The 72,089-nt window shown below is 42.2% G+C and overlaps 1 protein-coding gene across 2 annotated transcripts; it reads right to left on the reverse strand.

Moving 5' to 3' along the window:
- Positions 1-7,796: 7,796 nt before the first annotated feature.
- On the reverse strand, positions 7,797-35,322 carry LOC149457979 (uncharacterized). Of its 2 annotated transcripts, none has more exons than XM_089683062.1 (4): positions 34,937-35,322; positions 29,238-29,342; positions 24,187-24,256; positions 7,797-8,312 (listed from the first exon to the last, which is right to left on the reverse strand). In XM_089683062.1, exons 1-4 carry the CDS (start codon positions 35,222-35,224, stop codon positions 8,020-8,022), a joined length of 756 nt encoding a protein of 251 aa, XP_089539188.1. In that variant the 5' UTR covers positions 35,225-35,322; the 3' UTR covers positions 7,797-8,019. The 2 variants fall into 2 exon arrangements, with proteins under 2 accessions (XP_089539188.1, XP_089539187.1); XM_089683061.1 differs by having other exon boundaries at positions 34,922-35,322.
- Positions 35,323-72,089: the final 36,767 nt, after the last annotated feature.

Below are 72,089 nucleotides of genomic sequence, written 5' to 3' on the forward strand. Positions count from 1 at the left end.
ATCTTTTTACTAATAATATATTTGAAGATTTTTTGGAGGTTTGTCCTACTTTCTTTTGCAATCTGTTGCTTGTTTTGAATTTTTGCACCCCTTGATTTCCTTTTAACATTTTCTCAGAGGAGCAAATCGGCATGTGGTTACAGGTTTGCTTTAGCCATTCTGGTTTTGTTTTGTTTTTTTGGCCTTAGCCTTCTCTCATTGGAACATAAGTAATATGGACATCAGAATTGTACAAATATCACACCTTATTCTGAAATTAAATAGGATATCTAGTAAGGACATCTCTAATAACGTGTTATTATTAAAATAACTAAAAGGGATCATTGTTTGTCATATGTGACAATAACGCTAGTCACCACAGCTGCCCAATCTGCACATCTTCAACCAGAACAAGCAGCGGTGTCCTTAGGGTCAGACAATTGTCTCCTTAGGGGTAACCATCCATTGGGAAGTTTTCTTCCTTCCCCATGTCCATAGCAACATTTGGCCAAGCTGATATGCACTGGGAAGCTAAGAGCAGTGTCTGCGGTTAAATGAGTGCACATGCACTGATATCTATAGGCACACACTAGGGCTGGCCATAGACGGGTCGTTTATCGGCTGAATTTTCGGCCGATAAACAAAAAATTGGTCGTTGCTGGCAGCCATGCTGCCACCAATGTCCACAAAAAATGGCTGTTTTTTGTGGATTTTCCAGCATGACCGATAAAAGTAAACGAGAAGATCCGTGAAAAATGGCCGACGGTATTGCCCCACTAATGGCGTGAATATCAGCCGATTTTTTGTGCGGACGAAAATTCGGCCGATAAACGACCCGTCTATGGCCTGCATAGCTCTGTATGCAGTATGAGTGAAACAGAGCCAGTCTAAGTTATCTATTGTCAAATTTGTAAGTTGCCATCCTCCCCTATTTGCTTTGAAATTCCTTTTATCAAACAGTCTTGTATTGATAAAGCAATTTTATTATCAACATCATGTTAAAGAGATGTCTCAAACAGATATTTTGGATTACCATTTGCACTATATATACTGTTTATCCCTTAAGCCTCGTACACATTTCTAGGTTTTTTTAATTCAACCAAGTGGACTGAACGAAAAAAAACCTGACAACTCAGGAGGAGCCGCTATACTGGCTACCTACAGTATGTAGGTACAGCAATCTCCCCCACTGTGCTATTGTGGTCTGACAGGGGGGGCAGCCCCCCCCCCCACCAGAACACTCTGGTCAGAGAGTCGATTGACAGACCTTTTTTGGTCATGTCCCTTCGACAAAAGTCGACCTGGCTGCCCTACACACGGGCCATGTGTACTAAGCTTAAAACTGGCCATAAATGGATTGAATCTTGGCTGGTTCATCAGTAACCGGCTGAGATTTGATCCATCTATGGGCAGGCTGATTGTGCCCAAGTCGATCTATCAATCAACTTGGGTACATCCAGCATGTCAGATTTTTAGCATGCAATTATTGCCAGCAGCTTTAGCCACTAGCAATAACCATGGTGTTCTCTGGGCAGTAATGGCTTCCCACCCGGCAGGAGAGCACATTAGCTCTGCGGGATGGATTCCCCATCAACACAGAGTGATTTTCTTTCCTTCACCCTGTGGAAAATTGCATAATCTATGCCTGTCCTTGACATTTTGAGACCCAGCATCAGCTTGCAGACCGCTTTTTTGGGTGAAGTCACTGCAGCATGGATAAATCCCAATGTAGCCAGGCAATAGTAGACCCCATAGTGGTTGTATTACATGCTATGTCTGTTGTTTCACCCTTATATTATGTGGACTGCAATCACAGCCGTGCACCATAACTAATTATGCTGCACGAACTTGGGGCTGACCATACACAAGACTAAACATGCAGTGAGGACAGAATGGACACTGTGGTCTCAGCGCCACCCCACACCATGCCACCATAAGTGATGCCTCAATTGGTCTAGTTGATGACTGCTATAAATAATTCTTCATCTGTAGAAAGATACAGTGGACTGCAGATCTACCCAGCAGGAGTGTGAGTCATGTTTATATAGCACATTTTTTCCTTATGTATCACCAAATTGCTGGCAGGTTACACTACATTTCCATAATTTCACTGTCTTGGCTATTTAAATAATAATATTTTTAAAAGTGCTCCGGGTCTCAGGCTGCACCTTGTAATTAGCCATTAGGCTGTTTTACAGCTCGATTTGCTCTACAAAGCTGGCAGGCTAGTCTATATTAACAATTTATTACATTTTAAAAAGTGTACGAGATAAAATTCCAGAGCTGCAAAAACAAGCTGCAGCAAGATGAAGCAATGCTGGACTTCGGAGATGTCATCAATGCGTCTTATTGGAAATCATGGTTATATTCTGTAAATGTAAATTGAGCAAGTATATATATTTTATTTAAAATTATTTATCCTTAAAATGATATTGAACAATATCCTTTTTCTCCTAAAACAATCCGCACACATCCACTACTTAATGGCCTTGTAATCTATTTTAATGAAATTGTTGCCTAATGTGTTTTTCTGCATCCTTTTAACCTCACCCTTGTGCTCTCAAACCTCTCATTTTCCTCCCTTTCTTCCATTAGTTTGAAAGTGCAGTGTATTGTAGTTGCGGTCATGTACACTACTCTATGCACACTACATGTCCTGTAGTCAACAGTTCGTGGTCCCTAGGTCATCCCAGGAGCAAGCAAAAGAAGGTGGCTACTTTCCTACTTACAGTGGGATCATGAAGAACGAAAATAGCCACCTTCTAATAGGAAATCAGATCACAGCAGCAAAAAAAAAGAGTTGGAGGAGGCCGAGAGCAATAGAAGGTACTTTTTTCAGTTAAGAATACATACAATAGATTATTTTTTTTTGGAAACCAGAGTTTGGTTTCACTTTCATACATTTTTTTTAATCATTTTTGACATTTTCTGCATCTCTTTTAAAATGCACACTGCTTGATCAAGAAAAAGCTATTTTGATGGATCCTGTTAAAGGGTAACTCTATTTTCCTATAAGTCCCCATACCCATCATTAACCTGTCCCAAAATGAACCTCGGATCAGCCTGTTCCAAATATTGTTTCAGTTCTTTTTTTATGGGCCAACAGTACTGCATCTGGCACCGTCCTGTTGGTATGAGCACAGGAGAAATGAAACTTTGCCAGACCAGGAGTAGGCTACAGCTTTGAAAAATGGTGATGACCTGATCTGAGATATACTGTACATTGTGGCATATAGATTTGATGGGGAGGGTAGGTGTGTGTGTGAGTGGGTGGGGGGGGGGCTGCAAATCTTGCTTTAAAATAAACTATAGCGATCTTTTGAAATGTATACAGACAGTCCCTGGGCTACCAACAAGATAGCGTCTATAGGTTTGTTCTTAAGTTGAATCTGTTATGTGTGCCTTTGCTAGAGCGGAAAAGGTCAATTTGATTTAATTTTCTTTAGCTATCCATGAACTGGTAGAGGGAGCGTACGGTTGCTTCCACAGTAACAGAATGCAACTCCAGGCAGAATTCAAATGAGGTAGGATTTCTTGTATATCTGTATAGGGAAAGTGTTGTGATACAACAAATAGAATGCAGGTTCCTCCGAGAGAACATAATCTGTACATTTTTGGGAGCAGTGATGCCTTTTTGCCCAAATGAGATGCAAGGAGGGGCAGGAACAAGAAATGTGCAGTAGATCCCCTGGTGAAGCTTCGTATCTCCAGTACATGTCTGCCCTTGATTGGAACAACCGGCGTAGGGCCTTTGAAATCTATACCAATGTGTTTGTAGTTTAAAACTAGATTCTTGGTATTTTTTTGCAAATCAAAGTTATGTGTGCAAAAAACTGGAATGTAATCTTAACAGGAATTTCATCAAGATAGCGTAGTCATTTTGTTTACAGTTTTTATTTAAAATGGTCACAGATACACAAAAAATAAAAATAATTTTCTTTCACAAGTCTTTAAACCAAAGTGAATATTTAAATCCATAAATAAACTCTTTTTTTTAGATCAACTCTATTGTTTTAATAGCTTCTTTTCTGATCTTGTACCAAGTACCCATGCAAAAGCATAATAATAAAAGGCGCTCATAACCCAGAAGGATTTTCACAAGGATTGAGACATTGATTATAACTGTTCGTGTATGGGGCATAATATTCCTGATCCCCAATTAGCATCAACTTCATATCATAAAGCACAGATAGGCAACTTAGTTTGATGACGATGTCTGTACACGGGATAGAACGCCATCTAACTTTTTTTTTTTTTAATGGAAGAACCACAATACAATCTGTTTTCATAACTATATAAATGTATATAAAATTTCTGGAAGAAAAAACATTCTATGGCGAGTGCCTATGTATTGTATTCACTTCATTTAAGAAAACATACATTGAACAGATTTTAGCAAACTTCAATGCAGCTGCCAAACGTTTGTTCTATAGACATAGGGCTCCCAACATCATCACATACAACACAGGACTAGCAGCCTTGTCATCAGGGTGGGATGTGGCTAGCATTATATATGATGGAGCCAGTGAGAGAGGTGACAATGGATTGGTCAAAGATTAGCAAAAAGAGAGGTCTGGGGGACTGGCTGTCACAAAAAGATCCAGCAGGGAGGAAGACTGTGGGGGAGATTTACTAAAACTGTTGCACCCAGAATCTGGTGCAGCTGTGCATTGTAGTCTAGCTTGGTTTCTATGCAGAGCTGCAACAGATTTTGTACATTCAAGTTTTAGTAAATAACCCACTGTAGGAGCTTGGGCATAAATAAGTAATATTCTGTTTTATATCATCCCCTATTTAAAACAAGCATTTGATCCCAGACTAGTGCAAATTTTAATTTATTACTGCTCAAAGTTAGGCTTTAATCATAAAATAAATCCGCAGCCTTGTAAGGCCAGTTTCACACAGGCTTTAGCTTGCATAAAAGCACTGTGAACAGCAAGCTTTGCTAAAGCATTTTCAAAGTTTTCAGCAAGTTTTGTTGAAGCGCTTAAAGTACCATTCAGCTCCAGTTTGTAAATGCTGAACACAGATCTTAATGGGAGTGCTGATTGCCACTTTAAATGAGCTGCTAGCAGGGTTCAGAACTTCTTGAAGCTTGCTGAGGCCTGCTAGCAGCTTGCTTAAAGTGGCAATCAGCACTCTCATTCGGATCTGTGTTCAACTTTTACAAACTAGAGTTGAATGGTACTTTAAATGCTTCAACAAAGCTTGGTAAAAGCTCTGCAAATGTTTTTTCAAATCTTGCTGAAAGCTCTGCAAATATTTTGTCAAATCTTGCTGTTCACACTGCTCTTATACAAGCAGAACGCAGTGTGAAACAGTCCTTAAAGTAGAACACCTATGCATTTTTCCTCTTCATGACAATTTTCATTGAAATGTAATGTTTTGCATGTTGCAATGCACTTCGCACTGAAAGTCAACAATATGTCATGATATTTTAATGTGCATCATGGCACGTGTTGATGTGCGTCTTACCACATGCATTTTGATAAGTTGCCATTGATTGCAATGGAAACAAATTAAATAAACCTGAATCCAGTCCAAATCCAACATTACCAGTCCCACCTGTCAGTGACTCCAGTCTTCACTCTCTTGCAGAGCTAAAAGCATCAGTAAGTATATTGAGCATCCAGAACTTTCTTGTATGTAGGAAGCCAACATCTCCTGCCATTTGCTGTAGTTCCAGACATCAGCTACTAGGTCACTACTATGTACAGGCTGTCTATTTTTATTTTTTTAGGGACAGAGTCTCTTTAAGATCTGTGCAGACCTTTAGACAAAGCAGTGAGCCAATTACTAAAACAGAGGCATGATCATTTTGAGAATTTCCAAGTAAAAAATGAGTACCGAGCTCTGGTTGTACAGAAGCAAAAAATACATTTTCTGGCAGTTTCAGAAACCCATGGATGGCTACAAACTTGAATCGATAAATAAAAAATAAAATGGTAATGAGGATTGAGTAGACATGTATAAATATAATGTCAATGTTTACTCCAGGAGCTGTTCACCTCTGCCTTTGTTGGAACTTGTGTAGATGGCCTTTTAAGAGGCTATCCAAACTGGACATTCATTGGACATTCCTATTAGGATCCTTTGCTCTGTGATTGGTAAAACAGCCAAGTGCACATGCACCCTGTACAGGTAGGGTTTGGTAAACTCTAAAATGGTCATCAGTACAACCGCTTAGTCAAAAGGTCTCATCTGTATTTCCCTCTGGTTACAAGAAGCTGCTCTCAAAAGACAAGGGATAAGCAGTTGGTGACGATTGGCCACAAAGTCAAGTCTCTAGTAACCAAATTGAAACTAACTTCGATAAAAGGACATACAGAAAGAGAGCTTTTTGGCCAAAATGTAATAATATCTTACATCTGCTCTTAGGCAAGAATTTTTTACATGTTTAAAATGACACACAACTTAACTTTAAAGGACTACACCTAAAACATATTTGTTAGTGGTTACAGCACCTTCTATTTCTTTAAAACTGATCAGAGGTACGAAGGCGAGATCTCCTCGCAGCCCTTATTTCCTTAATTTAGGTCTCAAAAGGTAGTCACTTCCCCATGCTGAATTCTGCAATTGGTTCCATAGGCAATATCTTTTTCCAGTAGTTTTTCAGGTTGGGGAGTGTTCCTTTGTACCTATTTATTAAGCAGGCAAATGTGGCATTACATCACTATTCTTCAACACTTACTAACTCACCAAACATACTGGAAACATCTATTTTTTTGTCTGCGTCCAAGTTTCTGTATGTGCGTCCAAGTCAGAGGCAAGTCAAATGCAGCATATTTTCAGGTACTTTCAAAGAAAAATGGTTTGCGTTTGAGATTACTTTGCATTGCTTCTGACCCGCCTTTGAGTTCATCCCGACTTGTCTTTTTTGTGCATTTACACAATGGGAGAAAACAGTATGCAGAAACAAGCAAGTAATGCAGCAGCGTAGGACATGCTCTGTTTACACAGATTTGAACTGCCCCATATGATCTAAGCCAAAATTCAAGCAATGCATTCCAAATCCTTTCAAACTAAATTACAGTCAACTTGAACTCAAAGAGTGAATATGTTAATTCTAATCTAAAAATGTTAACTGTGCCCAAGCAGTGCCTTGAAACATTTACCTTTTGTCTGGAATTCCTGTTGAAAAATTGCAGACCACTTGCTTGTGTATGAGGGTGCCTAGACATTCCTGTTTTATCAGCCTCATAGCTTTATATCTGCAGTGTGATATCTAAGGCTCTCTTGCTTCTGACTCTTCGTCTCTTGAGATCTGGCAATACTGCTACTGCGCTGCTCACTGTTCTCCTTGCTGCAGGCTTTGATATGAGGAAGCAAAGCCCTGCCTCTAAAAATATGGCCACCCTACACAGAGACACAGTGAAGAACTAGCCATGGTAAGTCACTAATGGAGAAAAGATCAGCTGCAGGGAACCCTCAGGCAATACTGGTGACTAGTCCTTTGTTTTCTGTTTAGTGCAGGTCCTCTTTAAAAACTACAGTCAGAAGCAAACAAAAACAGTGTTCATTTGTAGAAGTCCTAAACATGGTGTGATCCACTATTTTCAACAGAATCTGGAGAAGAACTTTGATGAAGCAAATGGAACTATTTTCATGTTTTCCTGACAAGTTTTTGGTCTTTTTCTCACTGGCAAATCATTGCTACCACTTACTACTAGCATATTTTACAAGCAAGTAAAAATTAAATTTGTGGAAAGTAGGGTGGAACAAACCTCAAAAAATGATGGTGTCCCTTAGAAGGCCTGGTGAACTTGAAGCAGCTGATATATGACTCAGCCTAACAATTCACACCCATAATGAAAATATCAGCTTTAGGTGAAATTTACTAAAATTGTGTAGGCATCCCCAAAGGGTGATTTCTAGAACAGTGAGAAGTTTTACATTCACAACTGTACGAACAACGGAAGATCTTCCTATAAATAGGTGGAGGTAGGGTAGGCACAGCAATACACAGATGATTGTCAAGTCACATTCCGATGGAAGCTGTACTGAATCTGAAGACAGGAAATTCAGGTGTTGTGTTATTTTTTACTGATCTACTTCCAGTTGTGTATCCACATACTGGAAATGGGCACCATCACACAGCACAAACTGAGGGTTCTTCCGCTTCCACACAGTGAATGAGTCAACATGCCCTGGCCAGTTGGGGAGCCGTATCCTCTTCACACAGCAGAAATCCTCAGCCAATGCAAGCTGGAAGTCACGTGATGTGGACTGCCCCCAGGGATTGGAAGACAATGTTTCACCAAGCATTTCACCTACGTGGAACAGTGTGTGTCCCCTGAAGTAAGCCAGACAATCCAGAGAAAAGCGGGAAGATTCTGGAAAAGAGGAGACACTGTGAAAAAAATGCTTCATCCACCTAGGCCAAGATCAAGTGTTACAGGGTGACTGTGCGATGCTTGTAAATGATAAGACTGATCTCACCATTTGGAGATTTTTTTCAACATAATGCTTATCCTATGCTTGCTGAAAGATTGTTCCATGGTTTGCTTTAAAAAGTGAGTGTTTCATTAGCTGCATGTCTTTATAATTTAATGAATTAAGTTAAAGTACTATTAAGACCCTTAATTATTATTTAATGTTTCCCCCTAGAACCAAGGTTTTTTTCTAATTTTACTTTCAAACAAATGCTTTTACATTTTTAGAAATGACTGCCGCTGTATGAGACTCTGTGCTGCTTCCCAAACTTTCCACTTGGGGAGCGCACCCTGTTGACATCACACATGCAAGGGCCAATGACAGGGAGACCAGCTGTCAATCTAAAATATGGTGGGTGGAGCAGCACTGCGGTTTATAGATGAGACTATTTGTGTCTGTGTCGGCTCTTTGTATACCTGTAGTCCTGGCAGCATGTACGTAAGGGTGGCTCCTGGAAGGTAAGGGGGGCTAGGGTGTTTTGAGTTGCGAACCAAAATACTGAACAGTATGTGGAACTGGTAACAATATAGTAGGGGGGCTGCATGCTTGCCTCCCCGTTGCTATGGGGATACCATACATGCCTGGCGTGATGGGTTGGTTAGTTCTGACCAAAGACATGGTCATTTTCCACCAACTTCATCTACAATCCATCCACTGAATCGAAGATATGTTCGGAAGTAATTGGCAGAAATGAATCAATCTACCACCCACGAGTTCAATCAACCATCAGCCTTTGGTCAATTATGAGGTCCAAACTGGGCAATAAATTGAAAGCTTCAATACTGTTTCCTGAAACACTGAATCAAGAAGAGAATAATAATGACAATTTTTTAGAAAGCAGCCGGGTTTGATTAAAGCTTTCTTCAATCCCTGTTTCTTTTGGTCGATCGAAACCTATTTGACAATAATTCAAATCAGAATTGAAAGTGTGATCACTATATCATACTGCCATGTGTATGACCAGTTGTAGAGAGAGAACAGATCAGCTACTGCAATTACTCTGCCTAAAGCTCGGTACACATGGTCCGAATATCATCTGGTTCAGCAGGAACCGGCTGTCATTTGGACCATGTTTATAGCTGTCCTTCCAATAGAAGCTTTTATTGAAGAGACATGCTGGAAAATTAGCCTCCGATCAGCGCTCACAGCCAATGGCTGTGAACGCTGATTAGTCTGCTCTGGCGAGGGGTGGAGTTTGTGGGGGGGATTACCCCTGTCAGAACACAAAGGCACAGCGGGAGAGATCGTTGGACTAACATTGCTTAGTTAGTACAGCAATCTCTCAGTTTTTTTCATTCAGCACGATCAGTTCAATGAAAAAAAACTAAATATGTGCATCGAGCGTAAAGGATAAGTTCACCTTTTGACAAAAATAATAAATGCACATTTTTTTGCAGGTATCAGGCAGCAGTTGCAGCATTGGGAACATGTAACATGTTCCCAAAAGTGAGCTTATCTTTTTAACTATTTGACAGATTTTCAGATATATGCCACTTATAGTGGAAGAAAACTTCCACTGGACACTTGTACCTACAGCTTACCTTATAATAAAGCCTACACCTGTAGGTGCAAGGAATATCAACGAAATATGCACTGTTTAAGAGATATTCAGTGTTCTGCAGGTGATGACATCACCGACGCATGCCCATGCCATTTTTTCAGAGCCCTGTGCTGTGGTCGAGACTGAATGACGTCATCGCGGCTCAGCCAATCAAGCAGCCAGAGCCCACGAACCCAGAAGGAGGACCGAGTGAAGATGGACACCCTGTCAGCAGTGACAGTGTGCTGCTGGAGAGCTTAGTACTATGGTAAGTATTTCATGTGCTAGTATGCGATGCATAGTAGCATACTAGCACATTATGCTATTATTTTGCAGGGGAATTTTTTTGTGTTTTTTTAGCGGTTTACTACCGCTTTAAGAATTCATTTTTGTCACTAAATCATCAGATTTGTAGACCTGAATGGTGACAAGAAGCAGTAAAGCACAACCACTGTGTAGCACTGCACAGCAATAAGCAAAGCCCGAATCAGTAAATATGGCTGTTTTCTCCCTGTTAGTCTAAAGATAAAAAAGGTGTATAACCACTTCCCGTCCGGCCGTTGTATATAAACGGCTGGACGGTGGCACTGCAGGGGCGTGTGGCCGTTTATAAACAGTGTCCCCGTCCCCTGCTTGTGCGTGTTCCCTGGGAGGGCGCAGCACCGCGATCCGGTGCCCGCTGTGTCCGAACACCGATTGTCATACGGGACCTCTGTGTGAGGTCCCAATCATGTGATCACATGCAGAGAAGTAAGCAAGATGTCACTTCTGACATCATTGCTTATACGTGTGAAATCTGTGAATGATCACAGAGGTCATATGGTACAAGGCTATTCACAACAGCCTTGTACCATGTGACAAGCTGTGACCAATCACAGCTCACACGGTATATCTCAATGGCTGCAAGAATGCATCCAGAGAGAAAGAGAAATGATTGCGTTTACAGCCTTTATGGGTGTAAAAGCAATCAGTGTAAAAAAAAAAAAAAATCTTCATCACCCCCCCCACATGGTGACACTGTACTGCTAGGGTGACAGTATGTAAAAAAAAATAAAAAAAATATTAATATAAAAAAATATATTTTTTTTTTTTTTTTTAAATTATAATTTTTGGTTATAAACTAATTTGGGTTGTTTTTTTTTTTTTTACTAAAAAGCTGAATAAACTTTGGCCAAGATTTATGATGAAATAATATTTATTTGCAAAATTTTATAAGAAAAACACTTTTTTTCAAAATGTTTGGACATTTTTATTTATATAGTAAAAAAAAAAAAAATCCCAGCGGTGAATAAATACCACCAAAATAAAGCTTTATCTGTCTAAAAAAATGCTAAAAAATTAATATGGGTACAGTCTTGCATGACGGCGCAATTGCCATTCAAAGTGTGATAGCACTGAAAGCTGAAAATTGGCCTGGACAGGAAGGGGGTAAAACTGTCCAGACTTGAAGTGGTTAAAATTGTTTAAAATATTAAACATTGATACAATTATTTACATCAACTGGAGCTTTTTATATGCAATAATGAAAAAGCCCTAAAAGCAGGAATGTAAAAATTGCACTCTGCAGTTGTTCCTACGCCTGCCAAGCATTCCCCGGAAGCCAGGGCTAAATGGTATATCAGCACTCAAGCAAAGTTGCCTGAGCTGAATGGTGTCTGCAACATCTGCAAAGGATTAGTACCATGGTTCAGGTGAATGCAAAGAAATGCAAAATGGGAATTTTGCTGGGCATTTTGTCTTTGCACTAAAGAATACAAACACATTATTTTTTGCAAATATGATAAAGCATGTAATGAATACTCAGTCCCTTAGACTGGACATCCATAAATCTCTGCTGCGGTTACTGTTGCAGTCAACTTTAGAACAAAGTGTATTGTTCAAACTCCTAATCCTGAATTCTGTAACGAAATGCATAGAGAATAAAGTGGTAAGGGTATATGCCTGCTGCATTTAGGAGGGGAGGTATTTGATAACTACAGCATCAAACTACAAAGCCAGGGAAAGGCAGTTTAGGAGACTTAAGCCAGCCATAGGTGATGCCATTCTCTTTCGAGTAAAGAAAATTGCTTGGTCCCCCCATCAACATTGTGAGTATTGATAGGGGAATCCCTCCCAGGGAGCGATTGTGTCTTCCCGGCGGGGAGACGCAGGGAGGCACTGGAGGGGAGTAGCTGTGATTATTGCTAGCAGATATAGCCACTGGCAATAATTTCATGTAAAATTCGACAGGCAGGTTGCACCCAAGTCATACAATAATCGAACTGGGTACAATCAGCCTGCCCATAGACGGTTTGAATCTCGGCCAGTCCCTGCTGAACCGGCCAGGATTCAAACTATCTATGGCCAGATTTACTTCTGCACTGATGGATGCCTCTAAACCCGGATTTTAGCAAAGCCAACATATGCCTCCTAAACCTCTTGTATTTTATTGTATTATAACTGTACCGTCTCCCTTTATATTGTAAAGCACTATGCAAACTGTTGGCGCTATATAAATGCTGTATTATTATAATAATAATGCAGTGGGTGGCACAGATGCCTGGGGCAGTACACATGCAAAAATATATTATTATCAGTAAAACAATCCCATGTCTGATAAAAGATTTCAGGGTGTCATCCTGTCTATCAGTACCATCTGGCTGGGTCCTCTTTGTTGTTATCATTGCAGTTATGCTGGTGGAATAGTATGCTGTGTAGTTACAGCTCCCTAACTGTGGGTCCCTCCAAACAAAACTACTAAAGGTGTGGGGTAGACATCGGTTCATGGTGTACTGATACATAGTGGACAAACTGTCTCTCTCTGCTTCTTCTCCAGCCTCAGTGTGCATTTTGTGTCTTTGACATCTAATCCTAATTAGAGTCCTATAAAGGCTAACATGTCAGTTAGGGTAAGAGGGAGGTGACAGAAGAGAAGTGGCCCATGGGGACCAGTATAAGTCTAGCTTTGGATGTCTCTAGAACATCCACCATGAACTATAATTAAGAAACTATATATTTTTGTCACATTTTTGCATTTGATATACAGGTCCTATGGGGTGTACTGCACACATTTTAGTCCAAAAAGCCCAAGTTTTACTTTTAGCTGTTGTATGTCATTTGATGCTACAATTAAAATAGATTTTTCGACATTATGATTTTAAGTGCAAGCTGGAAAACCCTTTTATGATCATAACACGTGTATAAATACTGCCCTCTACTGATCATGTCTGCAGCACTTCAACCTATGAACAGCAGCAGGATTTTTTTTTTAGATTCTTGTGCTCTTTAAAGGTTTGTTCACCATAAAAAAAATAATAAATGTTTTTGCAGGAAAAAAACGGAAGCAATGTCAGGCTCCTAAATATCAAAATTGTGCCGCGCTTCACTTAAAATGACTAAATAATAAGTACATCCAAGTGCTTCTATTAATAATACGTGTCATAATAATATATGGATAAAATTAGGATGAATGCATCAACCAATATAAATTTCCAAAAGCAATGTCCATATACATGTAAAAAAAATAAAAAAAAGGTCCATATATATATATATATATATATATATTTATACACACACATACTTCTTCAAACGTGCATAGTTCACTTAGAATAAAATAAATATCCCGAGCTTCTTAATTGATTTTTTGTGTGAAAAAAAAACTTGCATTAGTGTGCTCCCCCACCGGTTGTGCTCTCACCTCAAGTATATGACTAAACCGTTAAGTGAGGTCATATAGCGTTGCGTCCCTTAAATGGGCCAAAGTATGGATGGGATGGTATCTTGCTGTTTGGGGGTCCTCCTTCACTCAATCGATAGGCTCTCCTTCCACGGTGGTTAATATAGAGGAATAATCAAATCATAGTGTTTTATCCTTTTAAAACCGTTTTATTAATAAAAGTAATGCACTCACATATAATATGTATATAACCGTTTTGTGCACAAAATATATCCTTCACATTTTTTCCAGTGGTGAAAATCCTAAAATTGCCAGCTGGTGTCAGTATGGAACCATCGAGCGTTGTGACATCAAAGCCCCTCCCCTATGACAACTTGGTCATATACTTGAGGTGAGAGCACACTAATGCAAGTTTTTTTCACGCAAAAAATCATTTAAGAAGCACAGGATATTTATTTTATTCTACGTGAACTATGCACATTTGAAGAAGTATATATATGGACTTTTTTTGACATGTATATGGACATTGCTTTTGGAAATTGATACTGGATGATTCTTTCAAATTGTATCTATATATTATTTTGACACGTATTATTAATAGAAGCGCTTGGATGTACTTATTATTTATACTTAGTCATTTTAAGTGAAGCGCGGCACAATTTTGATATTTATTTATTTCAGGTACTTATATAGCGCTGTCAATTTACGCAGCGCTTTACACATATATTGAACATTCCCATCAGTCCCTAACCCTCAAGGGGTGTACAATCTAAGGTCCCTAACTCACATTCATACATACATATACTGGAGCTAATTTTGGACAGGAGCCAATTAACCTATCAGCATGTCTTTGGAGTGTGGAAGGAAACCGAAGCACCTGGAGGAAACCCACGCAAGCACAGGGAGAACATGCAAACTCCATGCAGGAGGCGCCATGGTCGGGAATCGAACCCATGACCCATTTACTGCAAGGCAGATGTGCTAACCACTAAGCCACTGTGCCACAGTATTGGTTTGACACACTAGTATGAGTATGTGTTATGTGCAGGCGATTCACAATCAGCACTTAGAAGTATTCATCACTCACATAGCAACTCACAAGTTTTCACTTTTTAAATGTCAGGCTTCTGCAGACAATTGTCTGCCTGTAACTCTATACAGGCTTTATGTTGGAAAGCTGGAGGAAGTGTCAATGGTCTATGAATGTACTGATTACCGCACTCGTAGTCCACTGAGAACTACAGGTTCCATTTGCCATGGTGACAGACGGGACTTGTAGTTTATTTATTCAAAGATCTCCGTGAATGAATGATGCCCACATAGCTGCGCCAAATTTAAATATGCAACCAGCTGTGTGGGAGAGGATCCCCAGCATGATGTCATGATGGATGGGGGCTCAGGGGTTTGCTTAGGAACATATTACATGTTACACCCTAAATATGGGTGTAACATGTTCCTACAGGAGGTCTTTAAATGTAAGCATCGATATCCCATATTTATAGTCTATCCAAACTAAGTCCAGCTGTATGTATGATAAAGTTATCATAAATGGTACACTATTCATGTGACCAAATTTTATTCTCACCCGTTTGCTGTAGATTGTAAATTCATGCAGGGTAGGCTTTGGCTTTCAATGGTTCTGAATTTGTTCAATATGTTTTTTATGCAGTTGTATGTGTTTGTTGTTTGGAGTTTGCTATGCATGTTTTATCAGGCCCCCAAGTGATCATTCTTGTATGATATTATCATACATGTTTTTCATTGACGAGGAGAGTTGTAAGCTTTGCAGACACAAGTCTCAGGGATACAATAAATTCCAAACAATTTATTCGATCATTCGATCAGCTATGCATCCAATCAGCTGCAGCGCTGACCTGTGTATTCTGACAGCTAAGTACCCACTGTCAGAATACAATAGCAAAGCAGGAGGGATTCCTTCGCTCATCTCGAATGTGTGGAGGGAGGAATCTGTTTAGTCCATTTATGGCCTATGGCCAGCTTTAATCATGAGGGATCTGGAGAAAACTGTAAACATTTTTTCAATCCAACCATAACAGCATTCTTTTACAACTGTAGTAGGGTTGCACTGATACTGATATTCATTTGGTATGGCTGAAATTGCACTGCAAATCGCAATGCACCCATAGTGAAACTGCATGTGATTTAGACTGGAATAGCACCACTACTTCAGCTGATTCCAGTTCAAATCACATGAGATTGTTTGCAATACAATTTGAGCCCATTCATTTTGTATGGGCTCAACATGCACCGGAAAGGTATCAGTAATGAGTATCGGCGAGTACTTGAGCACAAGTATCAGTACACATACTAGCCGATTAAATGGTATCGGTGCAACCCTAATCTGTGAGCATCTTAAAAGATAACTGTAATGATCCCTTCAACTGCTTTCCCCCCCCCCAATACACCCCTCCTCGAACACCCCAAGTCTTGTACTGATCTGTCCTCACTTCTGTTACAGCCATTACTGCAAATCTCCAAACTGAAAAACTACATTTTCTGTGTCTGTGTGGAAAAATACCAATTCAGTCTTATAGAAAAGCTATCCACATTTGGGAAGCATCACAGACAGTCTTCCCATAGGAATGGAGATTTTGTGCACACAGAAGAATAAGCTGCTCAGCTGGAAGATTTTGCAGCAGCGACTGTGAAGCGCCAAATGGCACGTATAAGACTCTGGGGTGTACTAGAGGGAGGGGATACAGTTCAAGTATAACTATTTTCGTAAATGATTGTCACATTACCATACATGCTTCTGTTGCTGAAGAATGCATGTCCATGCAAAGGAGAAAATGGTGCAGTGTAGCACTGGTCTACTCTCAAAACAATAACAGAGGAGTAAGCAGTCTCCAACTGGCTGCTCAACCATTTTCCCTCTGAAAATGACCAGCCAAGGCTGTCTGCTGCTACTCATACATATGACATTCCTTACCCACTCTGCCCAAATTTAACAGGGAAACCATACCAGTTTCTGGTCATAGTTATTTAAAGCTCAATTCCAAGCAATAGATGAAATACATACAGAATAAGAGAGCTATCTCTACCTCTTCCACTCCTAAGTCTGAGCTCTGCTGTACAGGGACTGCAAGAAGCATATACAAAGTTAAATACAGGTACTTACACTGCTTGTATTTAAGAAAATGTACATATATTACTGTAGTCTTGATGACAGAGCTGTGTATTATATCATCTGAATCTTAGATAATAAAGCTAATTTTTTTTTTAAATTAAAATAAAATAAAGAGGTTATACTTACCTGTTCTGGGCAATGATATTGCATAGAGTAGTGTCTTACCTCCTTTTTTTCAGTCCCCCGCTAGCGGTCTGCTCCTTCTTTCTCTGGGTGCCTCCTTAGCAAGTCTAAGGGGGCACCTATGTGCATGCGCTCCCCAGCTGGGCTGTGTGTGTTCAAAGACACATACACCACCAGTAAGCCACGCCCCTATTCCTTCCTCACAGGAGTTTGACTGACAGCAGCAAGAGCATATGCTCCCCCAATGCTCTCAGTGTCCCTTATAAGACCAGGAAGAGAGGAGAGCGGTCAAAATTTTGTGTACTTGACTTGTTTTGCAGATTAAAATCTGGACAGCTCTTATGTCTGCTAGTAGGAGAGGTATGGTCCCCTTATTCAGCATTGCATGGGTAGTCTGATATACTGCTTATCATGCTATTCACAGACTAATCAAAGTGCTCACAGGAGAGAACTAACAAACTGTGGAGTATTCGCTTTATGGTTCCTCACTGTTGGTTGCAGGTGGTAAATATGTACCGTATTTTTCGCTCCATAAGACGCACTTTTCTTTTTTCCCCCCAAAAAAGGGGGGAAAATGTCAGTGCATCTTATGGAGCGAATATGGAGCAGCCGGTCCGGTATTCCCACCGCCGCCGTGTCAGAATACCAGGCCAGCCGCTCGTCTCTTCTCTGCAGTAGAACCTTACCTGTTCCTCGGTCCAGCGCTGTACAGTCTTCCCGCACCAGTATCTTGAGTGTGAGATCTCGGCTGTGACAGCTGGGTGCCCACTGCGCATGCACTAGAAGCGCTGCGCTTTGTGAATGGTACGGTGTCTTCTGGAACACATGACAGGTCCCAGAAGACGCCGGACCAATCACAAAGCGCAGTGCTTCTCGCGCATGCGCAGTGGGCACCCGGCTATCAGCCGGGTGCCCACACTAAAGGGAGAACAACTGTCAAATTCAGGTACCCACTCCCGCTCCCTCCCCAAAGGTCTGCAGTCTCTTAGTCATCCCCTGTACTGTCCGCAGTCTCTGGTCATCCCCTGTACTGTCCGCAGTCTCTGGTCATCCCCTGTACTGTCCGCAGTCTCTGGTCATCCCCTGTGCTTCTCGCGCATGCGCAGTGGGCACCCGGCTATCAGCCGGGTGCCCACACTAAAGGGAGAACAACTGTCAAATTCAGGTACCCACTCCCGCTCCCTCCCCAAAGGTCTGCAGTCTCTTAGTCATCCCCTGTACTGTCCGCAGTCTCTGGTCATCCCCTGTACTGTCCGCAGTCTCTGGTCATCCCCTGTACTGTCCGCAGTCTCTGGCCATCCCCTGCACTGTCCGCAGTCTCTGGTCATCCCCTGCACTGTCCGCAGTCTCTGGTCATCCCCTGCACTGTCCGCAGTCTCTGGTCATCCCCTGCACTGTCCGCAGTCTCTTGGTCATCCCCTGCACTGTCCGCAGTCTCTTGGTCATCTCCTGTACTGTCCGCAGTCTCTTGGTCATCCCCTGTACTGTCCGCAGTCTCTTGGTCATCCCCTGTACTGTCCGCAGTCTCTTGGTCATCCCCTGTACTGTCCGCAGTCTTTTGGTCATCTCCTGTACTGTGTCCGCAGTCTCTGATCATCTCCTGTACTGTGTCCGCAGTCTCTGGTCATCTCCTGTACTGTGTCCGCAGTCCCTGGTCATCTCCTGTACTGTGTCCGCAGTCCCTGGTCATCTCCTGTACTATGACCGCAGTCTCTGGTCATCTCCTGTACTGTGTCCGCAGTCTCTGTTCATCCCCTGTACTGTGTCCGCAATCTCTGGTCATCCCCTGTACTGTGTCCGCAATCTCTGGTCATCCCCTGTACTGTGTCCGCAATCTCTGGTCATCCCCTGTACTGTGTCCGCAATCTCTGGTCATCCCCTGTACTGTGTCCGCAATCTCTGGTCATCCCCTGTACTGTGTCCGCAGTCTCTGGTCATCTCCTGTACTGTGCCCGCAGTCTCTGGTCATCTCCTGTACTGTGTCCGCAGTCTCTGGTCATCTCCTGTACTGTGTCCGCAGTCTCTGGTCACCTCCTGTACTATGACTGCAGTCTCTGGTCATCTCCTGTACTGTGTCCGCAGTCCCTGGTCATCTCCTGTACTATGACCGCAGTCTCTGGTCATCTCCTGTACTGTGTCCGCAATCTCTGTTCATCTCCTGTACTGTGTCCACAGTCTCTGGGCACCTCCTGTAGTATGTTCACAGTCTCTGGTCATCTTCTGTAGTATGTCCGCAGTCTCTGGTCATTCCCTGTACTGTGTCTGCAGTCTCTGGTCATCTCCTGTAGTATGTCTGCAGTCTCTGGTCATTTCCTGTACTATGTCTGCAGTCTCTGATCATTTCCTGTACTGTACCTGCAGTCCATTGATTCAGAATATTTTTTTTCTTGTTTTCCGCCTCTAAAACCTAGGTGCATCTTATGGTCAGGTGCGACTTAAGGAGCAAAAAATAAGATTATTTTTGTTCCTGATCATAACAAATAAAGCAAAAATATTCAAAATAATAATGGATACCTCTGAAACAATGAAGAGAGGTACAGTGCTCAGCATAAATGAGTACACCCCAACAGATTTGTCAGAGAACCTTTACTTTCCTTTCAGAATCAACCTTTTCTATGGGACACTATACTACAAAATACTCCCACAAATGCCGGCCATTGATTGCAAACAAGATTTGTTCATTTGCACAAACAAAAAAGTATTTTTCCCAACAAATTCATTCAATACCATGCTGCAAACAATGAATACACCCCAATGAAAGTCTTAGGAGCAAAGCTAAATTTTAGACAACAAAATCCTATTTAAAAAGAATTCAACTACAAGTGAATCTAATTATTAATTAAACTAGTATCCAGCAGACAGTTGATTATAAAAGGGCGTTACTTAACATAGAACACCCCTTCCCATTTCATGCTGTCAGCAATGGCACCACTAGAAGAGAAATGTCACAAGACAGAAAATAATTGCTTTACACAAGAAAGGTGAAGGCTACAAGAAGATCAGCGAAGCTTTACTTATCAGTCAGAATACTGTAGCAAAAGTGATACAAAAATTTAACAAAGATGGAACTGCAACCATCTCAGAGATGTCCAGGCTGTCTACGGAAATTAACACCTCTGACAGGAGTGCCTTCTGATGAGAAGGTTTCAAGAAAATCGCCATGCAAGTTCACTGCAGTAAGCTAAAGAAGTAGAAACCCAAACTGGGGTGATTGTTTCCCGTGACACAATACAGCGTACACTGAAGAGGAATGGCATGCATGGGTGTTGTCCACGAAGGAAGCTTCTCCTAAAGCCCATGCACAAAAAAGCCCACATAGAATTTGCCGGGGCCAATGCTGAAATAGAAGAAGACTACTGAGACTCTGTACTCTGGAGTGAAGAGGCCAAGATAAATGAACTGATGGCTTCAAAACTGTATAGCGTTGTAATGGTGAGGAGTACAAAGAAAAATGCATGGTGCCTACTGTGAAACATGGTGGTGGCAGTGAGTGGGCTGCATGAGTGCTGCTGGTGTTGGGGAGCTGCATTTCATTGATGGTATCATGAATTCACAGATGTACTGCTCTATATTGAAGAGAAGATGCTACCTTCTCTCTAGTTCCCTCGTCTCCTCCTCCCATGTCCGCCTCCAGGACTTCCCAGGGCGTCACCCATCCTCTGGAACTCCCTACCCCAATCCACCAGACTATCACCTACTCTCCTCTCCTTAGGCGCACCCTGAAAACCCATCTCTTCAGGGAAGCCTACCCAGCCCCCTGCTAATTGCTGATGTCCTCCACTATTCCTACCACTCCATCCCCCACAGCTTTTCCTCCTGTACCACTATCCCCTCCCTCCTAGATTGTAAGCTCCAAGGAGCAGGGCCCTCGAACCCCTCGTGTATCGCATTGTATTATTATTGTACAGTTTCATGTATTGTCTCCAATTGTAATGCACAGCGCTGAGCGAACTGTTGGCGCTTTATAAACACTGTTTAATAATAATAATGCCATCACTCCGTGCCCTCGGTTGTCGTGCACTTTTCCAACATGACAATGATCCAAAATACACACCTACGGCCACTGTTGCATTTCTAAAGAACAGGGTGAAAGTGATTCAGTGGCCAAGTATGTTTCCTGATCTGAACCCAATCAAACACCTATGGGGAATTTTGAAGAGACAAGTCTCCATCCAGCATCCAGGCTCTAAAGGAGGTCATTCTTGAAGAATGGAAAAAGATAGATGTTGCAATATGTCGCCAACTTGTTCATTCCATGCCAAGAAAACTTAGTGCTGCCCTTACAAATCATGGAAGTTTTACAAAATACTAGATCAGTGGTGGGCAACCTTTTTTTTCAACTGAGCCAAATCTCGCCAAAACCATGATTGAAATTTATTTTGAGAGCCACATTTTTAAAACTGAAAATACATCTCCCATATAGTAATTCATCCCCCATAGTAATTCATCCCCCATAGTGTAATTCATCCCCCATCGTAATTCATCCCCCATAGTAATTCATCCCCCATAGTAATTCATCCCCCATAGTAATTCATCCCCCATATAGTAATTCATCCCCCATATAGTAATTCATCCCCCATAGTAATTCATCCCCCATATAGTAATTCATCCCCCATAGTAATTCATCCCCCATATAGTAATTCATCCCCCATAGCAATTCATCCCCCGTATAGTATTTCTTCCCTCGTATAGTATTTCATCCCCCGTATAGTATTTCATCCCCCATATAGTATTTCATCCCTCATATAGTATTTCATCCCTCATATAGTATTTCATCCCTCATATAGTATTTCATCCCCCATATAGTAATTCATCCCTCATATAGTATTTCATCCCTCATATAGTATTTCATCCCTCATATAGTATTTCATCCCCCCATATAGTATTTCATCCCCCCATATAGTATTTCATCCCCCCATAGAGTATTTCATCCCTCATATAGTATTTCATCCCTCATATAGTATTTCATCCCCCCATATAGTATTTCATCCCTCATATAGTATTTCATCCCTCATATAGTATTTCATCCCCCCATATAGTATTTCATCCCTCATATAGTATTTCATCCCTCATATAGTATTTCATCCCCCCATATAGTAATTCATCCCTCATATAGTATTTCATCCCTCATATAGTAATTCATCCCTCATATAGTAATTCATCCCTCATATAGTATTTCATCCCTCATATAGTATTTCATCCCCCCATATAGTATTTCATCCCTCATATAATATTTCATCCCCCCATATAGTATTTCATCCCTCATATAGTATTTCATCCCCCCATATAGTAATTCATCTCTCATATAGTATTTCATCCCTCATATAGTAATTCATCCCTCATATAGTAATTCATCCCTCATATAGTATTTCATCCCTCATATAGTATTTCATCCCTCATATAGTATTTCATCCCTCATATAGCATTTCATCCCCCCATATAGTATTTCATCCCTCATATAGTATTTCATCCCCCCATATAGTATTTCATCCCTCATATAGTATTTCATCCCCCCATATAGTATTTCATCCCCCCATATAGTATTTCATCCCTCATATAGTAATTCATCCCTCATATAGTAATTCATCCCTCATATAGTATTTCATCCCTCATATAGTATTTCATCCCCCCATATAGTATTTCATCCCTCATATAGTATTTCATCCCCCCATATAGTATTTCATCCCTCATATAGTATTTCATCCCCCCATATAGTATTTCATCCCTCATATAGTATTTCATCCCTCATATAGTATTTCATCCCCCCATATAGTAATTCATCCCTCATATAGTATTTCATCCCTCATATAGTAATTCATCCCTCATATAGTAATTCATCCCTCATATAGTATTTCATCCCTCATATAGTATTTCATCCCCCCATATAGTATTTCATCCCTCATATAGTATTTCATCCCCCCATATAGTATTTCATCCCTCATATAGTATTTCATCCCTCATATAGTATTTCATCCCTCATAAAGTATTTCATCCCTCATATAGTATTTCATCCCTCATATAGTAATTCATCCCCCATATAGTAATTCATCCCCCATATAGTATTTCATCCCCCCATATAGTATTTCATCCCCCATATAGTATTTCATCCCCCATATAGTATTTCATCCCCCATATAGTATTTCATCCCTCATATAGTATTTCATCCCCCACAGTACTATTCCCCCCCCCCCTCTTCTAGTAAGCCAAGTCCCCCGTGTCAATTCACTTACCTTTTGCGTTCCTCTCGCTGTCTTCCCGCGCCGTTCGGGTCTTCAGGGCGGACTGTGAGAGGAGCCTAGCTCCCCTCCCCTCACGTTCGGCACGCTGCCCCGTCTACACACATCCTGACAGCCACATCCGCGGGCCGGATTAAAAGGTCCACGCGGACTTTTGGGGCTGCCAACCGAGAGGAGGCAGGGGAGCGGCCGACCGAGAGGAGGGAGGGGAGCGGGCGCCCGGCACACAGAAGAGCCGCATTAGAGTGGGTAAAGAGCCGCATGTGGCTCGCGAGCCGCGGCTTGCCGACCACTGTACTAGATGAAGTAGTTTTTGCTGTGGGGTGTATTCATTTTTGCATCAACTAATTTGAGTGAAACTGAAGATTTTGTAATCAAAGTTATATTATTAACATTACTTTTATGTAATGAGCTAAACAAATGTTTTATAAAACTCACTTTTGTCAAAATTTTGGAAATTGTTCTTGTGTTCATTGAGATATTGATTAAAATCTTACTGTTCAGAAGAGGTGTACTCATTTATGCTGAGCACTGTACATCACAATATGTCACCACAATAAACAATGCACATTTCAGGACTATAACAAAAACTGACAGTGCTATCGCCCGGTGATCCATTATCAAATGAGGTTAAATATCTTATCTGTACTCCACTCAAAGCTTCTGCAAGCCAGAAGTATACAGCAGTCAAAAATGATGGGGTAAAAATCCAGGAACAAAACATTTGATGCGTTTCAGCCAATGCAGGCCCTAATCATGGTTATGACTAACAACTGCATCAATTGAAACATGTCATCTGATTTGTTTCTGGATTTTTACCCCAACATTGTTTCTAAGACTGGATTTCAACCTTTCGATATGCCGGCTCTTTTGCCTGTTGTATACTTACAGCTGCAGATATACTGTGTGTAGTTTGCTCCACTGCAGCCAACTGTCTGCAATTGTAACAATTTATTGCAGTATTCTGTGTACAACAATAAGCACTTTTGGAAGTCCGGAACTTTGTCTTTTCTGCTTAGATGTATAATGTTGTTAGAATTACAACTATTGACAGTTTCAAAAGATAACTTACCATCTGCATCCGGCCAAGCAAGGAATAAGGCTCTGTCTGGGTAATTCTCTAACAGCTCAGGACCTCCAGTCTAGACATAATAAGTTGAATGTTCAGTAGCTGAATCTGGGCCCTGTAACCAGTGTGACAATAAAAATAATAATACCAACACACAGCGCATGCAACAGAAAGTCCTTCCTTTACAGCTTCTATGAAACCATTCATTTTCCACATAAAAAAAAAAATTAGCAGTGGGCTTCATGTGCAATAGGAGATCAGACATAGTAATTCAATTTCAAAGGATGTGTTATTAAAGTTATACATAGTTAAACCCAAGACCAAAAATGTAATATATTGCAGCTTACCAATTGTTAGATGTGGTGGCTGCATCCGTTTTCTTTTCTTTTCTTTGGCTTTTTTCCCTGTTTTCACCTTGGTCAGTAACAAACCTCCTTAGAGTGCCCCCACTCTGGATGAAGGAGCACACGGGGAACAGCAGACAGCAGCGTTGTCATTGTGGAGGGGGGGGGGTGTTAAATGTATTAGCAGATTGAAATACAATAACAAATTGAAGCCAAACTCCAGCTGACACCTTATCTGTTACAGCAGGTTTTTTTCCTTTTGTGATAAAGGTTTTACTTATATACTGTAAATAAAAGCTGATCATTTTAATCACCCCTGGCAGTGTTAAATGGTTTTGTCTCATCCATGCAAACTGATACATTCTGCTGGACAGCTTGTGCTTCTGAAAAACAACAGACATACTAGCCAGACCACCTGGTGAAAACAGAAGAAACAAAGCCTAACAAAAGGAAACTAATACAGCCATCATGTCTAAGAATTTTTAAGCTGCAATATAATAAATGTTTGCTTTTCGGTTTAATACGGCTTTATTAAACATTTGATATAAAAGAAACAAACAGCTATTGGTGAGGCAGCTAGTCATCACTAGACTGTATATGGTTTATTCATGCTGATCACTATATCAACTTTTCTATAGCAACTACCGAGGGATGGATTGTCAGCTTGATTTCTTAATGACTGCTTCTTTGACATTTCTAAAGGAAAATAGAAGGTCATATCTAGACAGTTTTCAATTTTACGATCTGTTAGTGTGTGACCAGTTTTAATGGCCAATTTGAGTGCCGGGTTTAGCTTTAACCAATAGACGTGCTACTTATAAAAGTCACAGCTATATAATACAGTGAAGGAAATAAGTATTTGATCCCCTGCTGATTTTGAATGTTTGCCCACTCACAAAGAAATGATCAGTCTAAATATCGAGGTGTATTGTAACACAGAGACAGAATAGCAACAAAAAATTCAACAGAAATGCATGTCTAACAAATGATGCACTGATTTGCATATTCATGAGGGAAATAAGTATTTGATCCCCTATCATTCAGCAGGATTTCTGGCTACTAGGTGTCTTTCATACAGGTAACAAGCTGAGATTAGAAGCAGTCTCTTAAAAGGAGTGCTGCTAATCTCATTTTGTTACCTGTATAAATACACCTGAACACAGGAGCAATCAAACAATCAGATTCCAAACTCTCCACCATGGCAAAGACCAAAGAGCTGTCCAAGGATGTCAGGGACAAGATTGTAGACCTACACAAGGCTGGATTGGGCTACCAAACTATCGCCAAGCAGCTTGGTTAGAAGGTGACAATAGTTGGTGCAATCATTCGCAAATAGAAGAAACACAAAACAACTGTCAGTCTCCCTAGGTCTGGTGCACCATGCAAGATCTCATCTCGTGGAGTGTCAATGATCATGAGAACAGTGAGGAATCATCCCAGAACTACATGTGAGGATCTTGTCAATGATCTCCAGGCAGCTGGGACCACAGTCACCAAGAAAACAATTGGTAACACACTACGCCGACAAGGATTGAAATCCTGCAGTGCCCGCAAGGTCCCTCTGCTCAAGAAACCACATGTCCAGGCCCGTCTGAAGTTTGCCACTGAACATCTGAATGATGCAGAGGAGGACTGGCTGAAAGTGTTGTGATCAGATGAGACCAAAATCGAGCTCAACTTGCTGTGTTTGGAGGAGGAAGAATGCTGCCTATGACCCCAAGAACACCATCCCAACTGTCAAACATGGTGGTGGAAACATTCTGCTTTGGGGGTGTTTTTTTTTAGGGGACAAGACAATTGCACAACATCAAAGGAAAGATGGACGGGGAAAAGTACCATCAAATCTTGGGTGAGAACCTTCTTCCCTCAGCCAGGGCATTGAAAATGGGTCGTGGATGGGTGTTCCAGCATGATAATGACCCAAAACACACGGCCAATGCAACAAAGGAGTGGCTCAAGAAGAAACACATTAAGGTCCTGGAGTGGCCTAGCCAGTCTCCAGACCTTAATCTTAGGAGGGAGCTGAAAGTTTGAGTTGCCAAACGTCAGCCACCAAACCTTAAGGACTTGGAGAGAATCTGCTAAGAGGAGTGGGCCAAAATCCCTCCTGAGATGTGTGTGTAAAGCTGGTGACCAACTACAGGAAACATCTGACCTCTGTGATTGCCAGCAAGGGATTTGCCATCAAGTACTAAGTCATGTTTTGTGAAGGGGATCAAATACTTATCTCCCTCATGAACATGCAAATCAGTGCATAATTTGTTAGACATGCATTTCTTTTGAATTTTTTTGTTGCTATTCTGTCTCTCAGTATTACAATACACCTACCATTCGATATTTAGACCGATCATTTTTTTGTGAGTGGGAAAACATTCAAAATCAGCAGGGGATCAAATAATTATTTCCTTCACTGTATAAGTATCTATACCACTATACAAAAGAAGACATTTATGTAAATTTGCTGTTAGATTGACTTCTGTGTAATGGACTTTTTGCTGAATTTTTCTCAGCCATATGCAGCCACTGATCAGTATATTCTGAAAGCAGAGAGTCCTGCTGTCAGGATATGATGTCCCAGCAGGGATGATCCCTCTATCTACCTCTCTTGTATGGATGGAGGAATCCATTCATTTTTTTCGTTCAGCCCACTGGCTGATTAAAAAAAATCTGAGTCATCTATGCCCAAGCATATTTCTAGGAAAATATAACTTTTCAACATGTTAATGTTTAATGTCTTCTCTTCTGATATCCTCCTGAATGTGTGAATATGTTCATCAATGAATGCTATTAAAATCAATTTTGCATAAAGTTTCTGAAAAGCATGTAAATTAAGCATAGTAATGCTATAATCTGTTGTTGGGTTTCACAGAGTAAACATGTGCAATGCCTTGATGGTGGATGTCAGTGTGGAGGAGTGGGATTTTCTGGGCAGACAGCATTTGCATGCAGACTGCACTAGATAATGCCCACCTGTTATGCAGAGCCTCCGCGATTGAAAGAACTGGAATCCAGCTAATTAAATTAAAGGGGCTGGCCAGGGACAGTCAAGCTGGGAAGGAAAGGGCTAGATGAGGCTGAACGTTCTCCAGCCAGGAAGTGAGAAAGGCTCTCTCTCACTTGCTGCAGCTTCTAATGCACAATGTGAGAAGCTCAAAGCGTGCAGTGAAATCAGAGTAGGCTATTTCAGTGCAGAGAGGAGCCTGTACAACTGTGAAAGCCTCATGGGAAGGCTGGAGATCAGCTTTAAACTAAACAAAAGATTTCCCCCTGCAGTCCCCCCTATGTAAGGACAACTGACCTTCATTCTCCAGCCCAAAATATCTACTTGCTATCTCATCCTGACAAAATTGCAGGTTTTTGTTTGTTTTTTTAAAGGATTATCTACTGCATATGGCTACTCCTAGATGAATACAAAGGCAGAACAATTGATAAAAGACAGTATTAAATGCCTGTATTCTTCAGTTTTGGCTGCATGGTCGAACTATACGTGGACACCAAATACCCTGAGGAAGACGCAGCATCTGATGGTATACCACAGATTTACAGATTAGGATTTAATCAACAGTCTGAAGTCACAAAACATGAGCAACCATTTACAACACTTGATGGATATAAATGAATAAAACACATTCAAAGACAGATCACCAGTAAACGTTTTAATGTAAAGCTTTAGGCTGGATCCACACTTTTGCGGGGCAGTAATGCATGTGTGTTATTGTGCATTATGTCATGCGTGTGTTGGGCTAAAACAGCCCATTCCTTAGAACAGGGTGCCTGTGCATCGTAATACAAGTGCATTGGAGTGCTATTAAAGTGGAAGAAAAGCTTAAAGCCGGCCATAGATGGATCAGATCTTGGCTGATTCAGCAGGGACCAGTCAAGATTTGATGCATCTATGGGCAGGCTGGTTCTACTGAAGTTGATCAATTGATCGACTTCAGTACAACCAACCTTGTCTTTTTTTTTCATGCAATCATTGCCAGCGGCTATAGCTGCTAGCAGTGATCATTGTGTTCTGCTGACAGGGAAGACTCCCCGCCAGAAGAAAGCAATAGCACAGCGGGAGGGATTCCCCCATCAACTCTGAATGTATTGATGGGGAAATCAAGCAATTTTCTTTCTTTCCACCTGTGGTGGAAGGAAAGAAAGTAGCATAACCTATGAACTGCACAACTAAATCGATCCTTAAAAATGTTTCCTTCTCCTTCCTCCTACCTAACCTGTATTAAAATAAATGTGCTTACCCTTTCTTAATCCACTATGGTCCAGTCACATAATGACTGCAGCTCCAGCTCTCTGTGTAAGGAGGGAGCGCTTAACAATGGCTGGGAATTCCTGGTGCCATGACATCACCCATAGGCTCCCATGGCCCAGCCTTTGTTGGCGCTCTCCCTCCTCTTCCCTGCAGCAGTCACCCACTGACAAAGGGGAGCTGGTGTTGCAGGATCAAGTAACCAAAGCAAATTAAAAATCGGTAGGTACACAAATCTTTTTCATACAGGAGAGGTAGGAGAAAGGGGAACCATTTTTAAGAATAGTTATAGTCAGGCTTTTCTTCCACTTTAAGAATGAATTGAGGGTAATGTGCTATTTACCGCAGTGCAACAGTGTGAACTCAGCCTTACAGATACATGAAAGACGCAGTGTAATGGTGTTTTCCTCTAAGCTGTACATGCTCATTCCACAATCCTTTTATAGCAGTGATCTTACCATGATTTCTGTGTAACGCATCTCAGGTGGAAAAATGCGATTTTGGTCAAAAGCAACCACGTCAAGCCCACGACTCTGTAGTAAAAATTCCCAGTAGCCAGTGCCCTGGACAAAGAAAAGCAACATTTACAAAAGAGAAGCAAAATAACCATGTCATGGTGATAATCATGGTACTAGAACATTCACACCATGTCAAGGATCTAGAAATATGGCCACCTAGTTCTGCTGAAGCCTATTGCTTTCACAGGGTATAATTTAGAATTTACAACACAGCAAGCTGCCCTACAGCAGGAGATAAATTGGGAGGGGGTATTAATTAGTCATTGCTCCAAGCCCCAGTGTTTCACAGCAAATAATATATTCTCGTTCATGACTCCCTTTTTTATTCTCAGGATAAATAATTAATCAATTTGTAAAAATTATATATTCTTTCTGTTGCCTCTCAGCAACAGGTGTTCCACTTTCAGCAATGGGAAAATGGAAGAATGTCTATCCATAGAGGTAAAGCTGACCATACACGGCTCAGGAATTGGTAACAATTTAAGCCATGGGTGGCCCTGCAAGCATCATCCAGCTTGACAACAGTTGATTTAGAAATCTGCTGAGCCAGATGGAAATTTCTTAGCTGAACAGCGACTGCATCCTATTGTATCCTATGGTATCTGGATGTTTGGATAATCAGGCAGCCGCGAGTGGAGCAGTGAAGATTCGCCCATCCACACTTAACAGGAATCAATCGATTATCAGCACACAGGCTAAACGAGATTGGCTAGCTTAAGATGGTGGATGCATGTATGGATTTCATTTGACCTCCCTGTAGGCAGGAAATCTAACAATGCAGATTGCTCCATAAATCTGCAAAGTCAGCTTTTCCAGTAGAGGTCCCACAATGTGCAGGCTGTTGGATTCTGTTGAATTGAAGAATTGCAGGGTTGCCCTGTCCTCTTCCTGCTGCTGAACTTTCAGCAATGAGGTTAACTTTCACTGTTTATATTGCCTGTAATAAGATCTGTGAATGTGGGAGAGTCGGTTACAGGCAGCGTAATTAGTAAAAGGAAAACAGATCATTTTTCAAGTGTAAATGAATCCTAACATTGTATAAAAAAAGGAGTTTTTGAGAAGAGTAGACTTTACCAACTGCGCACACGTTCGAAACGAGCAAGACACTACAGGTGCCATAAAGCTTGCTTTAAAATTCAACGCCAATGTGAACTTAGGAAATCAAACATTTTGAAGAAAATTCTACAGGCGTACAGCCAATGGACCCTTCATTACCAGAGTGATAACATCTGGCAGTAAAACAAGGCTGTGCAGCCATTTTACCACTATGTAAGCAATTATAATGGATCTCCTGGAATGATTGGTGAAGATGATTTGGCAGGGTGGAGGGCAGCGTGGTGAGCAGTATGGTATGTAGTGTGCAGGGAAGTGTGGTGGGTAGTGTAGAGGGCAGTGTGGAGGACACTGTAGTGGGTAGTGTACAAGGCAATGTGGAAGGCAGTGCGCTGGGTAGTGTGATGGACAGTGTGGAGGGCAATGTGGTGACCTTGTGGTGGGTAGTGTGGTTGGGTACAAAGAGCTCCTGCAGACACAAGGCATCAGCAGGGAGAGTAGTATGGTGGGTAGTGCATAGTGTGGTGGAGTACGCACAGCTTCTGTAGAAACCAGAGGGCAGTGTAGTGGGTAGTGCAGTAGGCAGTGTGGTGGGGTGCTCATGGCTCCTGCAGATACCAGGTGGCAGTGTGAAGGTTTGTTTGATGGGTAGTGCGGTTGGCAGTGTGGTGGGGTACTCCCAGCTCCTGCAGACAAAAGGAGGATGGTGTGGAGTGTAGTATGGTTGGATACTCAACCTCCAGCACATACCAGGGTGGTGGTGGAAGGTAGTGCAATAGGCAGTGTGGTGGGGTACTCACAACTCCTGCAGACACCAGGGCGGTGGTGGAGGGTAGTATGGTGGCTAGTGCAGGAGACAGTGTGGTGGGCGGTGTGGAGTGCAGTGTGGTTGGGTAGTCACACCTCCTGCAGATGCCAGGGGGCAGTATGCAGGGTTGTATGGTGGGTGGTGTGGTACTCACGCAGCACTTGCAGACATCAGAAGTGTGGTGGGGTGCCCACAGCTCCTGAGGACCCCAGAGGGCAGTGTGGTTTGTGGTATGGTGGGTAGTAGAGTGGGTAGTGTGATGGGCAATGTGGTGGCTGGTGAGAAGTTTGATGGGGTACTCACTGCTCCTGCAGACACCAGGGGGCAGTGTGGAGGGCGGTACAGTGGTGGTTATGGCAGTGTGGTGTGTAGTATGGCCGGCAGTATGGAGGATAGTGCTGTGGGCAGTGCGGTGGGCAGTGTGGTGGGCAGTGTGGTAAGTGGTACAGTGGGCAGCGTGGTGTTTGGTGCGGTGGGAAGTGTGGTGAGTGGTGCAGTGAACAGTGTGTCTGACAGTATGGTGGGTGTTGAGGTGGGAAGTGTGGAGAGTGGTGTGGTGGGCAGTGTGGAGGGTGGTACAGTGGGCAGTGTGGATGGTGGCGCAGTGGGCAGTGTGATGGGTGGTTCAGTGAGTAGTGAGGTGGGTGGGGTGGAGAGCACTGTGGTGGGTAGTGCAGTGTGGAGGGTGGTACTCACAGCTCTGGCAGTCACGAGGTGGGCAGTATGGAGGGTGGTGTGGAGGGCAGTGTGGTGGGTGGTACAGTGGGCAGTGTGGTGGGTGGAGCAGTGGGCAGTGTGGTGGGTGGTACGGTGAGAAGTGCACAGTGTGGTGGGTGGTGCAGTAGATAGTGTGGTGGGTGGAACAGTGAGCACTGCACAGTGTGGTGGATGGAGCAGTGGGCAGTGTGGTGGGTGGAGCAGTGGGCAGTGTGGTGGGTGGTACAGTGGGCAGCGCACAGTGTAGTGGGTAGTACGGACAGCAGTGTGGTGGGTGGTACAGTTGGCAGTGCATACTGTGGTGGGTGGTACAGTGGGCAGTGCATAGTGTGGTGCAGTGAGCATTGTGTGGTGGGTGGTACGGTGAGAAGTGCACAGTATGGTGGGTGGTGCAGTGTGGTGGGTGGAGCAGTGGGCAGTGTGGTGGGTGGAGCAGTGAGCACCACACAGTGTGGCGGATAGAGTGGTGGTCAGTGTGGTGGGTAGAGCAGTGGGCAGTGCACAGTGTGGTGGGTGGTGCAGTGAGCAGTGTGGTGGATGGAACAGTGGGCAGTGTGGTGAGTGGAGCAGTGGGCAGTGTGGTGAGTGGAGCAGTGGGCAGTGTGGTGAGTGGAGCAGTGGGTGGTGCAGTGTGGTGGATGGAGCAGTGGGCAGTGTGGTGGGTGAAGCAGTGGGCAGTGTGGTGGATGGAGCAGTGGGAAGTGTGGTGGTTAGAGCAGTGGGCAGTGTGGTGGGTGGAGCAGTGGGCAGTGTGGTGGGTGGAGCAGTGGGCAGTGTGGTGGGTGGAGCAGTGAGCAGTGTGGTGGGTGGAGCAGTGAGCAGTGTGGTGGGTGGAGCAGTGGGTGGCGCAGTGGGCAGTGCGGTGGGTGGAGCAGTGGGCAGTGTGGTAGGTGGAGCAGTGGGCAGTGTGGTGGGTGGAGCAGTGGGCAGTGTAATGGGTGGAGCAGTGGGCAGTGTGATGGGTGGAGCAGTGGGCAGTGCGGTGGGTGGCACAGTGTGGTGAGTGGAGCGGTGGGCAGTGTGATGGGTGGCACAGTGGGCAGTGTGGTGGATGGAGCAGTGGGCAGTGTGGTGGATGAAGCAGTGGGCAGTGTGGTGGATGGAGCAGTGGGCAGTGTGGTGGGTGGAGCAGTGGGCAATGTGGTGCAGTGGGCAGTGTGGTGGGTAGAGCAGTGGGCAGTGTGGTGGAGCAGTGGGCAGTGTGGTGGGTGGAGCAGTGGGCAGTGTGGTGGGTGGAGCAGTGTGGTGGATGGAGCAGTGGGCAGTGTGGAGCAGTGGGCAGTGTGGTGGGTGGAGCAGTGGGATGGATGGGCAGTGTAGTGAATGAAACAGTGGGCAGTGTGGTGGGTGGAGCAGTGGGCAGTGTGATGGATGGGCAGTGTGGTGGATGAAGCAGTGGGCAGTGTGGTGGGTGGCACAGTGTGGTGGATGGAGCAGTGGGCAGTGTGGTGGGTGGAGCAGTGGGCAGTGTGTGCAGTGGGCAGTGTGGTGGGTGGCACAGTATGGTGGATGGAGCAGTGGGCAGTGTGGTGGGTGAAGCGGTGGGCAGTGTTTTGGATGGAGCAGTGGGCAGTGTGGTGGGTGGAGCAGTGGGCAGTGTGGTGCAGTGGACAGTGTGGTGGGTGGAGCAGTGGGCAGTATGGTGCAGTGGGCAGTGTGGTGGGTGGAGCAGTGGGCAGTGTGGTGGTTGGAGCAGTGCGCAGTGTGATGGATGTGCAGTGTGGTGGATGGAGCAGTGGGCAGTGTGGTGGGTGGAGCAGTGGGCAGTGTGGTGGATGGAGCAGTGGGCAGTGTGGTGGATGGAGCAGTGGGCAGTGTGGAGCAGTGTGGTGGGTGGAGCAGTGGGCAGTGTGGTGGGTGGAGCAGTGGGCAGTGAGATGGATGGGCAGTGTGGTGGATGAAGCAGTGGGCAGTGTGGTGGGTGGCACAGTGTGGTGGATGGAGCAGTGGGCAGTGTGGTGGGTGAAGCGGTGGGCAGTGTGGTGGATGGATCAGTGGGCAGTGTGGTGGGTGGAGCAGTGGGCAGTGTGGTGGGTGGCACAGTATGGTGGATGGAGCAGTGGGCAGTGTGGTGGGTGAAGCGGTGGGCAGTGTGGTGGATGGAGCAATGGGCAGTGTGGTGGGTGGAGCAGTGGGCAGTGTGGTGGGTGGCACAGTATGGTGGATGGAGCAGTGGGCAGTGTGGTGGGTGAAGCGGTGGGCAGTGTGGTGGATGGAGCAATGGGCAGTGTGGAGCAGTGTGGTGGGTGGAGCAGTGGGCAGTGTGATGGGTGGAGCAGTGGGCAGTGTGGTGCAGTGGGCAGTGTCGTGTGTGGGCAGTGTGGTGGATGGAGCAGTGGGCAGTGTGGTGGATGGAGCAGTGGGCAGTGTGGTGGGTGGAGCAGTGGGCAGTGTGGTGGGTGGAGCAGTGGGCAGTGTGGTGATTGGTGCAGTGGGCAGTGTGGTGGATGGAGCAGTGTGATGGGTGGAGCAGTGGGCAGTGTGGTGATTGGTGCAGTGGGCAGTGTGGTGGATGGAGCAGTGGTCAGTGTGGTGGGTGGAGCAGTGGGCAGTGTGGTGGATGGAGCAGTGGTCAGTGTGGTGGGTGGAGCAGTGGGCAGTGTGGTGGGTGGAGCAGTGGGCAGTGTGGTGGGTGGAGCAGTGGGCAGTGTGGTGGGTGGAGCAGTGTGATGGGTGGAGCAGTGGGCAGTGTGGTGATTGGTGCAGTGGGCAGTGTGGTGGATGGAGCAGTGGTCAGTGTGGTGGGTGGAGCAGTGGGCAGTGTGGTGGATGGAGCAGTGGGCAGTGTGGTGGGTGGAGCAGTGGTCAGTGTGGTGGATGGAGCAGTGGGCAGTGTGGTGGATGGAGCAGTGGGCAGTGTGGTGGATGGAGCAGTGGGCAGTGTGGTGGGTGGAGCAGTGGGCAGTGTGGTGGGTGGAGCAGTGGGCAGTGTGGTGATTGGTGCAGTGGGCAGTGTGGTGGATGGAGCAGTGGTCAGTGTGGTGGGTGGAGCAGTGGGCAGTGTGGTGGGAGTTGCAGCAGGCGGCACAGTGTGGGGGGTACTCACGGCTCCGGCACACACCAGGGGGCAGTGCAGGGCACACAGCAGGTCCAGCACCTGTGGGCTGGGCACGGAGAAGGAGAAGAGGATCTGCAGGCGCTGACAGCTGGACTCCTCCTCCAGGCTCCGTAGGAGGTGGAGGAGTTCCTTCCTGCGGGGGGCGGACAGTAGGGGGTCGCAGAACCTGTGCACATCTGGGGGCAGCTGCAGCAGCTTCCAGCGGAAGAGGTCGTAGTAGAGATTCTGCCCCTTGTGTTTCCTCTGCTCCAGAGTGTCCCAGCGCAGCACAGCGCCCATAGAGGCCGCCATCCTCCACCGGCCCGCCCGGCTCCCGCACAGTGCTGGGCGGACAATTCAAAGCGGCGCCTCCGGCCGGAGAGGTGGAGGAAGTGAGACAGGGGAGGGAATTGGCGGCGCCGGCAATCTCAGTGCTCTGCTCCCACCTGCTGGGCGATATAAGTAGTGCATGTTGGTGAAATCGATGATCCCCCGATGGTGTGTTGGTGGTGCTGCCTGCAGTGGGTGGAAGTGTTGGCACACAATTGGCATGTTCCTGGGCCGGATTCAACTATTAACCACTTCCAGTCCGGACACTTTCACCCCCTTCCTGTCCAGGCCACTTTTCAGCTTTCAGCGCTATCACACTTTGATGTCTTTCTTAGACAGATAAAACTTTCTTTTGGTGGTATTTATTCATCACTGGGATTTTAATTATTTTGCTATATAAATATAAAAGACCAAAAATTTGGAAAAATGTGTTTTTCTTATATAATTTTGCAAATAAATAATCTTTCTTCATAAATCTTGGCCAAAATGTATTCAGCTATCTTTTTGGTAAAAAAAAAAAAAATAACCCACATTAGTTTATAAAGAAAAATTATAATTTTTCAAAACCTTTTTTTTTGTGTGGATTTGTAACAGTGACACCATCACTGTGCTGTACATAGCCTTAGCAGAGCAGTGGGAGGGGCCCAACAGGCCTCACCCACTACAGGCTGCCTATAGAAAACTACAGGAGGGGTGGAGACATGACCGGTCATCCTGCACATGGACAGGGAGCAGCAGACACCGGTCTTCATTATAGGACGCTCCTGCACAGAGGCATAGTCTCACACTGGATTACTGCACAGATCTGGGAGAAATGTTCTTCAAGATTTATTTATACTCATGCCTCTTGTATTTAGACAATATTTGCTCATAACAGAGTTCAAGAGGCATTAAACCCAAAAGTAAAAATTTGTTACATTGCAGCCCTCCAATACTTAGATGTGATGGCTGCATTTATTTTCTTTTTAAGCTTTCTTTCCTTTGTTTTCCCTTAGTCATATGGCAAGTATGTCTGTTGTTTTTAGACAGAACAATGTGTCCTGCAGATGTAGTAGTTAGAGGGTTAATACAAACCATTTACCAGTGACAGGGATGCTTACACTGATCAATTTATTTATGTAAAACCGTTCTCCTAAATAGAACAAAACCGTTTGCTGTAAATGCTTATAAAGTGTGAGCTGAAGTTTGACTTCAATTTGTTAGTGTATCTAAATATGCTAGTACATCTAACACTCCCATTCCACCCAGAATGACAATGCTGCTGCCCACTGCGGCACTAAGGCACTCTAATACAGGAGGTATAATACTGGTCAGATCACCAGGTGAAAACGGGAAAAAGCCTAAAAAGAGACAACTAATCGGGTCACCACACCTAATGATTGGTAAGTTGCAATATATTACAAATTTGGTTTTGGGTGTAATACCGCTTTCAGATAAATCCTGTACTGCAGTCCACTTGAAAACCAACACTTCCATGCCCATCTTCCTCAGCACTCACTGATTTCTCCTGCTGACTTTCAAATCACTACAGCCAATACTGTGATTGGCTATTGAGATATGGAGGTCAGCAGGTCCAAGCTGAGCCAATCAGCTTCTAACTTCTGCTTGTTCAGTTAAGCTTTGAAAATAAAACCTGGAAGTTGATTGGTTTCTATGCATAGCTACACCATATTTTGCACCCTCCAGCTTTAGTACATCTCCCCCATAGTGACAGCTGTTTGGTGTGTAACAGGTTAAAGAAGAGCTTTAGTCTCCCCCCCCCCCCCCCCACACACACACAAAAAAATTAATTAATTAAAAGTTAGCATGTAAGCGGGTTAGAAATGAGTTAGCTATGTGCTGCCCTGGACAGAAGGGTCAGGGTTTACTTGGTTCCTGAGTCTTTCTCTTTTGGCAGGATCTTTGGGTCCAACCCACTGCTCCTGTATATAGAAAGAAGGTGAGAGAGAGGGAGGTCAGGAGCCCTGCTTTTTGTCTGTGATCCCCGAGAAGTGCAGCTACTGAGGAACCTGCAAGCTGTAGAGGCACTGAGACCTGGGGTTCACCTCAAAGACACCAGCCACTGAGGAATGCCACTGATGGACTTTGTAGCACATGGACTCTGCCTTTGCAGGTATGCCGGGGCAGCACATAGCCTGAGCAAGGATTAGGGATGTAGGGACAAGAACTGTTTTGATATATTATGGACTTTATATTCTCTGAGTCTTTCTTAGGTAAAGCATTGAAACTTCGCCTTCTGCCTGGTCTGAAGTCATTCAACCACTTGCCCTCCAGAGGATTTACCCCCCTTCCTGACCAGGCCATTTTTTGCGATATGGCGCTGCGTTACATTAACTGACAATTGCACGGTCATGCAACACTGCACCCAAATTAAATTTACATCCTTTCCGGATGTGTTTCTGCATGCACGTTTTTGGCACATTCCAGTGCATTTTTGATGCTTTCCAGTTCATTTTCCCCCCTCTCTTTTTCTTCAATTTAAATAGGGACATGTGCATTTCGATGTGTTTTTGATGTGTTTCACCTTGTTCCAGTACAGTTTTATGCGGAAAAATGCAGCCTGTTCTACTTTTTTTCTTCAACTGGATTGCAATGGAACTGCAAGCCCTGATGTGAACTATGACATTCACAACCATATAACCTACTTTGTGTGCGTTTTGGATGCAGAAAAAAAGCAACTGAAACGCATGTAGTGTGAACTGGCCCTCAGTCTGATGGCATCTAGATTGTGGTTCTGTGAGCTGGAAAATCTTTGTGCAGGGTGAGGCTGATTGTGTCATTGTCATATACTGTATTCATGACAACGTGGCGTGAGTTTACCCCATATTAGTCACACTTTGCACAATTTTCCATTAAGGTTCTGTTGGGGATATTGAAGTGTCTGCTGTTGTCTTCCTTGTTTAACCTCCTCCATGCCAGTCTGGGAGATTACTGCAAGCTGGGATTGCTTACAGGTTCAGCTCAGTGCATCTAAGCCGTTTAGTTCTAGTGACCCTGTTTACTGCTGCTAGCGAAAGACAAGCAGTGCTCAATAATGGAACACTTCAATATACTTGTAAAGCAGTTTGCTAATTAACCACTAGCCTACAGGGCACTTATACCCCCTTCCTGCCCAGGCCAATTTTCAGCTTTCAGCGCTGTCACACTTTGAATGACAATTGCGCGGTCATGCAACACTTTGTTTTTGTTATAAAATTTTGTAAATAAGTGAGTTTTCTCCTTCACCGATGTGCGCTAATGAGGCTGCAGTGATGGGCATGGATAGGCTGCACTGATTGGCACTGATAGGTGGCACTGATGAGGAGGCACTGGTAGGTGGCACCAATTGGCATTGACAGGCTTTACTGATGGGCACTGAAAGGCAGCACTCATATATGGCACTGATAGGCGGCACTGACTGGCACTGTTAGGTGGCACTGATGCGCACTGATAGGTGGCACTGATTGGCAGCACTGATAGGTTGCACTGACTGGCACTGATAGCACTGTTCAACAGGTAAAAAGTTTTGGGCATAAAATTAGCTAATCTTACATAATTTTGGGGTGCTGAAAACGAAAATGACCGTAAAAAATGTTGATTGGCTCTAGTTTCCATGATATATTCACCCATCTAATGACGTAAGCCATTCAAAATTATGATGCAACTTCAGCTGCATATTGCGCAATTGATACTGGTGACCAATAGAAAATTGCATGTATACTGAGATGATGCAATATTAGCCTTTAATTGCATCACTTCACTGCATAAAAGCTGCAGTATCTGTAGCTGATTGTAGTTCGACAGCGTCTTTACATTTCGTTTTATGCTTATATAGGCTACTCAGTAATGCCTCGAACTTGTGTGAATAAAGCAGATAATTTCTGCTATATCTGCGGTGAAATAACTTTTATCTCACAAAAAAGGAGGATAACAGGAATGATTAAGAAAGCCTACAACTTGTATTTTGGCTGCAAGATAGGAGACCAGGACAAGAGCTGGGCACCACATATATGCTGCAATTCTTGTGGGACGGCACTGGAGCAATGGTTGAATGGAAAAAAGGCATCTATGCCTTTCGCTGTGCCAATGATTTGGAGAGAGCCAACAGATCATGTTAGTAATTGTTACTTTTGTATGGTGCCTCCAATTGTAAAAGGGCTAAATAAGAAGAAAAAGTTATCTGTGCACTATCCAAATATTCCATCGGCAATATGTCCAGTTCCTCATGGAGAGGGGCTACCAATTCCTAAAGCACCAGAATCCTTCGTGGTTGAGTCAAGTGAGGAAGAACCTGAAGCGTGTAGTCACGTGCAGTTGTAAGAGATAGCCCTTTCCTCGAATACAAGAGAAAAGCCAAGAGAAGCAAAACCGACACAAACTGAAGACAAAACTAGTGAGAATCCTAAGTATTAAAATGATTCAACTTAGCTTATGGCTATAATTTTTCTTGGTAATCCTATGCAATATATTATGCCATTTAGGCTTTGTTATGTAGTCAATATCACTTGCTTTATATTTGTGGAAAGACATCTATATAATTATTGTGCATTATGTAGTCATTACGCCTATAGTAGAAAACTTTCCGTTTACAGAAAAACTAGAGCCAATTGACAAATTTCATTGTTATATTTGAACTCAGAATGTGAAATTCATTAAGAAATGGATCCTTTTGTTTCCAAAACTGGCAAAAAATAAAAATTTGTTGAACAGTGTAGGTGGCACTGAAAGGCAGCTCAGATGGGCACTGATATGTGGCATTGATGTGCACTGGTAGGCACTGATATGTGGCATTGATGGGCACTGGCAGGTGGCATTGATGGACACTGACAGGTGGCACTGCTGGGGCTACACTGATCATCAGGGTGCACTGATCATCAGTGCCCTGATGATTAGTGTACATGTCCCCTCTGAGGGATGCCGATTACCGGCTCTCCTCTCTTCTTGAGCTGTCAGCGTGACAGCTTGTGAGGAGAGAAATGCCGATAACCGGCATTTCCTTATTTACATGCGATCAGCTGTGATTAGACACAGCTGATCACATGACCGAGCTGACGTCTTCAGCTCTTTCCGTTGATCGGTGATCCGCTGCACGCCCCCGAAGCTGCGCATGCGCGGTTAGAGTAGCAGGACGTCATATGATGTCCTCCCAGAACGAGAGAACTGCCTTGCACCCGTCATTACCTTATATGGCGGACGGGAGGCGGTTAAGGGATCATCTTTGCAATGAGTCTGTCAGTACTTAAGCCAGGATGGGAATTCAGCCAGTTCATCAGGGACCCGCTATCCATGTATGGGCACACTGGTTGTACACAAATTGATCTATCAATCGACATGAGAACAACCAGCTTGTTGGTTTTTTTCTGAATGATTAGTGGAGCTGGCTTGAGCCAGCAACACTGATCATTGTATTCTGATGGCGGGAAAGTCAGACTACAATACCACAGCAGGAGGGATTTCTCCATCAACAGTGAATGTATATATGGGGAAATGGGCTCTTTTTTATAACCCACTGATGGAAATTCAGCATGGACCTACCATAGTCAGGTAAGAAAAAACTAATGCTGGCCCCTGGTTGTACTCCTATTTTCTCTTTAGTGTACTCCCAGGCTCTGTTTTGTTTAAAACATATAAAAGAAAACAGGGTAAAGATGCCACACTACAAGTTATTCCCCATAAAGCACTGTGCTTTGGCCTCGTGACCCCCTGTACTTTGCCCTACAAGCTCTTGAACCCCTGTACTGTGCTCTCCAGACCCTTGTACGGCACCCTGCTGATCCCAATCCCCTGCCATACTAAACTGTCTTCTGCCCTGCTGACACCCACATACTATGGAACTCTGGACATTACCCTACATACTACTGACTTCCGGACACCGCCCTACATACTACTGACCTCTGTAGACCGTGCTAAATCCTACTGACCTCTGTACACCGCCCTACATTCTCCTGACCTCTGTACACCACTGTAAATACTACTGACCTCTGTACACTGTCCTACATACTACTGACCTATGTACACCGCTCTACATCCTACTGACCTCTGTACACTGCCCTACATTCTGCTGACCTCTGTACGCCGCCCTACATCCTGCTGACCTCTGTACGCCGCCCTACATCCTACTGACCTCTGTACGCCGCCCTACATCCTGCTGACCTCTGTACACCGCCCTACATCCTACTGACCTCTGTACACCGCCCTACATCCTACTGACCTCTGTACACCGCCCTACATGCTACTGACCTCTGTACACCGCCCTACATGCTACTGACCTCTGTACACTGCCCTACATGCTACTGACCTCTGTACACCGCCCTACATGCTACTGACCATTGGTAAAAAATGTTCCTGATCTGCCATCTAAGATGGTTAAATTTTTAGATCAGGATTTTATAAATGTAGTAGATGCATTGCATGTAGAACTATGGGAGCTAATGGTAAACAAAAGTTGGAATTTCAATCCCAGGTAAAAGGGGATATTTATAAAATTCGTAAATTTATTTCATGTGATAGCAATCCATGTTACATACCTTTTGGAGTGCCCTTGTCATTTGCAGTATGTGGGGAGAACAAGGAAACTTGCTGTAAGATTAGGTGAACATATTAGGAATATCAAAAAGGGCTTCAAACATCATAGCTTATTTTATCACTTTAGGAAGTTTCATTATAGAGATCCATTGTTACTCCAATTCTGTGGGATCAACAGGGTCGAAACCCATTGGCGTGGTGGTGACATGAGGAAGTCGGTCTCACAGAATGAGACAAAGTGGATTCTTCAATTAGGTTCTTTGGCCCCTAGGGGGCTTAATGTAGACATAGATCTAAATTGTTTTTTGACCAATTGGTAATCTGGGTTTTTTTTCTTGAAGGATTTTAGAATTTATATTTCATACTTTTGTAGTTGTCAATTTTCATTTATTTTATATATATATATATATATATATATATATATATATATATTATTTTATTTTTTATTTATTCATTTTATTTTTGGGCTAATAATAAAAAGTTTTTTTGGTTGGATTATTATTTAGTGATATCTTATATATTGTTTTGGTTCATGCTAATTATTAAGTTCAAATGACCTTCCAGCAGGATCTTCACCATGTAAGGAGATCGATTGGCAGCAGGGTAGTTTATTTAGTAGTCTATTGACATAAAAGGATGTTGAGAGCGGAGATTATGTTAATATATTCCGATCATTAATTGCTGAGCGAATGAAGAATGATGGGGGAGTATTTAAAGTGATTGAGAAACAAAGTTTCTTGTCCGTGATGATGCCTTGTGGGAATGTGAAACGCGTTGATGTAACTTCCGGTTCCGACCCTGTATGTGTGACATTATATCGGTGAGTGGAGCGCACGCTGATGCGGTGTTCCACAGCCATCTTTAGTATGGGCAAAACTATCTGAATTCTACACTTTTGCCAGTTCTTTACTGCAAATGCTGATCAACTGTGTCTGCCTAGCTGGAAATGTCAGAAGGGCTATTGGAACAAGTTTAATGGAGTCCTGATTTATTTATAAAAAGGCTTTATATTCAGTTTTAAAATGTGAGTGCATTTGGAGCATCACTTGATTAACAACAAATAAATTTATACAGTATCATGCTGTTTTGGTATCCCTTCTTTTGCATTTTTTCATCCATCCATCCATGAGTGAATTAAGGAGGAATCATTAGTGGTGGCTTGGGAGTTACAAGCTGGTCACAAATTACCCTTATCCGTCCATCCATGAGTGAGAGCTTGGAGGAAGCTAAGGAGGGATCATCATCAGTGATTTGGAAGGCATATGTATTAATGGAAATTGGTTTTTAAGCCCTCTTATGTGAGTGTAAGGAAGGTTTTTCTTGAAATTTTCATTTGATCATCATACAGTATTTATACTATTGGCATTTTTTCTTTCATGTTTCATATCGTCCTATGTGGAAATATCTGGGAAGGCGAGTCAGTGAGAAATCGTTTAAGAGTATTACAACATCTGAGTATACCACCTTCCACCTTGAGGCTTTTTTTTTGTTTCTTAAAGCTATATTAGCTCGAATTCACTGTATTTGGTGAGTGTGGAACAAATGTTTTTTCACTGAGGATGTGAGCATGCTGGAAAATTTATGAAGTTTATGTTAGAGTTTTATATATTTTTCGTCACATTGAGACATTGGACTTTAATTAGGGACTTTTTGCTTGTTGGACTTTTAATATATATATAATTTTTCAAATTTTTTATTTGTATTATTTGCGCTGTGTCACTTTATGAGTAAAAGGAAACTTTGTTTCTTTTAGCTGGGTGGAAAGTGACAGCTAATTCTGTAAGCTATAATGAAGAAAAAAAGCCTGTAATTACATTTAAAAACCAGCACTGACCTATAGCAACAGCCAGACACTGTATAAACTGCTCCTCTCCTGCGTTTCTTCGCCACCCCCTGACATTTGCAGTACACACAGTCTTCTGTATCGGCACCTGTATTGGCTAAATCTTTCCAATCAGCAGAATGCCGATAGGGCTATTTTCGGCCAATATATTTCGGTGGCTGAAATTTCGTTGCATCCCTACTCAGTACTACTGACCTCTGTACACTGCCCTATATACTACTGACCTCTGTACACTGCCCTATATACTACTGACCTCTGTACACTGCCCTATATACTACTGACCTCTGTACACTGCCCTATATACTACTGACCTCTGTACACTGCCCTACATACTACTGACCTCTGTACACTGCCCTACATACTACTGACCTCTGTACACTGCCCTACATACTACTGACCTCTGTACACTGCCCTACATACTGTACTACTGATCTTCTGTACACTTCCCTACATACTACTGAGGTCTGTACACTGCCCTACATACTACTGATCTCCGTACACTGCCCTACACACTACTGTCCTCTGTACACTGCACTACATACTACTAATCTTCTGTACACTGCCCTACATACTACTGATCTCCGTACACTGCCCTACATACTACTGTCCTCTGTACACTGCACTACATACTACTGATCTTCTGTACACTGCCCTACATACTACTGATCTCTGTACACTGCCCTACATACTACTGACCTCTGTACACTGCCCTACATACTACTGACCTCTGTACACTGCCCTACATACTACTGACCTCTGTACACTGCCCTACATACTACTGATCCTCTGTACACTGCCCTACATACTACTGATCTTCTGTACACTGCCCTACATACTACTGATCTTCTGTACACTGCCCTACATACTACTGATCTCCGTACACTGCCCTACATACTACTGACCTCTGTACACTGCCCTACATACTACTGACCTCTGTACACTGCCCTACATACTACTGATCTTCTGTACACTGCCCTACACACTACTGATCTCCGTACACTGCCCTACATACTACTGACCTCTGTACACTGCCCTACATACTACTGATCCTCTCTACACTGCCCTACATACTACTGATCTTCTGTACACTGCCCTACATACTACTGATCTTCTGTACACTACCCTACATACTACTGATCTCAGTACACTGCCCTACATACTACTGACCTCTGTACACTGCCCTACATACTACTGATCCTCTGTACACTGCCCTACATACTACTGATCTTCTGTACACTGCCCTACATACTACTGATCTTCTGTACACTGCCCTACATACTATGATCTCTGTACACTGCCCTACATACTACTGATCTCCGTACACTGCCTTACATACTACTGATCTCCGTACACTGCCCTACATACTACTGATCTCCGTACACTGCCCTCTGTACACTGCCCTACATACTACTGATCTCCGTACACTGCCTTACATACTACTGATCTCCGTACACTGCCCTCTGTACACTGCCCTACATACTACTGATCTCCGTACACTGCCCTACATACTACTGAACACTTTGTGAAAAAAACATTATTTAATTTCTTAATTTTCCTAAAAGTTATGACAAAAAATCTCCATGCCACTTATTAAATACCTTGGATTGTTTACTTTCGAAAAAGGTGTCATTTGGTGGGTATTCGTACTGTCCTGACATTTGGGGGGCATTCGTACTGTTCTGGCATTTTAGGGCCTCAAGAAATTAGATCAGCCACCAGTACATCAAGACTCATCAATTTTCAAAACTATATACCCTATTGTTTGTAGACTGATACACTGATTTGGGCTATTTTTACTAAGGAAATGGAGCAGAATACATTTTGGCCTAAATTTATGAAGAAAATATTTTCTCTATTTCTGTTATAAAATAACAGAAATGTAGAAAATATTTTTTTTCGTTTCAAAATTGTTTGCTATTTTTTCATTTATATACCAAATTTTTAAAAAAAAACAGTGGTGATTACAGCGGAGTTCCAGCCATTTTTGTGTTTATTAAAAGTCAGCAGCTATAAAAACTGTAATAAACACACTTACCTGTCCCAGGATCCAGCGATGTGCTCACCCGCGCTGTCCCTTCTCTCTCTCTTCTCTCCACGACACCGGCATCAACTGTGGGCACAGGCTGTAACAGCTTGCGGCTTCAAAGCCGGGTACCCACTGTGCATGCGCAAGTCGCTCTGCGCATCTGGATTGGTCTGGCAGTTTTCTGGGACCTGTGAAGGTTCCCAGGAGACTGGAAAGAAGGAGGGGGCTGAATTTTCAGCTCACTTTGCCGCAGCGAACTGAGCCAGAAGAGGGAGCAGGTACCCGTCAAAACCAGGTACCCGCTCCCTCACAAAAGGTGCCAAATATGGCAGTGGGGGGGGAGGAGGCAAAGAAGCAGAGTTTCCACTCTGGGTGGATCTCCGCTTTAAATACCATCAAAGAAAGCTCTATTTGTGTGAAAAAATGATAAAAATGTCATAAGGGTACAGTGTTGCATGACTGAGTAATTGTAATTCAAAATGTGCCAGCACTGAAAGCTGAAAAATGTCATGGGCAGGGAGGGGGTGAAAGTGTCCAGTACTGAGGTGGTTAAAGTAGGCTGGGTACACACTCACAGTTTTGTTTTTCATTCAACTAGCAGGTTGAAAGAAAAATAAAAAGGACACATCACTGTGCCATGAAGTGCCCCTTCATCAGGGCTTGATTGAGAACAATGTGAATAGACTAGAAGTGATTTTGACCTTTTTAATATTTTTTTCTGTTGTGATTGCAAGCACAGGCCTTGTCAGAAGCTGGTTTGGCTATGTTCAGCATGAAAACAGCAGTTACCTTGGCTGAATTATTACATCGTGGTTGGCTAGCCTTAATTGGGTGTTTATTCATAAACTTTTGTAGAGATATTCATCCTGTGAAACAGCATTTGCATTCATCTGTACAAATGGGGGCAAAATGAAATATTAGACCATTTTCTCTCCATTATGGCAATTATTTTCACATTGTGGCCATTACATGGAGCTGACAATCACAGTAAGTATTTATTTTCTTATCAGCTCCATCTAGTGGCCATAATTTTGTATTTTCCTGATATACTCTATTTTGTATGAATAAAAAAAGAGAAAAGAAAAATATCCTAACATTTGTTTTTGCCCCTATTCACACAGAACAGACTCACAGGATGAATAGCTCTGCCATTTTTTTAAATACACCCTTAAAGTTAACACATAAGCTGGAGGTATGCAGCAACTCATAGAGGCCACTTTTCTTGCCTTAATAAAAAAAACTGGTGATGGATAACTGCCTATTTTCTTTTTTCAGGATCTGCCAATGTATGCTTGTGTCTGTTAGTTTACTAAGGATGTACAGCTTGGCTTTATGTGATTCAGAATTACCAGAGTGTGATGCCTTCTGTCTAGTTTTATTACACAGGATTTTGCCACCTACCAAAACCTTCAACCCATCAACAGCCACAGCAGGAGTCAGCAGTATGGTGAGTGTCAAATGATGAGTCCAGAATATTTTATGCAAAATGTGTTCGCAGCAGGGGCAGACTGACAACTCATGGGGCCCCCGGGCAATAGGGGATCATGGGGCCCCTGTGTCCTTGCCCAAACTCAAAAAAGCCTATGAAAAAGGTACCAGGGGCATCTCATGGGGCCTCCTTCTGACCCCGGGCTCTCGGGCAATACCCTAGTTTCCAAATGGTCAGTCTGTCCCTGGTTAGCAGTGTAATTGGTGTTCTCACTGGATTCTCTGCAAGAGCTGTTGCTTTGCTGCACTTTAACTGCTTAAGGCCCGCCCTATAGCAGATATGCTGCTACAGGGCGGCACCTGTGCGCAAAAATCACATATATATGTGTGTGTGATTTCCGGGTGTGGGGCGTGCGCACCCTACCTGCGCCTCCATTCGCGGCCAGTAATTACCTGCTGGTGCTAGGTGATTACCGAGCATCTCCTATGGGGGGGAAGATTTTTTTGTTTACAAACAATCTTCCTCCCTGTCAGCTCCAACACACTGCTCGGGGTGGCTGTGCACAGTGCTTACAGTGAAGAACACACCCCTGCCGCCTTGTAAAATGCACACAGTTAATCCTTTGTTTGCCCCTCACATTAACCCCTTCTTGCCCAGTGCCATTAGTACAGTGTCAGTGCTTTTTTTTTTTTTTTTTTTGTAGTGATCACTGTATTGTTGTCACTGGAGACATCAGTGACACCACGTTAGTTCCCCCCAGTGTCAGAATGTCCACTGCAGTCCCGCTAAAAGTCGTTGATCGCCGCCATTACTAGTAGAAAAAAAAAAATCCCAGTGTCTATACCGCAGTTTGTAAACGCTATAACTTTCACGTAAACCAATTAATTTACACATATTGAGATTTTTTTTTTTTAGCAAAGACATCTAGAAGAATACATTTTGGCCTAAATTTATGATGAGATTAGATTTTTTACATTTTTTAATAGCAAAAAGTCCAAAATATTGTTTTTTTCTCAAAATTATCTGTATTTTTTTGCTTATAGCGCAAAAAATAAAAAATATACAGGTGATCAAATACCACCGAATGAAAGCTCAATTCGTGGGAAAAAAAGGTCATCAATTTCATTTGGGTGCAGCGTTGCATGACCGCGCAATTGTCAGTTAAAGTAACGCAACACCATAATGCAAAAAATGGCCTGGTCATGAAGGGGGGTAAAGAGACTGTGCTGTTGTAGATAGCCATACATAACTAATTTTACTAATGCACAATCTCTTCTTAGCTGTGTTTCTGCCCTTATTATAATATATCTTCCTGTATATACTGTATTTTAAAAATGTAATGTTACATACAGTATGTAAAGCACTCCTTATATTGTAGGATATATATATATATATATATATATATATAATCTGCAACAAATATATTAATAGGTAAATTATATATTTCTTGTACAGCCACACCCATTTAAACAAATGCCCCGCCCCAAGTATATTCTCTGCCTACAATGGCTTGCTGGACACACAGCAAAAAAAGTGTCTCTAAAATCTTTTTTGAAATGTTGGCAACTATGATAGCTGTATATGTGCAGTGTGAGATCTAGGCCCTGGCTGCCTCTTACTACTAATGTCATGGAATCTGGAGTGAGATTTAATGTTGTCAACACTGTGCTGCTTACTATTTTACTTGCTGAAGGCTCTGACATGAGGAAACAAATCCCTGCCTCTACCAAGACTGCCACCTCCATGCATTAGTCCTTTGCCTTCTGGCTGTCATTTTTTGGGCACAACGTCAGAGTTTAGTTCCTATTTTAAGACCTCTTAACTGTATTGTGAGCTTCATAAAGAAGTGCAATATCACTGAACACAATGGGAAGAATATATATAATAAAGCTGCAGCAAACAAAATCTGGAGCCACTGTGCATAGTCACCAATCAGCTACTAAACTTAGCTTGCTCTGGTAGGTTTTGAGAATGAAAAACAGTGGGCAGCACAGTGGCTAAATGTTTAGCACTTCCACCTGGCAGTACTAGGGTTGTTGGTTCAAATCCCAACCACGGCACCACCTGCCTGGAGTTTGCATGTTCTCCCTGTGCCTGTGTGGGTATTCTGGTTTCCTCCCATATTCTAAAGACATGCTGGTAGGTTAATTGGATCCTGTCTAAATTGGCCCTAGTATCTGTATGTATGAATGTGAGTTAGGGGCTTTAGATTGTACACTCCTTGAAGGTAGGGACTGATGTGAATGTACAATATACTGATTGAGATATATATATATATATATATATATATATATATATATATATATATATATATAGCGCTGTGTAAATTGAAGGCACTATATAAGTACCTGTAATAACATATACAAATAAAAACCAGAAACATAGTGGTTGCTACACACAGCTGCTTCAGATTCTGGCTGCTCATCATGTAGTAAATTCTCTCAATGTGTCTCTGTTGGGGAGATTGTCCATCACTTCTTTCTCTTCAGCTGAAAGAGGTTCTAACCTTTTTCCAGCCTATTCAGAAAGAAAAGTGGTTGCTGTAGTTGCAACATCAAGCATAAGTATACTGGTTAGTTCTAGGAAAGCAGAACTTAGCACTAGGACTGTGACAAAAATGTCGAAGGAGAATTGCAGTGCTGAAATTAGTCATATTTGACTCACTGGGGTTGATTTACTACAACTGGAGAGGGCAAACTCTGGTGCAGCTCTTCATAGAAACCAATCAGCTTCCAGGTTTTTTTTTGGCAAAGCTTAATTGAACAAGCTGAAGTTAGAATATGATTGGCTAACATACACAGCTGCAGCAGATTTTGTTTTAGTAAATCTTCCCCTTTGTCTGCAAGATCACTGGGGATCCTGCACAGGGGGATAACATGCTTAGAGTTTTCCATTAAAAGTACAGTTTATCGAGAGCCAAATGTTTCATTTTTGTTTAGGATATTGTAGAGTAGGGAATATTTAAAATCCCTTGACTGGGACAATACATTGACTGCTTTCTCTATTTTATAGGCCAAAATGTCCTCACATTCAAGCCCTTCGTTCACCACCTACAGCTCCGTACATCCTCTCACCACCATCAGAACCTACAAGAGCCTACAGCCCTTTCCCGAAACCTAAAAACTCTTGTACCCCCCTGAATACTAAAAAATCCATCTCTGTACTCATGCAGCCACTTGAAACAGCACTGGTCTATAAAAACCCCTATCCCTAATTCATCTCAAAGTAGGTCCATACCCTTTTGTTAACCATGGAAGACACCCTGGATCTGATGGCACATAGATGGCTCTGCATTCCCAAGGCCATGATCAGCAAATCCTGGAGAGAAGTTTAATAAAAAATTCCCCTCATGGACTATTACGAATTTACCCTGCTCATCCAATATCCCACTTAAAGCCACTTTTAACAAACTTTTAGACCTCACAAACCCAGACCAGGCCTAGCCCATTTCTAATGGCACTGTCCCCAGATCCAAGCCTTCCTGAAACAATTACAGTCTACATGTCCCAACTCACTAAATGTAAAATGTTTCCCTAATACAATGATCCTTCTATATGTAATTCATCACCCTGTCTAAAAAAAAAACCAAAAAACTATTTATGCATATGTTAACGCCTGTGGATCTTGGCCTCCAAAAAAGCTTGTAGTGATGTACTGGATAGAACCTCAGTTACCCACAGTAACAGAACTAGTACTATAGCTACACAAACTGATGATGAAGCAGTATAATATCTGGTACATAACCAGGATAAATAGCCGAGGACCAGTCTGAAGTGTAACGCAAACGATATGTAAGTCCATATAAGTCCTTATTTTTATTGCAAAGTCCTTATAAGTTCTTGAATTCCACAAATTCCAATAGATCACAGACGGCAGCCATCTACAGAGTGTGACCAGCTCTGTAGGGAAGACAGTAAGGGAACAATAGGAGGTGCCAGCTAAGTAAGATCTCGTAGCCTGGATGACAGTGGCGGACCCTGGTAAAGGAGTGAGTTGAGGACCTACTATCTGATAAGTCTGATATTTTAGCTATTCTGTGAGTGTTTTTAACCGCTTTTAATAAACCATCTTATATACATACTGCACTTAGCTGGCACCTCCTGTTCTTCTGTTACAAACTGAGGGTGCTAGACAAATTGGAAGTCACAACATGCTTTCACATCAAATTTTTATAACCTGGTCCCCCTACTTTATACATACCTTGTACATTATCCCACTTGCAGCTCAAAGAAAACATATAAGGGGGTAATTTGCCACTATCATACAATGTAAGGGGTTACTTCACTGATGTACAGTTATCCCCTGCCCACCAGTCTGCAAGGACACTGCAATGTGCACAGTGTGTTTCTTATCTTATAGCCATTATTATCAATATTCATTTTATATTAAGATTGTTATTATTTCATATAACAAGGGGATGTTGTAAAATGATTCCCTCTGTGTATCAAATACTCTAGGTATGCCACATTCTTCATTTTCAATATTGACACGTTCTGCAACTTTAACATTAACAATAACATATAAAGCTATTTATAACTCTGCCCCAAATTACATCACCAGTCTTATAAATAAAATAAAAAGGTTGTGCTTTTACCATAAATAAATCAAACTTATATTGTGAAATAAATAGTAAAATAAAAGTGCTCAAAAAAATATCTCTGATTTCTTTCAAACGATGTGAAAAAAGTCCATCACCAAAAAGTGTACCTTTCATCCTTCCGCTCCGTGAAAACGTCAAGTGACGAAACGCATAGGGTGTAGCTTCGGACTGACGTCACTATGTTCTGTAAGCGGCCGGTGTCTCTGGCTTTTCAGACGAGTTTAATGTTATACGGTTCATTCTAGTGTCGGCTGTGACACTTTACCATGTGACTGGTTTGGATATGTTTTAAATATAATAAACCTGCTATACAGTATTACACTATTGCCTACTTTGTTTTCTCTTCCCTTCTGAGCCTATGTAAGAGGAGTTGGATTGATTGGAGAGTCTTGTTGCCGCGGTTTCCTGCCTGCAGAGCAGTGCTTCCAAAGCTAAAGGGAGTTGGATATATTAGGAGAGTCTTGTTGCCTGGGGTTTCCTGTCTACAGAGCATTACTCCCAAAGCTGAGAGTTGGATATATTGGAGAGTCCTGTTGCCGTGGTACCTGTCTGCAGATCATTGCTCCCAGAGCAAATGTGCAAATTGCTAGTTTATAATATTACTAGCAATATGCTCTGGTGAGTTTATTCATTTCTACTGGTGGTGGATTGGTACACTTTTTGGTGATGGACTTTTTTTACATCATTTGAAAGAAATCAGAGACTTTTTTTGAGCACTTTCATTTTAATTTTATTATTTGATTATTTCACAATATAAGTTTTTGATTTATTTATGATAGAAGCGCAACCTTTTTATTTTATTTATACTGTTACCTTTTTTTAAAGGGTGAGGTTTAGCAGCTTATTAATTTAATTTTATATAATTCGGTGCTGTATTCACGTATATGTTATTTTATTATATCGCCAATCTTGTCTACAAATATCACCCAAACCGTACTCTCCGCTCCTCACACGACCTCCTGCTTTCTAGCTGCCTTGTCTCCTCCTCCCATGCTCGTCTCCAGGACTTCTCCAAAGCTTCCCCCATCCTCTGGAACACTCTGCCCCAATTTATAAGTCTATCGCCTACTCTGCTCACTTTTAGGCGATCCCTAAAAATATTTCTCTTCTGAGAAACCTATCCTGCCCTCAGCTAATAATGGAATCTTCTACTCCTCCTACCAGTCCATCCCCCACAGTTACTACCTTTTGTACCACTAGCTCATCCCTCTTAGATTGTAAGCTCCAAGGAGCTTAACCCTCTTGTATTGAACTGTACTGTTGCTGTATTGTCTCCCGTTATATTGTAAAGTGCAGAGCAAACTGTTGGCACTATATAAATCCTGAATAATAATAATAATAACTTTCCAATTTTGCTAATATACTTTGATAATTATACTGTATATTTTAACATGGGTCTCTTATTTTACCCTCCAGGGTAAAAAAAATATAGAGAATGCTACAACTGGTACTTCACAGACAAATACCCTCACACATGCACACAAGCATATATTTACCCACATAAGTGCAGATACACACACATTCACCCTAACATGTATCAGGAAATTCTGGAAGAGCCCTCTGCACACTGCTATAGACCCTTTCCAGCAAACTTTGCAATAAAAAAAATAGAGATTTTTAGTTCACACATGTTGCAATACATGGTTAAGCTTGATACAAAGAATTTTTGTCTGCTTTAAAGCGGAGTTCCACTCACCCTGTCAAAAAATAAGTCAGCAACTACAAAAACTGTAGCTGCTGACTTTTAAAAAAAAGCCACTTACCTGTCCCTCAGTCCCGTGGTGTGTCCCCCGTAGCCCGTTTCACCGGCCATCCTGTATTCCAGGAGGCTGGCATCTTCAGTGTTGGCACCCGGCTGTGACAGCTTGAGGCTTCACAGCTGGGTACCCACTGCGCATGCGCAAGTAGCACTGTGCTTCATGAATGGTCCTGTAGTCTTCTGGGACCTGTCATGTGTCCCAAAAGACTACAGAGAGGGAGGACACCTTCTGCTTCAGATCGCCTAGGCGATCGGACCGGAAGTGGGAGCGGGTACCTGTCAAATTCGGGTACCCACTCCCCCCGCTCCCCAAAGGTGCCAATTCTTAATGGGGAGCGGGGGAGCAGTCCTTAAAGTGGAACTTCCCCTTTTGGGTGGAGCTCCGCTTTAAGGTTTTTCTAATTCAAGTTACAGGCAAAGGGCTCCATTCACAAAACGGTATCTTACCACATCCAAGTATACGGTAAGATACCGCACAGCATTTTTTCAAAAGGTTTTTTGACATTCACTAAAAAAATGCTACTAAAATGAGTTATTTTATGAGGTATATGTGTTAGGTGGGGGGATATATGCTTGGAGGGAAGATTGGGAGTAGGAGTTTTTGCTAAGCGGGGGTGGGAGGATTTGGGCTAAGAGGGGGATGGGGGGATTTATGCTAGGAGGAGATGGGGGATTTTGAGTTAATAGGAGAGGGCCTGGGATGATTTGTGCTAGGAAGGGGAATTTGGGGGGTTTGGGTGAGGAGGGAGATTTGTGCTGGGAAGAGTAATTTGGAGGGGGTTGTGTTAGCAGAAGGGGATCGGGGGGACGATTATGCTAGGAGGGGGATTTTGAGGATAGGATTTGTGCTAGGATGGGAAATTTGAGGAAAAGAGGATGTGTGCCAGGAAGGGTGATTTTTTTTTTTTTTGGTAGGGGAGATTTTTGCAGGGAGAATTGGGGGATTTGAGCTGGGAAGTGGAATTGAGTGACAAAGATTTGTGTTGAGAGAGGGAACTGAGACTAGCAGGAGGGGGGATTAATGCAATGTGCTGTTGTCTTGCAGTGGGAATTTATTTTCTTTTGAGGGGGGGAGATTTATGCTGAGGCATGAAATGAGGGCACTCAACAGATCTCCTCCCCTCACAGCACATGGCTAAGATTGTATTTCCTTACAGACACAGCCTTGATCTGTAGCCAGCTACACACTGTGCAGATGGAAGCTGTGTCTCTAAGGGAATCCAATCTCAGCTATGTGCTGTGTGGGGTGGAGGAGAACCAGACTGTTTGCAGTGAGGGGATGGGAGGAGAGCTGCTGAGTGCAGTGACCATGTCCTCTTCTCTGCTGACCAATGTCTTCTGCCCTGCTGACCCCTTTACACTGCCCTGCTGACCTTGACCTAACAACCCCTTTTCTCCACCCTGCTGACACCTGTCATGTGCTCTGTTGACCCTTGTCCTCTGCTTTGTTGAACCTCTGTACAGTGCCCTACTGACACTTGTACACTCCCCTGCTGACCCCTGCACACTGTCCAGCTGTACACTGTCCTCTACTCTGATAACCCACTGTACACTGTCCTACAAACTAATGGCCTCTGTAGACTGCCCTATAACCTGCTGATCCTATCTGCCCTGCTGGCCCCCTGTACACTGCCCTACTGACCTCACATCCTCTGCCCCCCAACATTTTTTACTGCACCCCTACTTCAGATGGGCTAGATCCACCCCTGTTATGGCCATTCCTGTTCATGAGAAGTGAACCAAATGATTGACTTCTCACAAACGGGCAGGTTAGAAAATGTTTGTTTTAATCAGTGCTGCAGCATATTCTGACTGTGAGTTCCCCCTGTCAGAATACAATAACACACCTAAAATCACCTCCCTTGCGTGTATAGAGGAATCCATTCAGTTTTTCACTTACTACACTACTCTATTAGATTTTTCATTTATACTGAAGAATAGAAATTGAGCAGATTCCATCTTCCATGCTACACAGCCCAGATGGAGGAATCCCCCTGCTGGCCTTTTATATTCTCGTGCCTGTCAAAATACCTGAACAGCAGCTGCATCTGAGTGAGCACAGCCACTGTTTGGCCAAAAATTTTCCACTCTGCTCCTTTTCATTTTTAAATCTAAAGGGAAGGAGGGGGCTGACAGGGCCACCCACTAAGCTAATTCAGGGGTACCATCAGAAAGATCTGATGATCACATTTGCAATGCTCTGCAAGCTCCTAAGAAAAAAAAATAATAAATGCTAACTTTTTACATGCAAAAAATGTGCATATTGAATTTTTTCTTAATAAAGTGAACATATGCTTTAACTTTAAGTAATCCCCTTTAATAAAAAAAAAAAAAATCCAGACGGGTCTAAAATGTGAGGTTGATATCTGCATGTAGATCTATAAAAACAATATGTTGCGCTCCTTCTTTGAATATTAAATCAATACATATTTCCAATAAATATATAAAAAAATCAATATTAATAAACTTGTGAAAAACAGAAAATCATGTGAAATCAAAATGTCATCCCGTGCTCATCATACGACAAAATATATAAAAATTAATCAGTCTTCAATGAAAAAAAATGTGACTTTTCCCAGTGATTCAAATCAAATCAATAATTCCAGGTGACTTCCTTAGTGAGTATAAGATGTGCGCTCACCTCCAGATTAGACTGTAACAGGCTAATAACGCTTTTTGTCCACTCAATGGGACTCATCTTTGTTGCACCATATGAAGAGTGGTGGGTCCCTCTCAGGCTGCTTCTTGTCTCCTACTCCTGCTGGGATCTTACAGTAAGTGGCTCGCAAGTTGCATCTTTGTTTTTATTTGCATGTAGGTCTTTGTTTTTCTTTTCATTATTATACAGGATTTATATAGCGCAAACAGTTTACACAGCTCTTACAACATAAGGTCAGACAGTACAAGTACAATACAAATGAATACAGGAGGGATCAGAGGACCCTGCTCATTTGAGCTTACAATCGAAGAGGGAGGGTCAAGAGATACAAAAGGTTATAACTGTGGGGGATGGGCTGATGGACAAAATACATCATGTACAGTTATTAGGTGGGGGCAGAATAGGCCTCTCTGAAGAGATTAGTTTTCAGGGATCATCTAAAAGTGGATAGAGATGGAGATAGTCGGACACATTGGGGAAAGGAGTTCCAAAGGATGGGAGTGGCTCTGGAGAAATCCTGGAGGCGGGAATGGGAGGAGGTGACAAGGGAGCTAGAGATCAGGAGGTCTTAGGAGAAATGAAGAGAACGATTTGGTTGGTATTTTGAGACCAGGTTAGTGATGTAACTAGGGGCTGAGTTGTGGATGGTTTTATAAGTTGTTGTAAGTATCTTGAATTTTATCCATTGGGTGAGTGGGAGCCAGTGGAGGGACTGGCAAAGAAGGGTGGCAGACACTGAACGGTTGGTAAGGTGCATGATTCTGGCAGCAGTATTCATGATGGACTGGAGGGGGGATAGCCTTTGTAAAGGTAAGCCAGTGAGGAGGGAGTTGCAGTAATCAAGGTGGGAGATGACCAGGGAGTGAGAAGCTTTGTGGTGTCATTGGGTAAGAAGGGGAGTATCTTGGAGATGTTGCAGAGGTTGAGGCAGCAAACTTTGGACAGCGATTGGATGTGGGGCCAAAAAGAGAGTACAGAGTCCAGGATTACACCTAGCACCCTGGAATGCGGGGTCGGGTTGATGGTTGAGCCGCTGATTTTGACAGAGAAGTTAGAAAGTGGTGTGGCACCAGGCTGATATGTCGGTTTTTAATTACTAAACAATAGTAAACATTATTAACCTTTTCCCACTGATATAACACATATATGTAGTGGCAATGAAGGTGGGCCTTAAAGTGATTCTAAAGGTTCATTCTTTATTTTTTAAAAGAACAGACATGTCATGCTTACCTTCTCTGTCCACCTGCTGTCTTCTCAGGTCCCCTGCAGGTGCTCCTGTCTCCCCCCCCCCCCCCCCACCCCCCCTGCCAAGTGCCCCCATATCAAGCTGTTTGCTCTGGGGGCATTCGCGCATGCTCACTCCTGAGCCACCGCTGTGTGTCCATAAGACTTACAGAGTGCATTTCAGCCCTCCCCCCCTCCTCACTGGCCAATGGCACCAGCTGCTGTCTTTATGCCACTCGTCTCTTGCGCACATCGCCGGATTGGGCTCAGGTGACCATGGGAGTGGGGGTAAGCTGAAGGTGAAGCTGCACTCAAAAGGTTTTTTACCTTTGTAGCATTATCCCCTTAGGAGTCCTGCACAGCCAGGCAACACGTATCTTCACACAGACTATATGCAAGCCGTAACAGCAAACAGTTTATTTTTTGGGAGCTAGCCAGCATCTCCTGTAGTACCACCCCAGACCCTAGATGCTCTCCTGAGCACGGGATCCAGTATCTGCCACATAAATGGTGAAACAGTCCTAGGTGGCAGGCTAATCCAGTTTCCCACTGGAGTGCCTCCTTCCCCTTTCTGGCCTAGGGGGTGCAAATCTACTCACTCATTCCTTCTCCTGTGCTGCTGGTGGGTCGGTGGCTGCTACCAGGCCTTTTAACTGGGCCGCTGCTTCTCTGCTGCACAGGTGGTCCTCGCTCTGGGGGCTGATGAAGTCCTGAGCTTTCCTCCTTCCTTCCGGCCACTCCTCAGATCCACCCACTGCTTCTAGTCCTTTCTCCAAAGTTCTAGAGCAGGGGGAAATTCCAGAGGGCTGGTCTACAGAGCCTCTCAGCTCTGACCACAGTTTGACCCCTGCTAGCTATCACAACCAGGCTGCTACTCAGCCCTCCTAGCTAACAAGTGAGGTCTAGCTCCCCCTTACTGACTAGGAGGGTGCTACACCTTCATGCACAGAATACTGCACAGAATACTGTACATTAGGGTAAAAAAACTTCTGCCTTCACAACCACTTTAATGCCCAGCTGCCACAACAATGCATTCATATGGCTCTATGGTTCTGTGCTGACAGCACGTTTGCTGCACCTTAACAGCTCAATAAGTGAATTTGAGGGTTTTCACTTCAGTGAAATTTCACAGCAAAATAGATAACTCAGTGGCACAAAAAACTGTATGAAATCACAACTTGTTCCTAATGGAAGCTTATTACATTTAGCATGCCTGCTATTTATAGAGGCTGAGTATATCAGAAGCTGGTTAACTGTGCTCCCTATGCCTCCCATGTAACCATTACTGAGTCTAATGATGAAGAACATTGGCAGGTTATGTAAGTGTCACAAAAGATGTATTCCGTCTCTCAGGATAATTTGATTGAAGATTAAACCAGAGAATACACAAGCACAATCTTCCTGATGTAAGACTTGAAGGGAATCTCCAATAAACACTATATATGAGAACAGAAACGTCCTTTCAAGTGCAGAGTGACTGAACAGAAAATGTAGGAAATGCAGATACCTATAACCCAGCTATAAAATTGATTATAGCACAGAACACCCTCTATCCGTCATAAATTCAACCCCAATATTCCTGACATCTGTTGTTGTTGTAATTTGGGCACTGGCTCCCTTCTCCACATTTTTTGGTCTTGTCAAAAAAAAAAATTAGTTCTTTCTGGACCAAGGTGCAAGAAATATCTCAGATTTTCACCAATTACACTCTCCCCTACAACCCTGCCTTTTTCCTACTTCATCGCTACCCGATTTCCACCAAAACCTATACAAAATCTATCCTCCATCACCTTCTGAATGCCACTAAATCTTGCATCCCTATAAAATGGAAGGACTCTGACCCACCCACAGGATCTCTGTGGCTACTAGACTTGAAATGTTCGTTTTGTTTCCTTTCGGATGTATTTGTTCATTGAAAATTTTTGTTTCATGATAAACGTTATGTTGAATTGATTTGCTTTCATAATTCATTTTGTATCTTCAGCATTCATTCCATATATTCGTTGGTCCAGGTAGATTCAAAAAAGTTTGCAGTTTTTCTAGAAGATTGCTACAGATTTGATATCGGATGGATTTAATTTGGAAGGATTTGATATATTCAGATGCTAGTCCAACCCACCAAGAGAAATGGCATGAACCATTTGGACAATATCGACTGGCATCTTGTGCATCCAAATTACCGAACTAATTCAAAAATTTAATTAATCTCCCCATGGGCCCGAACTACTATTTCATCATGTGATGTTGTCCAAATTAAATGCATGAAACGAACGCATTCGTTAATTTCGATATAACTTTTTGAAGACATTTGAATCTCCAAAACAAAACGCACATGTCTATTGGCTACACAAAGTCAATTAAACTTGTCACATAGAGGGCCTTGTCCTTTCTTCCCAAAATAAACAAGACTCCTTTGAAAAAGTTCTGGTTCTACTGGCTGGACTTCACATTTTCAGAGGAAGGTAAGGCTTTCTTGCTTGAGGACACTTTGTTCTGTTTCCTATCTGATATGTCAGATTGTCTACCCGACGTATTTCCCTTCCTCCCTTTTTGTTTTCTCTTTCCTGAATCTCATTACGTCCCCTGCCTTCCCCCTTTTTACTTACCGTATTTTTCGCTCCACAAGACGCACTTTTCCCCAAAAAAAATGGGGGGAAATGTCTGTGCGTCTTATGGAGCAAATATAGAGCGGCCGGCCCAGTATTTCCACTGCCGCTGTGTTAAAATACCGAGCCGGCCACTCGGCTCTTCTGTGCAGCAGAACCTGCTGCTCGTCCTACCTGTTCCTCGGTCCAGTGGTGTCCTCACCATCTTCTCTCCCTGGTGCCGGCATCTTTAGTGTAGGCACTCGGCTGTGATGGCTTGCGGCTTCACTGCCGGGTGCCCACTGCGCATGTGGAAGAAGAGCTGCGCTTTGTAAATGGTCTGGCAGTCTTCCGGGAACTGTCACGTGTCTTAGAAGACAGGGAGGGAGGACAACTCCCTGCGAAAGTGGGAGCGGGTACCTGTCAAATTCGGGTACCCACACCCCCCTTTCCACTCCCCAAAGGTCTGCAGTGTCTGGTCATCTCCTGTACTATGTCCGCAGTCTCTGGTCATTCCCTGTACTGTGTCCACAGTCTCTGGTCATCCCCTGTACTATGTCCGCAGTCTCTGGTCATCCCCTGTACTATGTCCACAGTCTCTGGTCATCCCCTGTACTATGTCCACAGTCTCTGGTCATCCCCTGTACTATGTCCACAGTCTCTGGTCATCCCCTGTACTATGTCCACAGTCTCTGGTCATCCCCTGTAGTATGTCCACAGTCTCTGGTCATCTCCTGTACTGTGTCCGCAGTCTCTGGTCATCCCCTGTACTATGTCCGCACGCTCTGGTCATCCCCTGTACTATGTCCGCAGTCTCTGGTCATCCCCTGTACTATGTGCACAGTCTGTGGTCATCCCCTTTACTATGTCCGCAGTCTCTGGTCATCCCCTTTACTATGTCCGCAGTCTCTGGTCATCCCCTGTACTATGTCCGCAGTCTCTGGTCATCCCCTTTACTATGTCCGCAGTCTCTGGTCATCCCCTGTACTATGTCTGCAGTCTCTGGTCATCTCCTGTACTGTGTCCTCAGCCTCTGGCCATCTCCTGTACTGTGTCTGCAGTCTCTGGTCATCCCCTGTACTATGTCCGCAGTCTCTGGTCATCCCCTGTAGTATGTCCACAGTCTCTGGCGGACTGACCATTTGGAAACTCGGGCACTGCTCGAGGGCCCGGGGTCAGTAGGGGGCCCCATGAGTTGTCAATCCGCCCCTGGTCTCTGGTCATCTCCTGTACTGTGTCCGCAGTCTCTGGTCATCTCCTGAACTGTGTCTGCAGTCTCTGGTCATCTCCTGAACTGCGTCTGCAGTCTCTGGTCATCTCTTGAACTGTCCACAGTCTCTGGTCATCTCCTGTACTGTTATATTTTTTTTTCTTGTTTTCCTCCTCTAAAACCAAAGTGTGTTTTATGTTCAGGTGCGTCTTATGGAGCGAAAAATACCATAATCTATTCTTTCTTTTATTATTTCTTTTAATAACTCTATACATCCCCATCAATACACTTCGATACCCCCCCCCCCCCCTCCATTTTGATTGGTTATCATTTTTCTCTGATAACCTGATTGCTGTCTGTGATGGTATTCATTGTTTCAGAAATTTCTATCAGCTCTGTACATCCTTGGTCTGCACACCATTTCATAACAATATATAATACCATTTTGTAATATTTGTATGCTTTTTTCACTGAAAAAAAAAAAAGAATAAAAAAAATTATTATAGCCATGTTTGCTTTTATTTCATAATAAATGATGTTGGCAAGGAGTAGAGTTTCACAATGAAAGGTTCGCCAAGACTACATTTCCCGCATTCTAACTATAGCAAGCAAGCCAGGTGAACAGGACATCAATGTCATTGTGGGTCTTCAGTATGTAACAAAAACTGAGTTGTACAGATCACACCCACATACTAAATATAAAAAGGTTAACCTAAAATTAGTGGTCACACAGAACTCAAGCACAGCTTTCTCAGTGCAGATGGGCTGGTAAGCATCTTAGCCATATGTTTTAAAGAATAAGTGCACTTTCAAACAAAATGCACCTATCCTGTCTGGCCTCCCCTCCCCCTTCCCCACCTAACATACCCTGGCCTCCCCTCCCCCTTCCCCACCTAACATACCCTGGCCACCCCCTCCCCAACTGTAAACCTACTTCTGTCCCTCCCTAAAGCATATGCTTTCGGTAAAATTCTCTCTGCACTGGCCAACGTCTATGGCATCATCTCCCAAGGCCTGGGAAACTGTCCAATAGAAGCCTGTTAAAAGAGAAGAATGGCCAAAGCGTTTGTGGTCATATTTCTCTTCTGGGCTACAGGAGTGCATTTACTGTTGTTCTCCTGTGACCCAGAGTCAGTTAAAAGTGGGCCTTTGCCTGCCGTCAGCTGAAGGTCCAGAGCCACTCCAGGCTCTGGAAGATGCCAACAAAATTGTTGAGATCTACCCAGCTGTCTGACTGACAGTTGGCTCTGTGTGCCAACTGCACCTGACACCCCCCCCATCCCCCGCTCAGGTAGCACTGGAGGAGCAGAGCAGAGAGCGGTAACTGACAGTCACTGCTCTCTGCTCTGATCAGACCAAAAACTGAGCAGAGGTCACGAGATTTTCTGTCTTAGAGCTGACGTGGGACAGCTGTAGCATCACATTGATGCTGCAGCATAGAGGTGAGCATGAATGTTTTTTTCTTTATAACCCCAAACTTATTTAAAAATTTTAATTTTTGCTGACTAACTGGTTAGTATGCTGGAAATTTGTTTTGCTGGATTTCTTGCAGAGACACACTGGAGGTATTCAGCTGTGATTGTGCTGGGCATCTGGTGTATCCCTGTACCTTTTTAGGTTAAGTTTACACTTGCGGTTGCTGGACGGTAAATAAAAAGCGATTGAGCCGTGATGTTACCATCCCCCAATTGACACCCCCCCCAGCTAATTACTATACTTCAAGGCAGGGTAACAATTAGACTTTTAGTCATGTTCAGCAGGCAGTACCACCCACCAAACGCAACATATTCAGGTTAATGGAGCAATGCCACAACCACCATGCAGTATGGTGACGCAGGCTTTTAGGTGCTAAACAGCTCCAAAAATCAATCCACCGTGGATTGAGAGATCAACACTTATGTAAAGGAGCCCTTAGGGGGGAATGGGCTACCTCCAGGTGGACCTGCAAGCAATTTATTCATTGATATAAAAGTTCCAAGATGGGAGCCTTGTTAAAATAAGATTTAGGGATCACACTTTACCTTTGATTAGGCAATGTTGCTTCTACACATGTTTGCAAAATAATGCAACTAAATACAATAGACAATGTACATTTGTTTTTTTCTGGCTAGCTGGTAAATGCGCTGGAAAGCTTTTGTAGTGTGTGTGTATTCTGTAAAAATCCCTTTCAATGTTCACCTTACTTAAAAAATAATAAAAAAAAAAGTTATAAATTAATTAGAGCGGTGGCCATTTTTCTTTTTCTCAATAGAAGTCTGTGTCCATGTTGCAGATATTCAATCACTTCCTATCCGGTGACAGTTTTTTTTTCTGGCTAGCTGAAAAGTGCGCTGGGAAGTTTTTTGTAGTGTGTGTATTCTGTAAAAAAACCACCAGATGTACACTTCAATGATTTTATTGAGGCCTTGCCAGGGATACATGGACACCACTCAGACAGACCCACGTGGAGAAATGGAAAGTGTATGTGTTGGCCTCAGCCCTCACTCTGGCCATGCTCTCTGACACGTTTCACCCAGCCCATTGGGGCTTGGTCACAGCTCTGAGCGGGGTGAAATGCGTCAGCAGGCATGGCGGGAGTGAGGGTTGAGGCCAACATATACACTCTCCATTACTCCATGTGGGCCAGTCCAAGCGGTGTCCATATTTTCCTGGTGACCATACACTTCTGCAAACACGTAAAGGTTTCTTTACAGTAAGAGCTGTGAAAATGTGGAACAGACTCCCTCAAGAGTTGGTTCTGGCCAGCTCCATGGATTGCTTTAAAAAAGGCCTGGATTCTTTCTTGGATACACAAAATATAACCGGATACTAACATTTATAGGTAAAGTTGATCCAGGGAATATTCGACTGCCTCTCGGGGGATCAGGAGGCCATTTGTTTTCCCTGCAGGAGCAAATTCGATCATGTTTTGCTGGGTTTTTTTGCCTTCCTCTGGATCAACTGTGGGTATAGGATTATAACTTTTTTTTTTTTTAATGGTTGAACTGGATGGACTTTTGTCTTTTTTCAGCCAGACTAACTATGTAACTATAACTCCTGGATGGTGTCAGGACGCCTGCTCCCACATCCAGTGCATCAGCGGGGTTACCTTATACTGTCCGATTTGGAGTGGCGCCGCAAGCCTGTCACATTAGCCTGTCACATTAAATGATCAATTTCTTTTCTAATCAATCTATTGCCAGCAATCCAATTGATCGATATGTCACACATGTGGGAAGTGGATTTCGATCGCTAGTTAAGATGTGAGCATAACTTGCGATCGTAATTTAGCAATCACATCTCTGTTTCCACAGTGTAATCTAATTGCTTGAAATACAACCGTATCCATAGTATCTCAGCACTACCAACATATGCAAAATGATCGATCGTTTTTCACCCTGACCGATCAACTGAATTTAATCAAATCCAATCCAAAGTGAATCTAAATTGGTCAGAAAGGAAAGTCATGGGTTTTCAATTGTTTGCAGATTTGATCATTTTTGTTTTTTGTTTTTTTGTATTTCCTTTATTTATCATAAGGATTGCACTACAAAGCAAAATTAAATGCAATGAAAATACATACATAATACAAATGCGAGAAGAATAATGACAACCAGTGTATGATCCAAGAATTTTCAGTGACAAAGAGTGGGTCGGGATGTCATAGACGTGACTAGTGGTAACTTAACCGAATCTAATTGCGGCAAAAAATGTAAGACAAACATTGATACAGTGATGTGGCAAGAGGAACGGCCTGGTATGCCAATCTCCTGACAGTGGTAAAAACACTTGTGAGAGCCCACATGGAAGAAAAATGTATTTGAAATATATTTTCAAAATATTCATCCCAAATATATTGCCCTATATATTTGAAATGCTACAATTGTGGCCATATTATTTATATATATATATATATATATATATATATATATATATATATATACACACTGCATGTTGAAATGTGTTTTTATTACAAAATATATGAAAAATATTTGTAAAAATACTTTTCAAATATACTGTATGTCTTTAAACATACAAATCTACATTTTTGGAATGCATTAACAAATATATGTAAAAATATATGTTAAAATTACTTTTGTATATGTTAAAAAAAATCTGCTAAATATTTGAAAAAATATTTTTGAAAATATATATTTTTTAAATATATTCTTCAGATTTTTTTTAACATATAAAAAAGTCATTTTAACATATATTTTTACATATATTTGTAAATGCATTCCAAAAATGTAGATTTGTATTTTTAAAAGCATACAGTATATTTGAAATGTATTATTAAAAATATGTTTCATATATATATATTGAAGTATGTTTTGAAATATATTTAATATGGCCAAAATTGTAGCATTTCAAATATATGGCAATATATTTGGGAAGAATATTAAAATGTTTATACTTGGAGGTGGGTGGAGAAGGCATGAAGGGGTGGGGGGGGTGAGAAGGGGAAGAGGGGAAGAACCTCTGCCAGGGAGAAAACTGTGACGGCCAGGAGTTCAATCAAGTTGTGCGCATGCAGTAGAGTAGGTGTCAGTATAGACAGAATACTGCCAGGGTCTCCAAGTGGATTGGAAGGTTTATTCCGTATTATGCAAAGTGACCGTTAGGTCCTCCATGTGCCGAATGTCATTCACTTTAGAGAACCAAAGAGACTTAGCTGGGGGGCTAGTTTGCTTCCAACAGAGCGAGATACATTCCTTTGCTGTGTTAAGCAGATAGATGATCAAAGATGATTTGTATTTGACGGGTCTCTGACAGATGCAGCAAGCAAGCCGCAGGGTTGTCCAGTAGATCGATTTGATTGTTTTGATTGAATCGCACCGATTGACTAAATATTGAAGTGTGTATGGCTACCATAACAGAGGGAATGTCGATAGGTACAACAATTATTGGCATACAAAAAAACAGACCAATGAGGTAATAAACTTTAGATGCTTCCTGTAAACAATATCAGGTATATCCCACTCCAACATTTTGTTTCACTTTATTTTGCTATTTACTACTTTAAATTTTTTTTATGACAGTAAAAGTTAGTATTTTATATGTGATTAAAGTTTATATGTTTAAATAAATGAGGTTTTTACATTTTGCATACATACAGTATATTGCAATGCAGAAGATTAAGCCCACACAATTTTAAAGTCAGTTTCCTCCTTTAAAAGGGAAGGAAGAGAAACCACTAATACTACGTCCTTTAAAAAAAAAAAAGGCCACAGATTGGATAAAATGCATCAGTTTTAGCGTGCTGGTTAACCAGGGAACTATTATTGGATACATGCATACAGCATCATTATAATCGTGCATTTGGCACCCTAAACAGGTACTGAACACGTAACCACCAACAATATCAGCTAGTTTTATACATCCTAGCTAAATAGTGGGATTTCTGTGCACTGGCATAAAAATCTATTTGCTGTATATGCATGGAGTATGAATAAATCTGTTTACTGTATATGCATGGAGTATGAATACATATGTTGGCTGTATATGCATGGAATCTATTTAATGGATATGAATGGAGTATGAATAAATCTGTTGGCTGTATATCCATGGAATCTATTTACTGTATATGAATGGAGTATGAATAAATCTGTAGGCTGTATATGCATGGAATCTATTAACTGGATATGAATGGAGTATTATTAAATCTGTTGGCTGTATAGGCATGGAATCTATTAACTGGATATGAATGGAGTATGAATACATATGTTGGCTGTATATCCATGGAATCTATTTACTGGATATGAATGGAGTATGAATAAATCTGTTGGCTGTATATGCATGGAATCTATTTACTGGATATGAATGTAGTATGAATAAATCTGTTGGCTGTTTATGCATGGAATCTATTTACTGTATATGCGTTGAATATGAATAAATCTGTTGGCTGTATATGCATGGAATCTATTTACTGGATATGAATGGAGTATGAATAAATCTGTTGGCTGTATATGGATGGAGTAGGAGTAAATCTGTTGGCTGTATACGCATGAAATATGTGCATCCAGTAATGTATGAGAATGTTCCATGGGTACCTGTGCACTGAGAATATATAGCTACATGTAGCCTTTTGTTGAGACAAATATTTTCCCATTTAAATAACATCTGAAGTGATTATCTATATTATCTAATGTTCTGATTATCTGAACATTTTGAAGATACTACTGATATAATTTTGTTGACACTAAACGACATCCCTATAGCCTTATTTTCCAAACATAATCCATACACATCTACAACTCAATGGACCTGTAATGTATTTTTCATGAAATTGTTTCTTACTGTATTTTTTTGCTTTCTTGCAATGTCCATAGTGAGCTCTTGAACCACTCCTTTCCCTCTCATTTCTGTTTGTTTGGAAGGAGCAGTGCACATTAGGTGTAGTTTTGTGCACTGCTCCATGCACACTACACATTCCAACTTGGGAGCGAGCAAGAGAGGGTGGCTACGTTCCTACATACAGTGGGAATTTGAAGATTTGGAGGGGGCTGAGAGCAATAGAAAGTATATACTTGAATACATTTTTAGGTATTTATATAGTGCCAACAATTTATGCGGTGACCTGCAAATATAGTTTACATTCATATTAGTCCCAGCCCTCAAGGAGCTTACAATCTAAGATCCCTATCTCGATTTGGACCAAAACCAATGAACCTACCAGCATGTCTATAGAGTATGGAAGAAAACCTAACTACCTGGAGAAACCGCATGCAAGCACAGGAAGAACATGTCCTCCATACAGTTGTTGTGTGACATACAGGTAGCCATTAGGACAGGAACCTGCAAATGTGTATATGAAGTATAATATTAAAAGTACGTCATGTAAAAAAAGTGAAAGCAAATCTATGTTTGTATATTGTAAAAAAAACAATACCAGCTTAAAAGACCCAAATGTTTGAACCATAAAACTAGAAGGCTATAGTTTTACCATAAAAATTATGTTAGAAGATAGAAAAGTATAATACTTGTTCAAATTGTGCCTGAATAATGAACAATATTTTACAGAATAGGATCTGCATTTAGAGGTTGATTTATAAAGAATTTGTATAGCAATTTGCCCAATGGGAGTGCCAGTGCCCATGGGGAAAAATGTAAATAGGCTATATGATGTTTGAATGTAAATCATTGATTTCAAATGAAAAATGACGAATGTGACCACCAGGTGGAGCTAAGTATCATAGGAATTTCCTATAATACTTAACGCCATCTAATGGCCAAATTAAGTATTTTCCATTTCAAATCAATGATTTAGATTTGAACAACACAGGGTATAGACTATTTACTATTGTTTTTTGCCCCATTCACACTGCTTGAATGGCTATGATATTCTTTAGTAAATCAAATACCTCTGAGTTTTTTTAATTCTGCCACAACATCTGAAAATTAGCCTGCAGCAAACCCTGTGCTATCTCCTGAGTGTCAATGATGCAACTATTTTTCATACTATCTTGGAAAGACTTGGAAACTTAAATCGACAGCTCGGTCCTGCAGATTACACTACAGGACCCTCCCATAGTGCACCCTAATTTGTTTTTCCTTAATTCCCTTTATTCTTAATTAGTAGTTTATGCTGATTTATTTACCCTTTGTATGTAAACATTTGCATTATTCCGTGTTTGTAGCGATGAATTTGTAGTGATACAGAATTCAATTTGTAGGTAACCCTAATCAGTTTCCTTAACCTTAATGTTTGTCAAGTTATTATTTACCTTTTATTTTTATTAAGTCCTTTAATTCCTTGATTTTTTTTTCTAGTTGTTTTTGTTGATTTACAGAGCATGGAGGGGAACGCATTGGCATCCTTACCTTGGGTGCCAGAGAACCTTGTCTCTACACTGTCTGATTGTCTCAACATGTTGCCCTTTCCTCTTCTAGACCTGGTGCTGCTATACAAGGAAATTCAAAAAGATGTATTTATTTATTTCAGGTACTTATATAGTGCTGTCAATTTTCCACAGCGCTTTACATATATATTGTACATTCACATCAGTCCCTAACCCTCAAGGGGCGTACAATCTAAGGTCCCTACATACACATACTAGGGCCAATTTAGACAGGATCCAATTCACCTACCAACATGTCTTTGGAGTGTGGGAGGAAACCGGAGTACCCGGAGGAAACCCACGAAGGCACAGGGAGAATATGCAAACTCCAGGCAGGTGGTGCTGTGGCTGGGATTCAAACCAACGACCCTATTACTGCGAGGCGGAAAACCAAATATTATATTGCAGCTTACCAAACATTTGATATGGTGCTTGTATTAGTTTTCTTTTCTTTGTTTTCACCTGATGATCTGGTGCCCCCACCATGAATGAATGAGCAGAGGATGTACAGCAGACAGCAGCATTGTTAGTCTGGTGGAAAGGGTTATGTTAAATGTATTAGGAGATTTACATACACTAACAAAATGAAGGCAAACTCCAGCGCACACTGTATAATCAGTTACAGCAGTTTTCTTTTTCCTTTTGGGATACAGGTTTTGCATGAATAAATAATAGCTGATCATTTTAATCACCCCTGATAGTGTTAAGTGTGTAGTGCCCCCTGACCCCCTGAGGGAAAATAACACCTCCAGAGGCAGGGAGGGAGTTAGCATTTACCACAAGGCTGAGTTCATGGCTATAATGGGTAGACATGTGCACCTAATTTCGTTCCAAAATGAAATTCAGACAAATGTTTCATTATCCAGAGATTTGGATGTATCCAAACTTCTGAATTACAATAGCGAATTTAAAAGAATCCGAAATAACAAAACAAATCTCGGCCGAAATTTGATTTTGAAAAGAATTTGAATCAAATTAGAAATTGAATTCAAAATCGAATTCAAAAACAAGAATAGAGATTTTGAATAAGATAGAATATTATATTATACAGGATTTATATAGCGCCAACAGTTTGCTCAGCACTTTAGAAAATAGAAAATAAAGAAATAATTTAAAAGAATAGAATAGAAAATAAAAATTGAAAAGAATAGAGGAAAACAGAACAAAAAAGAATAGAAAATAAAAGAATAGAAAAGAATTGCGTAAATAAGAACAAATATAGAAAAGAAAAGAATAAAATAGAAGAGAAATAAAGAAATAGAATAGAATCAATTAGAACAGAATAGAAAAGTATAGAAAAAAATAATAGAATAGAAAATAAAATAATGGAAGAGAAAAGAATAGAATAGTGTAAGAGAAGAGAAAATAAGAGAATAGAATAAAACAGAATTTAAATGAATTGAATATAAAATAATATAATCTGTTAGACTAGAAAAAATAGAATAGAATAAAACAGAAAATAAAAGAAAAAAGAATAGAAAAAACAATAGAATGGACTAGAATAAGTTAGAAAGACTATACCTGTCTTCCAAAATTTGAATTTTGAATAGAATTAATTTGAATTCGAATAGAATATAAAATAATAGAATAGAAAAGAATAGAAAAAAAATTAAATCATAAAATAAAATAGAATAGAAAGTAAAGGAATAGAATAGAAAATAATATAATCATTTAGAATAGAAAATAAGATAATAGAATAGAAAAAATAGAATGAAATAGAAACAATAAAACTGTCTTCCAAAACTCAAATTTTGAATAGAATGATATTGAATTCGAATAGAATAGAATAAAAAATAAAGGATAAGAATAGAGTAAAACAGAACATAATAGAATAGAAAATAAAAGAATAGAATAAAGTAGAACAGAGAGAAGTAATAGAATAGAAAATAATAGAATCAATTAGATTAGAACAGAAAAGAATGAATGAATAAATGAAGAGAATGGAAAAAAACAACAGAATGGAATAGAATATAATAGAAAGAATATAACTATCTTCTGAATTTCAAATTTTGAATGGAATAAATTCGGTGAAATAGTTTCGAATTCAGTCGAATTCAAATCAAATTTGAATAGACGAAACAAAACGAATACTGAAAATGAATTAAATTAATTTACCAAAACATAATTAGTCAATTAACGAAGCAAAACAGAACACATTTTTTTGTTCACATGCCAAACAATGAGGAATCTTGCATAGAAAGGTGAGCGACAGTCACTTTTTGTCTTTTTAAAGCAGTGTTTCTCAATCTTTTTCTAGTCGGAGAGCCCTTGAAAAGTGTTTTCAGTCATGAGGCACCCCTGTCCAAGGCTTGGTTCACGTTACTGTGTGTCGCGGAATGCATGCAAAATTGCTCTCATTCCTGACACGCATACAAATGCTCTGCTCTTTAGGGGTACCCCCATACATCGGCAAACGTGGGGGGGTTTTTTGGTGTGGTGCAATTTTAAAATTAAGGTAAGGGACGACTTTCCCTGCATTCCTGTGGGTAAGGCAGCTTATTGAAATGAATGGGCTGCCCTACACACAGCCACACAGATGTGAACCAAGGGCCTGTTCACCTGTGAGGTTGGAGGGCGGTAAAACCACACAATTTAGTTGCTTTTACCAGCCCCAACTGCTACCCTTTTAGCTGCAGAAACAGCAGCTGGGGGTATACACATGATGTTGCCGCAGCTGGAAGTATACCTCCAGGTGAATGGGGTTGAACTACAACCACTCCACAACTGTGTGCACATTGCACGCAGGTGTGGTGATTGATGCTGCTTTTTGCGGGGTTAAACTAGGTGGTGAGGAGGCAACATATTTCCTCTTTACCAGCTGTCAAATGCCTCTGAAAAGCGATCTGAGCATGGATGGCTTTTCAGAGGAGCTGCAGTCCTTGTTGCTATTACGAACAAGTTCTAAAAAAGCAGTTCTGATAGGACAGGAATAGGGGGTCGAGATTAAAAGTAAAATACATATACACACATATAAAAACAAACACACATATACAAACACATGTACGTGTATACACACACGTACACAGATACATGTACACATGTACACACATACATGTACACACATACACATGTACACACATACATGTACACACATGTATACACATGTACACACATACATGTACACACATACACATGTACACGTACACACATACATGTACACACACGTACACACATACATGTACACACACACA

Source organism: Staurois parvus, unplaced genomic scaffold, assembly GCF_062004578.1.
Source record: "Staurois parvus isolate SC_StPar_1 unplaced genomic scaffold, SC_StPar_1.0 ptg000299l, whole genome shotgun sequence".
Lineage (NCBI taxonomy): Eukaryota > Metazoa > Chordata > Amphibia > Anura > Ranidae > Staurois > Staurois parvus.

Excerpts from the sequence above, each read along its gene's own strand:
- LOC149457979 (XM_089683061.1), bottom strand. The coding sequence starts at position 35,224 with ATGGCGGCCTCTATGGGCGCTGTGCTGCGCTGGGACACTCTGGAGCAG. Across the intron at positions 29,343-34,921 it reads CCCTGGTGTGTGCCGGAGCC|GGCACTGGCTACTGGGAATT; the intron begins GTGAGTACCCCC and ends TTCTTTGTCCAG. Across the intron at positions 24,257-29,237 it reads TGCGTTACACAGAAATCATG|ACTGGAGGTCCTGAGCTGTT; the intron begins GTAAGATCACTG and ends TATTATGTCTAG.